Source organism: Patiria miniata, unplaced genomic scaffold (genome assembly GCF_015706575.1).
Source record: "Patiria miniata isolate m_02_andy unplaced genomic scaffold, ASM1570657v1 HiC_scaffold_30, whole genome shotgun sequence".
Taxonomy (NCBI): Eukaryota; Metazoa; Echinodermata; class Asteroidea; order Valvatida; family Asterinidae; genus Patiria; species Patiria miniata.
This window is the reverse complement of record NW_024037070.1, coordinates 5,360,551-5,423,465: the sequence shown is the minus strand read 5'-3', so window position 1 is coordinate 5,423,465 and position 62,915 is coordinate 5,360,551. Positions and strand designations below refer to the sequence as shown.

The following is a 62,915-nucleotide window of genomic DNA, read 5'->3' as shown; positions in this document are numbered from 1 at the left end:
GTGGGTATCTATAAAGCGCACGTATCAACCAGGACTGGTGCTCAAGGCGCTACATTATTACCCCTGCTCATTGGGCCCATGAAAAATTCCTAACACCATCACAGCTCCCTGGGGAGTATACAGCACGATGCTGCCTGTTAGGCACAGGAAGCTATAATCAATCACAAACCATCTCTGCCTTGACAAGCACCCATTTACTCCTGGGTGGAGAGAAGCAATGAGTGCCAAAGTGCCTTGCCCACGGGCACACGCACCTTGACCCCAGGCTGGACTTGAACCCACAACCTGCAGCTTTACCCACAGACCACGAATCCAAGGCGACAGCTTTCCACATAGAAGTAATAATTACATGCAATTTGATCTCAAAAGAGACCATTTTAAAAGCCAGCTTACCGACTTCAATTTACATGTTGCTATAATTACATGCGAACAAATACATTTAAAAGGGAAAAACACTCAGGAATACAGTTCTCTACATTTGGTCTCAACAGACAAATTTTGTCTGGAGTTCTGGAAGACCTCCGTGTACAATGTACTTACTCTGTTTCTCTAAGAAGGACTTGCAATGATATCTGCTTCAGACTGCAAAGGAAAACAGCATAAAACGTTCATCATTAATGGCAAGTTTAAAGAAAAATGTTCTTGTCCATAACATGGCTGTAATCACTTCAACTAAACATTTTTGTATCAAACTATAAATAATGTTTTATTTCTCAGTTTATCAGAAGTCTTTCAAAATCACTTCTAGTCTGATAACACTTTTTAAGATAATGGCCTTGTCGTCTGGTTGAATTTTACTGGCAATTTGAGCCTTTTTAACGCTTGCTACAGCGTGTTTTTATTATTAATTTTCCTTCATCTCTAAATTCCCCCTCCCCCTTTTTTTGAAAAGAACCTACTTGTGGCCGACATCCGGAGGTAATTTGGTCCATTGCTTAACAACTCGACGCCGAAGAAGCACAGCGGAAAGCTGCCGTATCTGTGGAGTTCAAACACAGATAATTTATCAACACCAGTAGGAACGATTCAAATAGCAGGACACCAGCAAGTGTTGCCTCAACTTCACAGTCGATTTCCTGCATATATTATCCTGCTTTCTTTCATCGTTTATAGTTCCAGTTCAACACAAACACGAACGGATTTAGAAGTCTCGTATGTAGTAACCATCATTATTCACACAAAAATGTTTAACTTAATTTGTGGGAAAATGAGTACATACTGCTAGTGCTGCCTCAGGCAAAATGGAAACTGTTGAGCAATGTTTTAACTTTTTTCCCATCATGCACTGCAATAATGGCCTCTCTTTAGTCCGGTTAATACCTCACACAAGATTCAGGGCAAAGCAAATTTGCTAGGGTAACGGCGAACGTCACAATGAATCTTCAATTCTTGATATCTGAAGGGGCCTTAATTAGCACGAAAACTTACTCATACTTTGACATGCTTATCGGATGATATGGACATTTTGGATCGCAAAGTGCAGTGTACGTACATTCAAATATGGTAAAAATTCAAACTGACATGTTAGTTTCTTTAAACCTGAGATGCCATAAATATTTCAATAAAAAGCCTGAAACACTACCAAAAGCCTGAAACTGCCCTTACCCCCTTTCAAAAATGTGTTTTCTGGATGTTTCAGACCAAATCCAGCACTTTTAATTTGTCACATTTTTTGAAGAAAAAACCCCGGAATTCAGATTAAAACCTGAAAAGTGGCATATCTGTAAAACGGTGAAATCTTCAAATTTGGTGCTTTTACCTGGGGGTTGTCGGAGCTGGTCAGCACTGCAAAGAGTCCAGGGACAATGTTAGGATCCTTCAGAGCTTGCTTCAATTCTCGAGTACCCTACGGGGGAAAATTAATAACATTACCCAACTATAGTTGAGATGATCCTAGTCCCATCAATGTGGTTCAAAATACTGGACTCTTATGCTCAAAACAAGACATTTTCCTTGATTTCATTGGTACCCTGCTATCCCACAATTGCACGTTTGCAGTTGATTTATTTTGCAAAATCATAGCAAGGGACCACTAAAATCAAAGAAAAGTTCTTGTTTTGAACATTATTGAAGAATATGCAAAATTTAGATTTTTTTTTTTTACGGCACCATGGTTTAAGATGTTTTGTATGCTCCAACTTTGGTGCCAACGATTTCCATCTCCTTTTCATAAGATGAATAATTACAGAATGCGGTTTGGTTACCACGTCGCCCATACTTTGTTTATCTCTTCGGCCATTGTCGGCAAGCAGATCTCACACAGTGCGATTAGAATTATCAGTGGGCTTATATCTTGACATGTTCAAGGAATTACTTTAGAAATGAAACTTCAACATTTTTCCTATTTTAATATGTTTAAATAGCTTCTACATTTCAAACAAGAATAGGACATAAGCTAGCTCCATAAATGGGCCAATTTACTGGACTACCTCCGTAAATTTATAAAGGCCAAACTTGGAACATGTACAAAAACATGTAGAACTTTGTCAAATTTTGATTTTCACATTTAGGCTTAGTTTGTAGTTTAGTTTTGCTTTAGAAGCATACTAACGTGCAAAACTAAATCAGGCCCACTTTACTCACAGTTTAGCCAGCAAATTTCTCCAAAAATTCCACTGGGGCAAAGAAAATGTCTTCAGTATTCCACCAACCAAGTTTGCAGACCGAATTCAATTTTTAAAGGACTTTTCTTCAATATTTTGCACATGAGAGGGAAGTCAAGTGATTCCAAAATGGGGCTAAAGACTAGACTGGTACATGTCCAACCATGGTCCAACTATTTGGAAAGACTGACCTCTTCATTCAGTGTCAATAGTCTGGTGGCTTTACTATGGAGAAATGTGTAGTAAGTTGAGACAGTTCCCGCTTCATGCCACATGTTTCTTAAATTCTTTTGGCATGGTTGATTGATGCAGTACTGAAGCTGTGTTGGACTGGTTGTTATAGGTGCCAGTCTATTTTCTTGTTTTGCATGTTTTCAATACCTTAAGTTTTGGGACTCTCATACACAGTATTGAGAGTCCCAAATTTTCGGACTAACTCACCCTCTATATAGGCTGATCAGAAAGTGCTGCCTTTTTCAGATGTCTATTTTTCGTGAAATTTTCAGATTCGTTTGCACACGTTTGCGTATCAAAATTTCAACATGAAATTGCACGAAAATTAGACATCTGAAAAAGGCAGCACTTTCTGATTAATTAACCTATAAAGAGGGTGAGTATGCTTCTAAAGCAAAAATAAACTACAAAAAGCCTAAATGTGAAAATCAAAATTTGACAAAGTTCGACATGTTTTTGTACATGGTGGTAGTGTGGCCTTTATTTACGGAGGTAGTCCAGTAAATTTGCCACATTTATGGGGCTAGACTTAAGTATGTTGTTATTGTTAAGTTACAAGAAAGAATGTACAACCGTAGTAGTATCCAGACGCCACTTCTTTTGTTGGGTACAAAGTCTATGGAGAGTTGAGTGCATTTTCAAAGTATTTTCTAACAAAATTGAAAATCCCAGTCCAAGATTCAAATTTTGGAAAGAATTCTGCAACCTGACACTTCTTTTTCTTCATCATGTTCATGGCGATCATGTAGTGTAGGGCCCGGTTCCAGTATAAGGGAACAAAATCCCATTTAAAATTATTGGACCTACCAAACTACATGTAGTTGGCGACATTCTCAATAGTTTGTCATAGATAAAGGGCAGGGTTTCATTTTTTGAGGGAAATTTGAGCCCAAATGATGATGAAAGCGCGGCGACAACACGCGACCAGAAAATAAAGATGGCAATCACCACGTGATGTACCGCAAGCAGGGCGTGCTGAATTGCAAGGCACAAACCATGCAGGAAAATTGTGAATCTTTTCAAAATTGCAAAACGGGTGTAATTAGAATTGAGAAAAGTCTGCTTTAGATTGTAAAGGTGATTTTTGAGCAATGAAAAACATTTTTGACTCTAATTCGATCAAAACAAAACAGGGGCCGTACACTTCACGATCGCCATGTTCATTTATCACCTCAATGAAGGTCAGTCATTGTTGCAAAAATAATAAGACATGAATTTGGGACTGAGAAACATTTTCTAAATACTTAGAAAATTGTCTTTGACTCTCCATAGACTTTGTGCACAACAAGTGACGTCAGGTTGCAACATTCTTTCCCAAATCTTTTCTGAGTTTTCAACAGGAGTTTTGCACTTTCAGTGCTGCTAGTCCGAGTAACTTGGACCCAACTTATCGGCTTTTTTAACATTCGGACATGGTCTGGCGATAGTAGGGTCCAAGCTAATGGTTATACATGTATGCCGAGCAACACAATTCTGTCACTGGCCCAAAAACCAACATTTTCCAACAAAAACATCAGATTTCACCTTCAAAATGGTCTCCAAATTACTAGATACGCCACCTGAGGTACAAGTAGACATCGATAATTAAAATAGTTGTACTGAAGTTTACTTACGATCCGGATGAAAAGTGAAATTTCCCGTTCAATTCCGAGAGCTCACCTCGCGATTGTGAACACGTTAAATTTCCGACTCGTGTTAATGTTTGAACAACGCGATGTGGTCTTCATGCCCAGTGCTCATTCGATAATCCCCGTATCCCGATTGCGATTCCGTTACCGAGCGTACGCGATGCATCGATTATGATAATGAGTAGGCTGGATCACATTTGTAAACACAAGTGCATTTCGAATGATAAAAGGCAGTCGGGAACTAGCTTGAACGGATTTCCGCAAATAAAAGCTGACGTAGTTCCCGACTTGGTATTATCGTTCGAAATGCACTTGTGTTTACAAACGTGATCCAGTCTACTCATTATCATAATCGATGCATTGTGCGTGCTCGGTAACGGAATCGCACTCGGGATACGGGGACTATCGAATGAACGCTGGGCATGAAGACAACATCGCATCGTAAAAACGTTAACACAAGTCGGAAATTTAACATGTTCACGATCGCGAGGGGAGCTCTTGGAATTGAACGGGAAATTTCACTTTCCATCCGGATTGTAAGTAAACTTCAGTACAAGCAACTCCCATCTTAATCATCGATGTCTTCCACGTTCTTGTACCTCAGGTGGCATATCTAGTAATTTGGAGGCCGTTTTGAGGGTGAACTCTGATGTTTTTGTTGGAAAATGTTGTTTTTTTGGCCAGTGACAGAATCGTGTTGCTCGGAATTTGGGTCCGGTTACTCGGACTAGAGTCTACAGAGCCGGACCAGGCAGTGCTGCTAGTGCTAGTGACTGACCAATTATTAATAACAAGTGGAGTCAGGATGTGGAGTAATTGCAGGGTAATCCTTACTTTTAGGACACCTCTATTCATGCTATTTTTTACGAGTTCTGTTCAAAACTGACTTTTGCAGATGACTGTCCAGTGCCAAAGTGACTCTTCAAAATGACAACTAACATGAGTTTATCTGAGGAAAAAAGACTGCTTTAGCCTGCAAAAGTCACCTCGGTACTGGACAGTCACATGCAAAAGTCAGTTTTGAACAGAACTCGTAAAAATAGAGGTGTCCTAAAGATAAGGATTACCAATTGCAGAATACCCCACCACTCGGAAATACACCCCTAAATTCTCTGGCTACGAGGTTGGAATCACTGGAAAAGAAACAATTCAAGTGCATGCCAGCTTCGCGGATACTGAGTGGGGGTCCATTATTTGAGAAAGAAGCAACACAAAAGGAATGGGAGTTGCTGAAAAAGTCCAAACCAACCACCCTGTTGGCGGCTACGCGGATACAGAGTGGGAGTCCCCTTGAATATGCTTGAGAACGAAGCATCACAAAAGGAATGGGAGTTGCTGTAATTTTTTTAAGTCCAAACCAACTACCCTGTTGGCGGCTACGCGGTTACGAAGTGGGAGTGCAATGGAGCATGACGCATAATTCATACAAGCTGAGAATATTTATTAAGGTCAACCAACCGTGACCTCGTAGCCGGCTACGACATGTTATTAATGTACGACAATGACGACTACGGTCGCGAGGTGGATACAGTAGATCGAGTGGCGACTGGCGGGGTATTCTGCAATTGTGCCCAGGATGCAACAGTCTTTCCCAAGAATATTCTAAAAGAAAAATGTTTCACAGCTCTTATGTTTTTTCCTGCCATTGATACTCACCTCTTGAATTACGGAGCTATTTGGCACAAGCAGTTTGTGCAAAATTCCTTCCAAGGGGGCCGCCATTTTAGATTCTGAAGTGATGCGTGTGTGTCGCCCCCATGAGAGCAAAATTAGTTATTTGGTTGGGGGAGGGGGAAGGGGGTATATTAAAACAGTGGCATAACTACGGGGCATCAGTGGCGGTTCTACCGGGGGACCTGGTGACTTTAGCCCCCCCCCCCCTCAAATTTTGTCTAGCCCCCCCCCCCCCCCCCTAAAAAAATTCATTAAAAAAAAATTCAATAGCAAAATGTAAGAATGTGACGTACATGCGAACGGTCTACCCCTAAATAAATAGTCGTGAGAAGATAGAGTGCATTTGTTCACTTTTAGTTAATATAGTGTGCCTGATTGTGGGATTCTACCAGCGCTCCCCACTGAAAATATGGCATGAGCCCCTTGCCCTCTTCTATTGATTTTTGGAGGCCTAAGTGTCTTGAGAAAATAACCGGTCTACATTTCAGCACGCCGCCCTGAAAAAAAATCTGGATCCATCCTGCTAGCCCCCCCCCCCCAAAAAAAATATTGGCTCTACAACCGCGCCTGCGGGGCATTCCGGAAGGGGACATGTGCCCCCCCCTACCCCCCCCCCCCCCCCCCCCACCGTGTCCGTCCCCCGTTCCCCCTCTCTGTTTAACAGAAATATATTTGACTTTAGAGCCACCCACCAAAAAAAAATTTGAAATTCAAGTACCCCAAGGTGCCCCCTCCCAAGTTTAACCCTACGGTTACGCCACTGGTTTATTAAAAAAAAAGTCATATCCAAGAATCATTTCCCACGTTATTTAAGATTTCATGCCGAAAAAAATTGATTCCTTTTCTAAATTGCTATTTTTCTAGCAATACACCAGTTTGGACGGACAAAAATGTCGGCGCTGTTTAATTATTATTTTACAACGCAACATCACCAGAGGGTTCTATTCATGATCCAACTTAGAACTACAGGTCTAGGCGTTGGTTGAGTTACAAACGCAGAGTGGTCGGGTCGACAACTATTTCTTTAGACAAAGCCCAGTTAAGTTATGAATAATTTTGTCAGAACAAAGGATCACAAAAATTTAACCTTTACCGCTCAATTCTTGATAAAAACCATCTATGTGTTTAGTTGAGATTTAATTTCAAAGAAAAAGTCCATCTTTTTAACGATTTTTCAGACATGATAATATTCTGCAGATCGGTACATTAGACACATCTTAGCTTAAAATTTACTATCTTCCTAACGTATGTAACATTTGTGTTAATTTTTTGGAATGAAAGACTATTTTTGATCATTAACTCGCAGATATTTATACAAGAAACTGAACATTATTAAACAAGATTCTGCATGGACACACAAAGTATAAACTTGAAACACTTTGGAAGGCAGACAAGCCAGTTGCCTTGTCCGTAGACAATCAACAGGGCAAGTTGTTTTCATTTTATAGTTTCTCACCACAAAAATTAAGGTGGGGGGGGGGGGGGGAGGTGGTGGTGGGATTGATCAAATGCCCCCTTTCCGGGGGGAGAGGGGGCAAGCGCCCCTGCCCCCCCCCCTCCCAGCGACGCCCATGCTTATGAACATTCAAAAGTGGTCATCTGCTTTTCTGCTAACGGAAAATCTGAAAAACAGCGTTAAATTTGTTTGTGTGCAATGCATTTTTCTACTTTTCTGCTACCTGAAAAGCAGATTGAACGTTTTGCCAAAATATATATTTTGTTTACATTTCTGCTTTTCTGCTCCAGGTTTTTTTTTACTCTGCACTGGCGGGTCACACTACATGTGCTTTTCCACTTTGCTACTGTGGGATTTTGTAATTTGGTGACGACAAAAATTATCAATGATCAGGGGCGGATCCAGACTGCCATTTGCCGGGGGGGGGGGGGGGGCTAGGATTGTAATGAAGGGTCCAGGACCTGCGATACATTTTAATACAGTTTTAATACATTTTAAATACAGAGGCCATTGTTTGATTTTGTTTAGTCACCAAGCCCGGAGCATGAACACGGTTTGACTTCATAAGCGCAGCAGTTGTCCACGTGCAGTCTCATGGTCGTATAAATGACACGCTAAAACGATACGCGAAATGAGACTCCACTACAGTTTGTTTTACATTGGTTTTATCCGCGTATCGTGCGGCCCGATCGTAACCCGCGCATCAAGTCTTAGAAGGTGCGTGAAAATTGCCACGCCTTTTGAACGATTGTTCTTCCTCAAACCGTCGGATCACTGTCCATTTTTCACCGATAGTATGCATTTTAAAATATTTGCCGGGGGGGGGGGGGGCGTGCGCCCCCTGCGCCCCCCGCTGGATCCGCCAATGAATGATTGATTTAAATCTCCTGCACAATGGCAAAACACAAAATTACATGAATAAATACAACCAAAACAAAAGTCAGAAAAGGAAAGCACAAAGAGCAAATAATTTTTTCGGATGTTTCTTCAAGTGGTTCTATTTCTGGTGACCAATGATCTTATACAAACGTTAATCTCAAAATAATAATAATAATAATAATCAGCATTTAAGAACGCTCTTATTAGTAAACTATCACAACGCTTACAGTATTATTATTATTACCCCTGATCATTGGGCCAATTAAACATTCCAAATACCATCTCAGCTCCCTGGAGAGTATACAGCTCGATGCTGCCTGTTAGGCGCAAGCAAGCTAATTCAATCAAATAACCATCTCTGCCCTCACAGGTACCCATTTACTCCTGGGTGGAGAGAAGCAATGAGTGACAAAGTGCCTTGCTCAAGGGCACATGCACCATGATCCCGGCTGGACTCGAACCCACAACACCCAGCTTTACCCGCAGACCACAAATCCAGTGCCCTTAACCACGAGGCCACAGCACTCTACACTCTTATACAAACGTTCATCTCAAAAGCACAATTAAAATTTCATAAATGTGCAGGGTGGATAAAAAAAAACCACGAAACCGAGATATTATTGCTAATTGGAACAGAAGTAGGGCACAAAAATGTGAATCAAAGGAAGCCATCCTCTGTTAGGGTTGAATCTCCTCTTTAAAATGATCATGTCCTTACATTCACGGTTGACTGAGCAGTGACCAATTTTATGAAAGGGTCTATTTAGAAAATTGCGCCACTTTTCATGGTGAATTCTCTTTTTCCCCCCACCTGCCTTGATTGGCAACCATAGCCTTTCTCTCTGACAAATGTGACACATGACGCCACAAAAACCACATTTGAAAAGTGGCGCAATTCTCTGAATAGCCTAGACCCTTTTATAAAATTGGTCACTGCTCAGTCAACCGTGAATGTAATGACATGATCAGGGTGTCATTGGAGGATATCTCTCCTAACAGAGGATATCTCCCGTTGATTCACATAAGCCCTACTTCTTTTCCAATTAGCAATAATATTTCGGTTTCGGGTTTTTATCCAGCCTGTACAGAGGCATAACCGCACAAATTGACCAGAAATTATAAGAAGCCTTTTTCGATAAAGGTTTTAAAAAAAAATATAAAAAAATTCATAAAACAAACTTTTATATTATGAATATGTCTTGCCTATGCCAATTTCTTGCCTTATTATGCCTGACAAACGCCCGGCATAGTAAAATACCACCACCAAAATCTCTCAATTGTTATCAATGCATGCAAATACATACAATTACTATGAAAACAATGATCTGACGAAAAATGTCTTCATCGTAATTATTGTCAGTTTGGTTTGAGAAGTTACCACACAGTGCCATTTTAAAACACATACAACTAATTTTAAGAGTTTTTTTCGACGACTGAGTAAAATGCGGCTAAATGCACATTATGTACTAGATCCAACAAAATCAAAGTCTACCAAAAGGGCACGACCAAAGAACTATGGCGTTATTAATAGAATGAGTAGATATAGACACACTTATAGACTTTATCTGTAACATTGTTGTGCAGTTAAATAAACAAAGTACGTAAATCTTATCTGTTCTCATGCCAATTGCAATTATTAGAGTAATGCTATATTCCAATTTACTTCACTATTGAGAAGGGAATTGCGTTTTTAGAAACATACACATAGTGTACTTCTGAGCAAAATGTCAATTTATACACTTGATTACCTTTCACTATTAAGACATAATGCATTTAACACTTGTAATCATTAAGCTAATTGCTACCGCTTCAAAATCCATTTTCCCGCACTTTTACGCTCGGGTGCTTAATTCGTTGGAGACCATTCTATTGAATATATTTAACTTAAGTTATTAACTTGGTATTTAAACGACTAAAAGACGATATGCACGGCTCTCATAATTTTGGGTCATTGCGAGGACACAGTATCTTGTAATTAATTTTAAAAATCTTAATGACCGGTCCGTCTTTAAAAGAAATGACATATTGATGTATATTTTCCTTTTATTTAATTGTTAAAAACATTATTCGTTCTGTTGAGCCACGTTAATTTCTTAGAAATACATAATTTTTCTGTGTTCAACATTTTCAATTTGACTGTCAGCGGACCTCGGCCCGCGCTGATGACATGGCTGCCAATAATTGGCCTACCAATCCGGGCACGCTGTCAATTCTATCATGGAGGCCCCCTTCAATGGCGAGAGCATTGTGCTCCCCATTGTTCAAAACTGTCACGGAACAATATCTCTGCACAATGCGTAGCCCAATGCTTTCGCCATCAACTGGGGTCTTCGTATTGGCCTACAGTGACCACGTGCTCAAATTCGTAAATTAATCTCGACTTTGATGTCTCTTGTACCAAAAGATTCCCAAAAAATTATGTATCATTGATAGAGAGCTAGATACTAGTCTGGCTACATCTTCCTTCAAGTTCTAAAGTCCGTAGACCTCTTGGAGAAAATTGTATACGCAACCATTTTCTAGCCGAGTTTCTCTGTTTGCAGGATTTGACTACCTTTCAGCTGACCTTTGCCCGCACTGCTCATACACGGCTGCCTATATCTCCAATTTAAGGTAGCCTAACCTTATTGAAAAAAAAATCATTAAGAAATTCTTGATACTTATACATAGATAAACAGCAAGTTAACCACAGTACTTACTATACAGTAATTCAATACTATATTAATTCCAATTGTAAGGTTTATTTATAAAATTACATGTATATCTCCCGTTATTCTAAGAACATACACCAAGAGCATAAGACATCATCATGCACCAAATTACAAATATTGGCATTGCAAAGCGCTATGTACAAGATTCAAAATCAAATAATTTGACGTTTAAACCTATTTTACCAGCTTCGACCAAGAAACCTTTCTTCATTCATCATTTTTACAAGAAAAGGTTATCGCTATCACTGAGGTTTTCAGTTTAAAGTGTCACTATCACCCAATCACTAGTGAGGCATGTAATTAAGTAAGTCCCATGGGCGTCGCCAGGATTTTTTTCTAGAGGGGGGCAAAGCACACCCCCCCCCCCAAAAAAATCCCTGCACTTTTCCAGCACATTCTCGATTGATCATTTTCGAGGGTGGGCAGGGACGTTTGGCCCCCCCCCCCTCACCCATTTAATTAACAGCAATATGACTTCGCGCCTCTTTTTCTTTCTTTTTCCTCCTTTTTTGGTTGCCTTTGGGGGGGGGGGGGTGTGGCAAGCACCCCCCTTGCGACGCCCATAGTTAGTCCAGTTGATATACAGTCAACAATCCTCGCACGAAACCCTATAGCCCCTTGTTTTATATCATTTTACCACACAATTTTGTCATACTACGACTAACACTTACAAAGAATAAACTAAAATTGTATTGTAATTGAAATTACTTTTTTGTTTACACTTGAGCCATGTCGACTCACTTGTTTGTTTTGTTTTCTAAAATTGCAGAGTGAATTAAATCAACCGTCTGTCAAAACAATCCAGTAAATGTACTTCATGAAATTTTATATCATAATTCCATTTATCTTAGTTCTTTGCATAGCTTTTCTAAGTTTATTTAATCCCACCAGTGGCCTTGGTCTCTTAATGTTCAGTTCCAACAAAGTTTACACTCACGAATCGGAATCGAATCGTATGTCAGTAACAACATTATCTGTCGTGATTGGAAAACAGCAATCGCCGATTTCAGAATTGAAGTCAGATTTGAACGACTAATTCAAGTTCATATATTTAGATTTCAATAACGAATTAACACCAAATTCCCAAGCTTTAAGCTTTGTTGATGAAATATGCACATTATTACCATAATAATTAATCATTATAATAATTGATGATGGTCTCTTCCTCTCTCTGTTGTCCAACTCCCCAATGGGCCATGTGCACCCTGTGGATGGCAAGCAGAGAAACAATAGAACATTTTTTTGGAATTTTTTTATGTCACCACCAGGCCATTATTACGGAATGCGAATAAAGTACATTACATATATTTTAAAAAATTCCAAGCAAACAAAGAAATGTCATAATTAAAGTCTTGCAAACTCACCCCATGCAGACGAAGAGTGTAACAGATGTATGGCTTAATAATCATTTATATTTCGATTTCAAAAGATATTTACTAATTTAAAGTTGATTGTCTTTCATGTATTTCTTTTTCATTTATCATAAAAAGTGTCAAGTAGGTTTACCTCCTCTAAAGCTTTTTAGAATTCTCTGAGGTCATAGTTTTCCATGAAGGCCTCTTCAGAATATGCTGAATATCTAGCCCCGTCCATCTCCGAGGCAAGGGCATTGCCACTAACAAGACGGTGACCTGTTCCTCCAATCGCCGCCTTGCACTCGGGGCAGGTACTTTCCACAGTCGCCCCGCCACAGTCTCCAATGGTATAACAATGACCATTAGGACACTTGTACCAGTGACCCTTTGAAAACCCCATGGCTTTCACAATCATGACTCGCTCGGTCTCTGATATTCCGAGCCCGGTGCACTCTCTTCTTAGTTTCTCCAGCAACGTCTTGACAGTCTTCACACTGTTCTCCTCAAGAGGTTTACCGCTGAGAAGCAGGTCTTCAACGATCTGTACGCTCGCTTTGTTACTGTTACTGGCCGCGGCCTGGACCTTTGCCTTGATGAAGAAGAAACTAAAGCACATTGAGAGGCGCTGTACCTCACGGCTGCAGTCGTCAAGTTCTTGCGTGCTGAGGTACATGCGAGGTTTCAGCAACCACTTCTCTAATTCCAAGAGGTTCTTCCTATGCACCTCTATCTTTCTGATGTACTGGGGAACATCTCGCGCAACGTCTGTGGCCTTCTTCTTCGCTTTGGCCATGTCCTTAAGGAGTAGCAACTGATTTTCGATGGTTGTTAATTCAGCTAGACCCATTGGACGGCTAATTCGATCGGCAAAAGTGTCTAAGTCGACATCCGTCGCTACCGAATAAAGCATGGTTCGGACTTGGACCTTTTTCGCGGCAATTTCCCGTTTGGTACCAAATATACGCTCCTTCACCAGCTCAATATCTGCCAAAGTCTCATTGATTATGTTACCGTAGCGAAGATTCCGTCTGATTGGTGTGTTGCATCTTGGGCACGCCTTCAACTGAATTGACTTCTGCTCCTCATTTTTCATTTCCATCCACTGATCAAATTTTCCTACTTCAAACACGTGACCACAGTCTTCAAGTTGGACAAACCGGGCATCTGGCTCATCTTCGTCTCCAAACAGTATCTCTGTCACTTCATCTCTGTGACATACACGACATTTGTCAGGACAAGGTTCTCCACACAAGCCAATACATGGATGACCACACCCAAGCCTACTCGGACAAGGTCTGTTACACGGCGGTCTGTCACAAGCTTCGCTGCATTTCTTACTGCATCGGTAGTGAGGGCATCGCCATGCACAAGGCTCTTGACAGAGGGCACATGGATCCCCACAGCGATTCGGACACTTGCTGTGGACACAACGGTTCTTACACTTCTCAGCGCAAGGAGGACACTCACGTGTACACAATGCAGTACACTGATGACTACAAACTAAGGTGCGGTTGCACTTCTGCTGGCACTGTACATGCAGCCGGCCTCTCTTACAAGCCCCACAGGAACCTTGACACTGATGAGAACATTCCAACTCAACTCCACACTTCTTTGGACATTTCTCTGGGCCGTCACTGCACTTGACCTGCACAGCGTGTCCACAAGGCCAGTCACTGCGAAAGGCTGTTTCCAGACAGATTTCAGTACAGGGCTCCTCCCCGCATTTTCGACGGCACCTGTGACCACAGGGGAGCTTTTTCATGCACTGCTCCAAACATGTGGCCGAGTCTGGATTCTGGTAGCATGGGATTTTCTTTTGATGCCGGCATGGCAGAGTCTTGTCAACTTTTTCTTTGCACCTGTCGCATTTTTGAAAGCAGAGCAGTTTACACCTGTGCCCGCAACGGAGGACCTTCTCACACTTCTTCAGACACTTGTACTCTTTATGCTCAGAGTCAGTTGGATGGCAAAGCATGCCACAGCTGTGGCCACAATCGAGTCTGAACGCACAGGCCAAGCTGCACCCGCCCTCGGGCACATTGAGGAAATCTTTTGACGTGCTGACCCTTGTGATAGTTTTGGGATGATTGTGGCAAACCAAACTCAAATATCGCCCCAACAAACCTCTCCCGCGCATCTCTTGTACAATGTTCTTCCACAGTGAATCTCCATGCGCCAACCCTTGGAAATTCCCAATGCAAAAGAAACCATGTCGCGCCCTGGACAGGGCCACACACATCCGATTTGACACCTTCAAGAACCCAATGTTACCTTCTTGATTACTACGGACCAGAGACAACAGGATGATGTCATTTTCCTCCCCTTGGAAATTGTCGACAGCACATACGCGAACACCGTTGAAGAAAGACCTGGGCATGCAACGCTTAAAATTGAAGAGTTGACCCACGTAGGTCGTGAGGATTGTGATCTGTGTGGGCTGGTACTGACCTTGCTGTATCAGATACTTGCACAGTGCCACCAGGACCTCTGCCTCGTGGGTATTGGATTTGCTACGAGAGTCATCAACCTCTTCCTCCTCAATATCGTGATCGAGGAAGAATACATCTGAACTAATTCCGGCTATCTTCGGATAAGATCGGACACTCTCGTGGTTCTTCAAGTCTGGATAGAAGTGGTTCCTCATGATTGTTGAAATCTCGGACGCATGCGATGTTGCTGGACCAGAGACTGACAAGGCACGCCATTTTTTATCATCCGCTCAAAGAGGGAGATGTTAAGATCGAAGTCTTTAGCTAAGCGGTAGACAGTGGGGTTTGGTCTCAGTTGCTGGTGATCCCCAATGAGTATAAGATGCTGGCACTCGGCACTCAATGTGGTGACGATGTGAGATTCAAGAACCTCTGCTGCCTCCTCTACAACCACAATTTTAGGACCAACACGTTGCAATACATTGCGATGCTTCGCAGCACCTGTTGTTGTCATACCGATCACGCTAGCCCGACGCAGTATGGAAAGATCCTCCTCAACACGAACCTCCTTCAGTTCCTGTGATAGGGCCTCGTACTTTTCTTGCACGATCTCCATTCGTCTCCGTTCATTCTTGCTATACTCGCTGACCCAGTAACGGTACAGCTTCCAACGACTGTTGATGTCTCCAATTGCCCAAACGTTCTTCACTCTCCCAGCGTCTCTTTCTGTCATTTTCTCAGATTTTCTAAGGTTGTGCAAGAGCATTTTTCTCATTCGCTTCTTTTGATGTGATTGCATCTGCCATCCCTCTTGTTCAGGCTGTGCTGCAACCAAACTGTCGATATCCAAGACAAGGTGGTTTTCTTGAGGATCTTCATCAAAGAGAAACATGTCATCCTCCTTGTCATCAAGAATACGCTGCTCTGCTATCGCATCTGCCTCCTCAGCAACAGCAAACTCTTCATCTTCCTCCTGATCATCTTCTTCTGGCTCGTCATCTTGTCCCATGAATGCAGCGATACCAACTTCCTGGCCCGTTGCTACACGAAAGGTTCCTGAAAGTCCCAACCATTCAAGTATGTAAGATGTCGGCCTGTTATAGCCTGTTTCACGAAAGATTACCGTGAGGGTTGCATAGTGTTCTTTTGTCATGAATGGCTGCAGAAAGTCCTCATTGATGATGCCCTTCATGCTTTTTTCGACTTTCCTCTGGGAGACCTCCATGCATTGACGCAGGGAGTACATTTCTCTCAAGATGTTGCTAGTTCGGATATGAACTGCGCGCTGAACATCCCGTTTACGCCGCTGTTCTCTCTTCAGAAAGTTAAGGTTTTTGTCCTTCATATCCTCGCTGTTGCTCCTGCCACCGACACGAACAATGTTCTGATTGAAATTCATGATCCCCTCGAGGAATTGATCTAGGGCGTGGTTGGTGTAACAAACCACCAAGATGGGGTTTGGTTCGTCATCTTCTTTCCACACTTCTCTATTGTGAAGGAGAGCTTGCACAATCTTCAGACCTATGTAGGTTTTGCCTGTACCTGGTGGTCCCTGTATGACGGCTAATTCTTGCGTCAGTGCAGCATGAACGGCTTTAAGCTGCGACTCGTCTAGATGCAAAGTTTCAGCTCGGGGCCAACTAGATGGAGTCAAGACTTGTACTGCGCTGGCCTTTGTGCTGAGCCTCCTAAGGTCACGTAGAACTTTACCCTCATCATCCTTGTCACCTTCTTCCTCTGTGTGCGTCAGCGAAGACAGGTCATAGGTAGAAAACCTATTACGGCGAAGATACTGAGGGGGCTTCACATCACTTGAGACCTCGATGATGTAACGCTGTAGGGGTAGACTATTGTCATTGACTTCCTGCAGGCCTTGCAAAACATGACGGTAGGCCTCGAAGTAAGCGGACGACTCTGCCATTATAAAACAATCCGAGGAGTCTATTTCTGAGACGCGTGCCATATCCTGAAACCGCAAATCCACTAATCCTTCCTCCAGCTCCTCTGGCTTTCGGTTCGCAACAGTTGCAAATATAACTGACTGGAAGTTGTCCTTGGACAAACAAACCAGGGATCCAAAAGTGAGTCGCTTTGTTGCTTGCCATCTAACCTTCCTGAGCTTGGAGATGTCGAAGCTCACGCGGTGTGTGATCCCTTCATTGGTGCAGATGGGAAAATGCACCCCAACATCATGGTAGATGCGAATATCTCTCAATTTGCGCTTCATATTGGTTTGTGCAAGGGACACGTGATACTCTGCGATGCCAAGTTTCAATGGTTCCAAGAAATCTTGTCTCAGAAGGCGGAACTGGACATCGAGGTAATGGTTGAGGTCTCGATACCTCCCATGCACCACATTGGGTCTAAGGTAATTGTCAGCATTCGTGGTGATTTCAGCAACATCCGGGAATATGGGAATTGCTCTGAAGTCGTTTGGTGGTGGTGCTTCCTGGTCCGTTCTCTGTCGCTGGCTTCTGTGCGCCTTTTCTTTTTCTCTCTGCTGACAGCAAAGAAGCAGCTGGCTCAATAGAACCTTGGTTTCACTCTCCAGTGGGTATCCCTTTGTCTCTAAAGTCCTAGCAACAGAGTCAATGAGCGTGAGGACAACGTGGACATCCTTCATGGTGTTCTGGACTTTCTGGATGAGCGTCTGCATCAGCTTCAAGATTGAGCCAATCAGATCAGGGACCTTCATCAAATACCTGTCGTCAAACTCGGTCGTCATGCTGTTGATGTGCTGACTAAGATTCCTGCTGAGGAAGTCTGTGTCGACGATCGCATTCAAGACCCGGACCACAGACTGAGGGGAGTCTTCGCAGTCACAGACCCTGTCCATGACTTGAATGAGAAGCACCATCATGTCGCGCCTGATCTCACGCTCACGCAGCAGACTCTCCAAACCTTTCCCGAAGGAGGTAAGTTCTTGGACTACCTCAGCAGGGCACTTCTCCTCATCCAGCAAAGACTGTAACATTCTGTACCCAGGCTGCCTGATGGGGCGTTCCCTTTGGGTGCGGGGCCTTGCTCCTTGACCATCTTGAAAACCTTCTTGGTCTCTGTGATCTTGGTGATTAGGACCAACATTTCTATAAAACAAAATAAAGTTCAGAAAAAAAGTTAGTCTGACTGTTTAACAGTATGAAAGTCAAAATCTAATTTTTCTCGATGACACACTGACCTGAAGTGACCACGTCCTTGACCACGCCCTTGTCCTCGTCCTTGACCACGCCCCCAGCCATACCCACCACCACGCTCCTGGCCACGCTGATTGCCAAATCTTCCTGGATTTCCTTGATCCCTTGGTTGGTCGTTTTCCTGCCGACGCCTCCCATCCGCTGCTCCTCCCTGGTTGGCACCATGCCCCCTGACTCGGAATGGATTTGCATCCATTGCAGAATCTGCAGTCAAATTAAAGAAGGCAATTTGTGCAATTAGGCAATTTTATGTGTGCGTGATATCAAAGGACGATGGTGAGAGTACAATATGGGTTTTTGATATGTAATCTGACCTCACAATGTGTGATACAAACAGACCGATTTATAAAGCCTTTTTATGTATTGACCAATCACAGCTGTGGTTAAGGACAAATAAAGGGAAATAAGAGAGATTATATGGTGCTGATGGAGAAGACAATAATGAATGACGATAGCAATTTGTTAATAGAAACTTTCGCCGAGTGCATGTATGCAGATCATAGTATTCACAAATTGTTTTTCCTTCATCGCAATTTACACTATACAAGGTGTCCCAAACATAACTGAACCCTCAGTGCTCTCTTTTTTTTTTACAGCTTTTAAAAAATTCTTTTCAAATATCTATACATATTTAGAGATGCTAGTCCATTAGCTTTGCAACAACGAACAACTCTTTCCAATTGGGTAAATATTTATTGATTATGGCCAATTACAATCGCTGCTTTTTCATTTCATCTACCACGAATGATATTTGCATCTAAGAAGGCTGCCAAGCCTGAGTAGAGGGCAGAGACAGAGCAGCACGTTAAACATCTAAGAAGTTACCAGGCAGACTTTGTCAGGACTACTATTAGTTCTAAAAGGATAAATGAACATTGTTGGAAAAAGATGAAAAATAAATAAAAAAGAATCAAATAGAGAAAGAAAGATTGACACATCAGAGAAAGTAAAACTATCCTCATCCCAAATTCATTACATTCCTAACAAATGATAATTGCATGAGACGCGTGGACAGATTAAAATATCCGCACTAATTTGGAATTTGCCATGACTCAAAAAATACTTAACCAATTGGAATTTTTGAAAATGTTTGAATTGTTGAAAAGCTAATGAACTAAATTATCTAAATATGTATCGATATTGGTATGTTTTTTTAAAGCTGTGAAAAGAGGGCGCTTTGAGGGTTTGGTTTTTGGTCACCAAGATTGAGTAGGAAAAAAAGTCGCTTTTTTCTAATACTGGCCCCAATTGACCATCGCACTTGTTTGCAATCGATTACACACCTTTGAACGGGTACAAGCCAGCTAGACTGGTTCCCTGACCTTACAATTCCCCAATGTATGTAAACTGCTCTGTTTCTTCTTATATGGAGTCATGGAACCAGACTACAGGAAAATGATTGTTTTTCTTGGTTTTTATAGCATTTTCGAACCCAAAACCTCAAAAAAGTCAGTGTAACTATATTTGCTATATATTTCCAACCCTCAATTCCATCCATTTCTGAAAATTACAGCAAAAGCAAATGATGTATTATATTCCCTTTAAGTCTCGTATTACAGGATTTGATATTTCTGAATTACAAAATGTACACAATTAAAAAAGAATTTCCCATGCCAGGCCTTTAAAAAAACATGAAGCCGAGTTCTAATAAGAGCGAAGGTTTGGAAAACACCTACACAAATACTTGAACTTTGGACAAGGGCGTGGGTTGAGCGGAGCTCGTTTGAAGGGTACAGTAATAATTGTGAACACTCATGGTGATCAACTCTGAAAATGGATAGGAATTAATGTTTAACATCAGGTTAACTCAGGTCATTTTGGGGGGGGGGGGTGGAGGCTCGATGTGCTTCCTTTACGTTACGGCAGAAATTCATATCAGCTGTGTTTAAAGGTAGATACATCATTTGTCATTTGTGCATTTTTTATTCGTTTGTAGCAACAAACGTGCTCAAAATCTAAAGAAGGGTAATTAACAACTAACCTGATGAAGTTTTGGCTCAGTTAATGCTGTATATTCCGAGAAAACAATGTTCTAGGATCTCGATTTCAATTCGAAAGTTGCCGAGTCATGTTTTAAATTTCGCCCGAAATCAGCGTATGGGACACGTCATTCTCATTCAGCCGATTGCAGCCATGTCACGCACCGAAGCGACGAATTATAGCAACCGCCGCACGCGCGTGTGCCTCGCGTCAACACGGCACCCGTTCATGGCTTCGCCAAATTGAAAACAAACTACTAAACAGAAATTTCCAAAAATGCATCTTTAGACGCATCTTAGGAAACGACCTTCTTTTATTGTTTTCTTCAAAATGAAAGTTTGTCAGAAACAATAATTTCACAGGGAGTTTAGTGCTATTACTACCTTTAAAACAAGTAAGCTTTTCAACAATAATGTTATCAGTAACTTTTTGGATAGCTGCAAATGGTGTACTCTACAATAGTAAAACAAAATAAAAACCATTAGAATTTAGATGTAATGTTATCAAATCCAGTATGAGTCGTAGGGATTCAATTTGGAGTCGGGAATTTCTACCAACCTGACACATTATAGAGAAGCCGATCAAACTGTATAATTGATGTTATTACGACAGGCTAACGAGTGCAGACGAAAAGTTTGTGATTATATACAAGCCCGAATTCTACCTCGCCATAAAGTGTTCTTTTAAGAAAAATGAAAAAAAAAAATATTAAAAAAAATTGACCATTAAAATTGGACCAGAAAATGGAGTCCACGAATAAAGACTGCACGATTAGTAGAAAGTCCTGGGTACAATTTGACCCGAAATTCGGATCACACTTCTCATACCTGACACTTCTTTGGATCATTTTTCGGTTCAACTTGACCCAAAAAACATTGGCCTCAGTGTAATTTTGACACAGAAAGGTGTTATTTAAAAAAATTATTTGATTTTCTGGATCAAAATAACTTATTTTGATCCAGAAAATTATTTGGTGATACTGGCCCGGGGCTATTTAGACTGCGGAATGTTTGTCAATAATGTATAGTGACTACGGAATTCTGAACCCAGAATACAACTTTCTGAACTATTTCCGCATACCATCAAGGTAGGCAAACAAAGGGCGGATCCAGAACACAACTTCTTTTTTGGGAGGGGGACAAAAAACAATGGGTCCCCCAAAAAATTGGGTACAAAAAAATTACGGCAAAGGGTTCGGGACCGGTGAAGGGCCCCGAAAAATTGTTGGATTCTAGATGCTCTATGGTGCAATCTGAGGCAATTTTTGACAAAATGTAACATTTTTTTTGGAAGAAAAGATGGTGGTGTTCGCAGCGCCTGCCTTTATTGCGACGTCGCTTAAAAAAAACAAAATAAAAACTAGAGGTTGAAGGAACAACCACACGGTGTTGGGCCATGGATTACCTCAAACTTTGCCACACACATCAACTCAAAATATGCATGTTTATATCCATGTTTGACTTTTCAACATTCCGCCACAGGGCGCTCTAACATTTGATGACGTCACCTGTAAAATTGATGTACAGTGCTGCCTAGACAGACACTCGAATAGTTGAAAGCAAGTTCGCATCTTCTGCCAATTTCAATTAATAAGGCACTTCCGGTTTTGACCGGAAGGAAGGGTCACGTGATTTTGCACTTAAAACCAAAAATGAAGACCCTGCAATATTTTATCGATTGCCATAAAAACAAAATCAAATCTGTAGCAGTTGATATTATATTGACTTTCAAAAATTAAATATGGAAATATTTATTTGCTTGTAATATGACACTTGATGACGTCATTGTGACGTCATCGCCAGAAATCTCCAGAGCTATATTTACTCTGCTATATATAGCCACATCTTGATTATATCTCTCACGGTTGATTTTTTAGCAATTGTTTAAGGTTTAAAGGTCTTTTCTTTATAACTACCGGTCTGATGACGTCATTCATTTTTTTCGCGCACAGGTCTTTTCTGCATTAAGTTCATCATGTATGTTAAGTTTGAAGCGATTACCGCAAATTTCGCCACATACATCAAGTGATAATGCGTTTTCGACGTTTTTTAAACTGCCCCTAGAGGGCGCTCTAACATTTAATGACGTCACCTGTAATATGTTTGTACAGTACTGCCTATAGGCAGACACTCACATCGTTGAAAGCAAGTTCGCATCTTCTGCCAATTTCAAATAATAAGGCACTTCCAGTTTCGACCGGAAAGAAGGGTCACGTGATTTTGCACTTATTACCAAAAATGAAGACCCTGCAATATTGTATCGATTTACATTAAGAACAAATCAAATCTGTGGCAGTTGATTTTTATATATTGCTTTTCAAAAATTAAATCTAGAAATCTTTGATTGCTTGTAATATGACACTTGATCACGTCATTGTAACGTCATTACCAGAAACCTCAAGAGCTATATTTCTGTGTTGTATACAGCTAAATCTTGATTATATCTATCACGGTATATTTTTTAGCAATTTTTTTAAAGATTTTTAAAGGTCTTTTTATTGTAACTTCCGGTCTGATGACGTAATCAATTTTTTTTCGCGCACAGGTGTTGTCTGCATTATGGTAATCATTTACATTAATTTTGAAGCGATTACCGCAAACTTCGCCACTGACATCAAGTGAAAATGCGTTTTTGACGTTTTTTAACCTGTCGCTAGAGGGCGCTCCAACACTTTATGGCTTCACCATTATTTTTTTTGAAAGGTCAATCCAGGCAGACACTTAAATCGTTAAAAGCAAGTTCATATCTTTTTCCACTTTTAAATTATTAGGCACTTCCGGTTTCGACCGGAAGGAAGGGCCACGTGATTTTACGTGCACAGAATAAAATGAAGATCATGTATTACCATGTCGATTCCCGCAAATTTCAGGTTCCGGTCTCTCACGGTTGATTTTATATGGAATTTCAAAGATTAAATTTATTAAACTTTCAAGTGACGTCACGTGACCCATGATGACGTCATGATGACGTAATTGCAAAAAACCACATCTGCGGTGGATTGGGCATTCATGTATTGACAAATGAAGTTCATATATGTTTCCATTTTTCCAAACAGTTCTGGAGATTTGCTGAGAAATATGCTGAGAACAAAAACAGTAAATTCTTACAAAACCAATAGGTGTTTGGCTCAAGGCCCAACACCTAAAAATGGGTTCGTTTTTTTGGGGGGAGGGGGGGGGTATGGCCCCCGTTGCCCCCCCCCCCCGATTCGCCCTTAAGGCCAACAAGGTCACGCTCAACGCCCAAGTGAGAAATTCCTTCCGTGAAATACTCCCATGCATTTTACTTACTGAGCACCTCAACATGAACGCTCATCCTTCATAACAGTTTTTCAATAATTTGACCTTAAAGTGCTCCATCATCCAATCCGTACTATCAAGACAAACTGCGTTAGGGCAGTTATATAGTGTCGGCCATACATTTTGGACAACTCAACAGGATGCATAATAAAAGTTATCATCATTAAGTGGATTTTAATTCTGATAAACCTTACAAAATATCTTAAAAAGAAATTATTCATCCAACTATTCTGGTTTATTTTTTACTGTATTAGAAATCGGATCGAAGCCACCATGGTGGCGGACGTACTCAAACTGAGTTTCGTGTACTTATTAATATTATTTTCCGTTAGCTGAATTGTTAAACATTGTTAGAAATAAACAATATTTTAATAAAATACAAATTAAAGGCTCCAAAATGATATGGTACATGTTTCATTTGTGGCATTAGGAATTTTGCTTTTGGTATTGAGGTTTGTAAATCCGTGGAATTGCCCGTTAGTCAAATAATTTTCACAAATTTACCATTAATTTAGCCTAAAAGGAATCCATAAAGAAAAGTACAAAAGATGGGAAGGTTATCAAAGTCTTGAGAATAAAATCGAGGACAAACAAAATAATTCTAAAGGCTTTTAGATGAACCTTTTTTTTCACGAAGAGATCAACAATTTAGGATCCAGGCTATATAGCCTTTAGTCAGGTCCCACGCGCTTATCCGGACACGTGACACACCCCGGATGCGGCGAAGCCACTATACTGGTCTTTTTTTCGTGCCAGAATCTTGTGCATTACGTGTCCGGGTAGAATCACACGCGCGCCTTCACTAGCGACTAAAGGCTTGATCCTCAGGGCTGCAGGTCCGGGCAGAGGAAACTTGTGCAATAAGAAGATCAGACTGATTGGGGAATGTCCACAAATGAGGCTCTGTTATAAACTCCTTGCTCTGTTATGTTATCAGTTCGATAGATAAGCAATCCCCTTTTCTTCGTTTGGAAAATACATTATCTAAACACAAGTCTTATTCTATAGGCCTACCATATAATTCCTCTCGTTCAAATGCCATGTTTGCTGCTCTTCTATTTGGTAAAACAAATAACGAGGATCGCATTATACTCTTTCACTTGAATATTAATTATATCATTGGTTGTTTTTTTCAAATGGCTATTTAACTAGTAAGACTCTCAAAATTGATAAAAACAAAACACAAATGGAGTGTTCGATACTGCTGTCGAAACTCGTCTCCCCAAAGCACTGGAAAGCAAGTATTATAGGACCACCAGGCGCGGTTCTACGGGGGGGGGGGGGGGGGGGGGCTAGGGGGGGGGCAAAAAGAAGGATTGTGATGTACATGCGAACGGTCTCCGCTAAAGAAAAAGTCGTGACAAGGGCGCATTAGTTAATATAGTGTGAATGGTTTTATGATTTTATTGGCGCTCCCCATTGAAAATATGGCATGAGCCCCCCCCCCCCCCCTCCACCTATTGATTTTCGGAGGCCTAAGTGTCTGAAAAAAATAACCGGTCTACATTTCAGCACGCCTCCCTGAAAAAATTCTGGATCCACCGTGCTAGCCCCCAAAACTATTGGTTCTAGAACCGCGCCTGAGGATCACAATTATTATACAAATAGAATAGACTTCAGATTGTCCTGTCTCAAAACAGCAGCTATGCCAGCATATGGAAATTGGAATCGTCCGACCAACGCCCTGGCTCATGTTGTAATAAATTCTGATCAGACACTGATTAGTCGTCAATCGATCCCCATCGGTCCCTTACTGCATCATTGCATGCCCCAATATAAAACCGGCACCTGCATCTGCACCGTCGCCCAACTATGTGGACCAAACCCAGCTCTTCTATCACGACACAGCGTATAATAGCATCTATTTAGAGAGAGACTTCCAAAAAAATGTTTCAGGCTAATGCAGTCTGGCTAGATTAGTGAGCAACGGTCTTCCGATTTTTCTTTTTCGCACCACCAATTTTACAACCTTAACCTACCTTGATGTGACGCACGGTCCTCGGCTGCCACTTTGCTGGGTAAACCGTTTGAAATATCCAATTGAACGAAACCTCCTCTCGGAAAACAGCACAAAATCTCACCGACGAGAAAATTTCTCAGGAATTTGACTCATTTCGTTGCTGACACAACCGCCCATGGTCGCTGTGTAAGTCTGACTGTACGTGTGTACTGACACTTAATACATGCACTGAACCTTGGCACCAAGGTTTTTTTTTTATTGCGCCATACAAGGGGGGAAATACCATTACGTATGTGCGTAACTTGCATTGCTACTCGTCTAGTACCAACATGAGACCAGGTACCAGACGGGTCAGGGGATTTCCCTGATGTGGCAATGGCTGTGTCTGCAAACCTCGTACTCAGTGCATCTACTTCGGTGTTATGCAGTGAACTGTTTAATTTAAAACGAGGTTGGACATGTTTGCGTTGCAGGTTTATGGCCGTGACCTCATTGGGAAGTTACGAAATAACATCAAAATTGTTTTTTTCTTTTTATATTTTCTCACCACCAAAATCCGAAGGGGGGGGGGGGGGGGGGGGGGGGGTGGTGGTTAGGGGGTTGGTGGTGGTGGGATTGATCCAATGCCCCTTTCCAAGGGGGGAGGCCGGGAGCAAGCGCCCCTTCCCCCCCCCCCCCCCCCCCTCCCCCTCCCCCCACCACCACCTTCGCGACGCCCCTGGAGATTCAAAAGTGGTCGTCTGCTTTTCTGCTAATAGAATATCAGAAAAGCAGAATTAATGTGGTTCTTTTTGTAAAATGAATATTTCTTCTTTCCTATGTTTTCTGCTACCTGGTCTGAAAAGCAGATTGAACGTTTTGACAAAATACATTTTATAAGCCAGGAAACATATCGTCTGTCCATACTCATTCTTTGAAGTTGGGTTTCATTTTTTTTGAAACACCCTGTAGATAACCAGTGTTGTAAGCGTGTTGCTTGTGAATAATCACTGTACTCCATCACATTTGATCCTGTCCCAAGTTAAATCACAACTTATTGGAATGAACTGTGGCTCATTTGAGTTTCATCCCAATTTGTTTTTCCAACTGCACGTGTCCTGACAATAACAAAGTTAGGCCTTTTCACTTTCGAATGAGAGACAAAAAAATAAAATCCACCGACATTTAGTTATTGAAGTGTTTACAAAATTGGAAGTATGCCCGATAATACTGCAACTCGCAGGGTCGTTTCATTAAATGTGGGCAAGTTAGGGCCCTTTTCAGAGATGTGCAGACACCCATTGGGGGAAAAAATAGGTTTTTTGTCGTTGAAATAAAAAAGAAATACAACTTGAAATTCTTTGGGAGAATTTTTTTTTAAGAGCACAGGGCAGGCATCTTTTAATAAATAATAAGACTATTAACTTCTTATTCGTTCTACATAGTGTACGCAATTTAACTGGAGCGCGCCATTTAATACTGCTTTTTAAAACGGTATAAAGACCTGCAAAAACGAACAAGCAAATTCATTTGCTACAGGATACTTTATTCCTTTAAATTTCGTTCGGAAAAGAAAATCGCAATTTTGAAAAAGCACGCGTTTACCAACTTTATAACATCATAGGCCTATTGTGTTTAACTTAACAAAAAAATTACTTTGTATCAACAACTCCAACTCCCCTAGCTTCCCTGGTCTGCTTATTTTTTTTGGGGGGGGTGTCTACCTTTTAGAGAACGGTCTATTGGGCAGCCTTGGATTACAAAAGCAGTAATTTTATACCACGAGGATGCTTCATGAGCTGATTTAAATTCCCTGCACAAGCGGCAATACACAAAATTACATTAATATAACCAAAACAAAACAAAAGTCAGAAAAGGAAAACACAAAGAGCAAATCATTTTTTTTCGGATGTTTCTTCAAGTGGTTCTATTTCTGGTGACCAATAATCTTACAAACGTTTATCTTTAAACTTTCATATCTGTTTTTAACTCAATGCATTAATACCCTCACACAATTATTATACAGAAGCATAACCACACCAATTGATCAGAAATTATAATAAGACTTTTTCGAAACAAGTTATTAAAACAGCAACCCCAAACCCCATAAAACAAGCTTCCTTATGATGCATGTTTTGGCCTATTATGCCTGACAAAGGCCCGGCATAGTTAAAAAGAATAACACCACCAAAATCTCTGAATTATCATTTCATACAAATTGATACAATTATTGTGGGGAAAAAATGATCTGACGAAACGTGTCTCCATCGCAATTATTGTCAGTTTGATTGAAGCAGTGACCATATAGTGCCACGTTAAAACACACACAACTAATTTTAAGATAATTTTTTTGACGACTGAGTAAAATGCGGCTAAACGCACATATCTAAAAGCTCCAACAAAAGCAAAGTCTACAAAACAAAGGCATGGCCAAAGAACTATGGCGTTAAAAATATAATATACTGTGTAGATATAGATATACTTGACTTTATCACTCATATAATGCAGTTATAATATAAACAAAGTATACGTAAATCTGATCTGTTTCATGCAAATCGCAATTATTAGAGTGATGCTATATTCCTATTGCATTCACTATTAAAGAGAATGTACAACATTTGCTTTTGCTGCAATGTTCAGAAATAACTCGATTTGGAGGATTAGTATGTTATAGCAAATATTGTTTAAATGACCTTTTTCACGTTTTGGGCTTGTAGATGCTGGAAAAACCAAGAAAACCAATCATGTTCTTGTAGTCTGGTTCCCTGACTCCACTTAAGATGAAACGAAGCAATTTATAGACTTTGGGGAATTGTATTAGGTCAAAGAATCAGTCTAGCAGACTTGTACCCCTTCACAGGTGTGTAATCAATTGCAAAAAATGCGGAATAACTAATTATGAAAAGTTTGGAGCAGTTTTTGAAAACAGTCAGTTTTCTCCAACTCTGGTCGACCGACCAGGCCGACCAGCGAATAATGTCATTTTTTCTTGAAAATGTCAGCACACCAGGAGCCATGAGTTTAGTGGTAATGGTATTTCGTGATAATTTGATCATTTCGTTTTGTGATGTTTGCAAATGTTGTATCTTCCCTTTAAGAAGGGAATGGCATTTTTAGAAACATACAAAGTCTGAACAAATTTCAATTTACACAATAAGTCTTGATTAACTTTCACTCAGACAGAATGCATTTAACACTCCTAATCTTAAAGCTAATTGCTATTGTTTCAAAATCCACCCCCACCCCCCACTTTTACATTTGGGTACTTAAATCGTTAGAGACTAGCTAGGCTATGAACATATTCTGGTATGTAAACGAATAAAAGAATATAATTTCCCAAGAGTGTAGGCAGTTGATAATTCGACCAGCACTGGTCGAATTATCAACCCATTTTGCCCAACTTTTTTACAGCGTATAGATGGCTCATAATTATTAGGGGCAACTGCAAGGGTGAAGTTCTAATTTTACAAATCTAATTGAACGGTCCTCATCATTAAAGGGAAATACATATTGATATATAGTTTTCGTTTTATTTAATTGTTAAAACACATTTTTCATTTGGTTAATTTCATAAAATACATAATAGTCTTTAAATCCTACAAAGGGAAATGTTGGTTCTTATGTGTTGGGGAACAAAAGATTCACATTGAGGAAGCCCCGCACTCACGGACTGCAAATCAAACCCCATGGTTTTCAAGACAGGAGTTGACCCTGGATCACCCCCAAAAGAGGCGAAAACACTAGTTAAATTACGATTAAGTTGGATGTTTGTACACCAAATACTCTTGGAGAAAATTTGATACAAGCGCTACCATGGGCGTCGCCAGGATTTTTTCTAGAGGGGGGCAAAACATTTTTTTGCCAAAAAAATGCTTGTATTTCTCAACACATTCTCGATTTATCAGTTTTAGAGGGGGGCAGAGACATTTTGCCCCCCCCAACTCATTAAATTTACACCACTTTGTCTTCGCGCCTCTTTTTCTTTTTTTTTTTTCCTTTTTTTCTTCCTTTTTTTTTTTTTTTTTGCTTTTCCAGGGGGGGGGGGCAAGTGCCCCCCCCCTTGCCCCCCCCCCCCTCGCGACGCCCATGAGCGCTACGTATACGCAAATATGGCCGCGTTTCTCGGTGTGCAGTATTTAACATTTAACTCTTGCCTTTCAGCGAACCTTGGTCCGCACATTAACATTGCTAGATATATATCTCGGTTTTAGGAACCTTGAGTTGTAATGAAACATTCCCAGTAAATTATAAATAAAGGGAAGTATATAACCACACCCTTGATAGTTTTGACCAATCTATATCCTTAACAGTATTGTCATGTCTTAAAATGTCGAGCTGCTCAGATGTAAACCGTTACAATTCCAATATATCTAAGAACCTCATTCACTAAGCACTCACTCAGTTTCAAATATTATCATTGTCGGCACTATTTACAAAAATCGCAGAATAAACTTTTAAATTCAAGATCAAACCAAATGTTGTAAGACTTTTTTTCCCATTTATCACTGTCTTTTGCATGATCGTATTGTATTTTTTTTTAGTGGTGATTAAATTTAGGCTTGTGTGCAATCGTTAAAAACTCTACTTCTGAACGAGTTTATAAAAGTTTACAATAGTACAATTTTTATGTCATATATCCTTCAAGGAGTAAAAGTTAATAGGAAAATATAAAACTAAATTGCCCAAAGCACCTAAAATTACCGGCTCTCAGTTCAAATGCAGTTCCTTTGTAAATAGTTAAAGTTAATGCTACACGAATTTTACCAGACATTTTTATTCCTTTTGTTGTTATGCGAGACATAATTATCTCATACAATCATGAAAGCAGATAAGGGAGCAGACCAGTAAATATATTTCCATGGACCTCAGAGATAATTACGCGAACTTCCCCAAATTATTCAAAATAGTTACAACTCTTTGAGACACACATCAAATTAAAGCTTTTTTTCATCATCTTTCATTTTCCGTTCAATTTTTATGGGTTATCTAATGATTTTTAGGAGAAAATTCCATCCAATGATCATCACCCCTAAAAGCATGCTTGAAGCCCATCGCCATTTTGAAAACAGATGCCTAGGTTTCATTGCAAAATAGCGCCATTTTAGGGCCTAATTTCATCCACATTTCATATATACGAGCTCGCAGTTCTCTGCACGGCTTCCACGGCCTTCTTTTTTGACAAATCCGCAAGTTCACGGCCCTCATAGATCAAAGTGCTCTAATACCTGAGAATTTGATGGCATACAAATCGCAATTGGGCCGGTGTAGGAAATTTCAGGCCTATTTACTGGTCTGCACCCAATAACTTGCTTCATATTCAAAGAATTAATTGACATATTAAAGTTAACTTGTCAACCATAAACATACACACTTCAAAAGGGCTACCTAACAGATACTCAAAAGCTTTCGGAATAATCTAAACATGCAGTAAATAGGTGAACGGTAGACCTTAAATTAAATTTTAATAATAACCTGTCAAAACTCTAATCCATCAAATTTAATTTACCGTTAATATTCTACGAATCTTGAACACATTATGACAGTTACACAAGGAATTGCTTCAAAGGTAAATAGTAATATTGAAGAGCTGAGAAACCTGTCTGACCGTCGTCTGCTCCTCTGATTCCACACTATACTCATCCTGCTATGCAACCTGGCAAGAACCAAAAAACCGGCTATGTAAAGAGCTTGAACTGTTTATTTATGCCAGCTGATCAAATTGTTATTTGGGCAAACAAAATAGAAACATAACTTGAGGATAGAAATTTAGAACAATGTCCCAGGGTGTCCTTAATTCTTTATTTAAATCAAGAATAAAAAAGGATACGCCTTCTTGTTTTCAATGGAACATTTACAAGTTAACGTCATTTTCTCAATTAAGTTAATTTGCTTTGAAAATATGAATGACAAAAATAACTTACCTGGACTATAGGCTCATCACAATCGGTAGTTTGCCAAGTTGGTCTGATCGGACCATGCTGGGAACTGAGCTCCATCCATTTCCCCTGCAAATGCATTCGTACCTAAGAGACAGTGATTTGCCCCTCCGATCTCTGCCTTGCACTCAGGACACTTACTCTCCACAGTTGCCCCACCGCAGTCTCCAATGGCGTAAATATGTCCATTAGGACACTTAAAATAATGACCCTTAGCCAGACCCATGGCATCAACGATCATGACTCGCTCGTCATCCGATATACCAAGCCCGGTGCACTGATCTCTGAGTTTCTGCAGTGTCTCCTCGACACTTTTCATGCTGCTCTCCTCAAGAGGTTTACCGCTGAGAAGCAAGTCTTCAACGATCTCTACGCTCGCTTTGTTACTGGCTGAGGCCTGCATTCTTGCCTTGATGAGGAAGAAACTAAAGCACATGGAGAGGCGCTGTATCTCACGGCTGCAGTCGTCAAGTTCTTGCGTGCTGAGGTACATGCGAAGTTTCAGCAACCACGTCTCTAATTCCAAGAGGTTCTTCGTATGCACCTCTATCTCTGTGATGAATTGGCGAATATCACGCGCAGCCTCTTTGGCCTTCTTCTTGACTTTGTCCATGCCTTTAAGGAGTTTCAACCGATTTTCGATGGTTGTTAATTCAGCTAGACCCATTGGACGGCTAATTCGATCTGCGAAAGCGTCCAAGTCGACATCCGTCGCGACCGAAATCATGCCTCGGACTTGGATCTTTTTTGCATCAATTTCCTCCTTGGTACCAAATATACGCATCTTCACCCGCTCAATGTCTGCCAAAGTCTCATTGATTATATTACCGTAGCGAAGATTCCGTCTGATTGGTGTCTTGCATCTTGGACACGCCTTCAACTGAATTGACCTCTGCTCCTTATTTTCAATTTTCATCCACTGATCAAGACCTCCTACTTCAAACACGTGACCACAGTCTTCAAGTTGGACAAACCGGGCATCTGGCTCATCTTCAGTCCCAAACAGTATCTCTGTCACTTCATCTTTATGACATACACGACATTTGTCGGGGCAAGGCTCTCCACACAAGCCAATACATGGATGACCACACCCAAGCCTACTCGGACAAGGTCTGTTACACGGTGGTCTGTCACAAGGTTCGCTGCATTTTCTGCTGCACTGGTAATGAGGGCATCGCCATGCACAAGGCTCCTGACAGAGGGCACATGGATCCCCACAGCGATTTGGACACTTGCTGTGGACACAACGGTTCTTACACTTCTCAGCGCAAGGAGGACACTCACGCGTACACAACGCAGTACACTGATGACTACAAACTAAGGTGCGGTTGCACTTCTGCTGGCACTGTATATGCAGCCGGCCTCTCTTACAGGCCCCACAGGAACCTTGACACTGATGAGAACATTCCAACTCAACTCCACACTTCTTTGGACATTTCTCTGGGCCGTCACTGCACTTGACCTGCACAGCGTGTCCACAAGGCCAGTCACTGCGAAAGGCTGTTTCCAGACAGATTTCAGTACAGGGCTCCTCCCCACATTTTCGACGACACCTGTGACCACAGGGGAGCTTTTTCATGCACTGCTCCAAACATGTGGCTGAGTCTGGATTCTGGTAGCATGGGATTTTCTTTTGATGCCCGCATGGCAGAGTCTTGTCAACTTTTTCTTTGCACCTGTCGCATTTTTGAAAGCAGAGCAGTTTACACCTGTGCCCGCAACGGAGGACCTTCTCACACTTCTTCAGACACTTGTACTCTTTATGCTCAGAGTCAGTTGGATGACAAAGCATGCCGCAGCTGTGGCCACAATCGAGTCTGAACTCGCAGGCTAAGCTGCACCCGCCTTCGGGTACCCGGAGGAAATCTTGCCCAGTGCTGACCCTTGTGATAGTTTTGGGATGATTATGGCAAACCAAACTCAAATATCGCCCCAACAAACCTCTCCCGCTCATCTCTTGTACAATGTTCCTCCACAGTGTATTTCCTTGCGCCAAACCTTGGAAATTCCCAATGCAAAAGAAGCCATGTCGTGCCCTGGACAGCGCCACACACATTCGATTTGACACCTTCAAGAACCCAATGTTGCCTTCTTGATTACTACGGACCAGTGACAACATGATGATGTCATTTTCCTCCCCTTGGAAATTGTCCACAGCGCAAATGCGAACACCGTTGAAAACAGACTTGGGCATGCGTCGTTTAAAAATGAAGAGCTGACCGACGTAAGTTGTGAGGATTGTGATCTGTTTCGGCTGATACTGACCTTGCTGTATCAGATACTTGCACAGTGCCACCAGGACCTCTGCCTCGTGCATATTGGACTTGCTACGTGAATCATCAACCTCTTCCTCCATAATATCATGATCGAGGAAGAATATATCTGAACTGATTCCGGCTATCTTCGGATAAGACTGGACACTCTCGTGGTCCTTCAAGTCTTGATAGAAGTGGTTCCTCATGATTGTTGAAATCTCTGGACGCATGCGATGTTGCTGGACCAGGGACTGACACGGTACACCATTGTTTATCATCCGTTCAAAGAGAGAAATTTCAAGATTGTACTCTTTAGCTAGGCGATAGACAGTGGGATTTGGTCTCAGTTGTTGGTGATCGCCAATGAGGATAAGATGCTGACACTCGGCACTCAATGTGGTAATGATGTGAGATTCCATAACCTCTGCTGCCTCCTCAACAACCACAATTTTAGGACCCACACGTTGCAGTACATTGCGATGCTTCGCAGCACCTGTTGTTGTCATACCGATCACGCTAGCACGACGCAGTATGGAAAGATCCTCCTCAACACGAACCTCCTTCAGTTCCTGTGATAGGGCCTCGTACTTTTCTTGCACGATCTCCATTCGTCTCCGTTCATTCTTGCTATACTCGCTGACCCAGTAACGGTACAGCTTCCAACGACTGTTGATGTCTCCAATTGCCCAAACGTTCTTCACTCTCCCAGCGTCTCTTTCTGTCATTTTCTCAGATTTTCTAAGGTTGTGCAAGAGCATTTTTCTCATTCGCTTCTTTTGATGTGATTGCATCTGCCATCCCTCTTGTTCAGGCTGTGCTGCACCCAAACTGTCGATATCCAAGACAAGGTGGTTTTCTTGAGGATCTTCATCAAAGAGAAACATGTCATCCTCCTTGTCATCAAGAATACGCTGCTCGGCTATCGCATCTGCCTCCTCAGCAACAGCAATCTCTTCATCTTCCTCCTGATCATCTTCTTCTGGCTCGTCATCTTGTCCCATGAATGCAGCGATACCAACTTCCTGGCCCGTTGCTACACGAAAGGTTCCTGAAAGTCCCAACCATTCAAGTATGTAAGATGTCGGCCTGTTATAGCCTGTATCACGAAAGATTACCGTGAGGGTTGCATAGTGTTCTTTTGTCATGAATGGCTGCAGAAAGTCCTCATTGATGATGCCCTTCATGCTTTTTTCGACTTTCCTCTGGGAGACCTCCATGCATTGACGCAGGGAGTACATTTCTCTCAAGATGTTGCTAGTTCGGATATGAACTGCGCGCTGAACATCCCGTTTACGCCGCTGTTCTCTCTTCAGAAAGTTAAGGTTTTTGTCCTTCATATCCTCGCTGTTGCTCCTGCCACCGACACGAACAATGTTCTGATTGAAATTCATGATCCCCTCGAGGAATTGATCTAGGGCGTGGTTGGTGTAACAAACCACCAAGATGGGGTTTGGTTCGTCATCTTCATTCCACACTTCTCTATTGTGAAGGAGAGCTTGCACAATCTTCAGACCTATGTAGGTTTTGCCTGTACCTGGTGGTCCCTGTATGACGGCTAATTCTTGCGTCAGTGCAGCATGAACGGCTTTAAGCTGCGACTCGTCTAGATGCAAAGTTTCAGCTCGGGGCCAACTAGATGGAGTCAAGACTTGTACTGCGCTGGCCTTTGTGCTGAGCCTCCTAAGGCCACGTAGAACTTTACCCTCATCATCCTTGTCACTTTCTTCCTCTGTGCACGTCAGCGAAGACAGGTCATAGGTAGAAAACCTATTACGGCGAAGATACTGAGGGGGCTTCACATCACTTGAGACCTCGATGATGTAACGCTGTAGGGGTAGACTATTGTCTCTGACTTCCTGCAGGCCTTGCAAAACATGACGGTAGGCCTCGAAGTAAGCGGACGACTCTGCCATTATAAAACAATCCGAGGAGTCTATTTCTGAGACGCGTGCCATATCCTGAAACCGCAAATCCACTAATCCTTCCTCCAGCTCCTCTGGCTTTCGGTTCGCAACAGTTGCAAATATAACTGACTGGAAGTTGTCCTTGGACAAACAAACCAGGGATCCAAAAGTGAGTCGCTTTGTTGCTTGCCATCTAACCTTCCTGAGCTTGGAGATGTCGAAGCTCACGCGGTGTGTGATCCCTTCATTGGTGCAGATGGGAAAATGCACCCCAACACCATGGTAGATGCGAATATCGTTCAATTTGCGCTTCATGTTGGTTTGTGCAAGGGACACGTGATACTCTGCGATGCCAAGTTTCAATGGTTCCAAGAAATCTTGTCTCAGAAGGCGGAAGTGGACATCGAGGTAATGGTTGAGGTCTCGATACCTCCCATGCACCACATTGGGTCTAAGGTAATTGTCAGCATTCGTGGTGATTTCAGCAACATCCGGGAATATGGGAATTTCTCTGAAGTCGTTTGGTGGTGGTGCTTCCTGGTCCGTTCTCTGTCGCTGGCTTCTGTGCGCCTTTTCTTTTTCTCTCTGCTGACAGCAAAGAAGCAGCTGGCTCAATAGAACCTTGGTTTCACTCTCCAGTGGGTAACCCTTTGTCTCTAAAGTCCTAGCAACAACGTCAATGAGCGTGAGGACAACGTGGACATCCTTCATGGTGTGCTGGACTTTCTGGATGAGCGTCTGCATCAGCTTCAAGATTGAGCCAATCAGATCAGGGACCTTCCTCAAATACCTGTCGTCAAACTCGGTCATCATGCTGTTGATGTGCTGACTAAGATTCCTGCTGAGGAAGTCTGTGTCGACGATCGCATTCAAGACCCGGACCACAGACTGAGGGGAGTCTTCGCAGTCACAGACCCTGTCCATGACTTGAATGAGAAGCACCATCATGTCGCGCCTGATCTCACGCTCACGCAGCAGACTCTCCAAACCTTTCCCAAAGGAGGTAAGTTCTTGGACTACCTCAGCAGGGCACTTCTCCTCATCCAGCAAAGACTGTAACATTTTGTACCCAGGCTGCCTGATGGGGCGTTCCCTCTGGGTGCTGGGCCTTGCTCCTTGACCATCTTGAAAACCTTCTTGGTCTCTGCGATCTTGGTGATTTGGACCAACATTTCTATGAAACAAAATAAAGTTCAGAAAAAAGTTAGTCTGACTGTTGAACAGTATGAAAGTCAAAATCTAATGTTTCTCGATAACACACTGACCTGAAGTGACCACGTCCTTGACCACGCCCTTGTCCTCGTCCTTGACCACGCCCCCGGCCATATCCACCACCACGCCCCTGGCCACGCTGATTGCCAAATCTTCCTGGATTTCCTTGATCCCTTGGGTGGTCGTTTTCCTGCCGACGTCTCCCATCCGCTGCTCCTGCCCTGTTGGCACCATGCCCTCTCACTCGAAATGGATTTGCATCCATTGCAGAATCTGCAGTCAAAAGAATGCAATTTTTGCAATTAAGCAAAGTGTTGTTGTGCATGGTATTCTAAAGACGAGTTCAATATGGGTTTTTGGTTTGTAATCTGACCTCACACGTACAAATGTGATACAAACAGACCGATTCATAAAGCCTTTTATGCATGGACTAATCACAGCTGTGATTAAACAAGTAAAGTAAATAAAGGGAAATAAGAGAGATTGTATGGTGATGATGGAGAAGACGATAAGGAATCAGAAAATGCATAATTAGGAATGACGATAGTAATTTGTTAATAGAAGTTTTCGCCGACTGCATTTATACAAATCATAGTATCCACGAATAGTTTTTTCCTTCCTCGCAATTTCCAATATATAGGGTGTCCCCAAAATAACCAAACTATCAGTGCTCTCTTTTTTTTTCAGCTTAAAAAAAAAAAAGGTTTTCAAATATCTATATATTTAGAGTACAGTCCATTAGCTTTTCAACAACGAACAACTCTTTCCAATTGGGTAAATATTTATTGATTATGGCCAATTACAATCGCTGCTTTTTCATTTCGTCTACCACGAATGATATTTGCATTTAAGAAGGCTGCCAAGTAGAGGCCAGAGACAGAGCAGCACGTTAAACATCTAAGAAGTTACCAGGCAGACTTTGTCAGGACTGCTATTAGTTCTAAAAGGATAAATGAACATTGTTGGAAAAAGATGAAAAATAAATTAAAAAGAACCAAATAAAGAAAGAAAGATTGACACATTAAAGAAAGTAAAACTATCCTCATCCCAAATCCATTACATTCCTAACAAATGATAATTGCATGAGACCGTGGACAGATTGAAATATCTGCACTAATTTGGAATTTGCCATGACTCAAAAAATATTTAACCAATTGGACTTTTTGAAAATGTTTGAATTGTTGAAAAGCTTATGAACTTAATTATCTAAATATGTATTGATATTGGTATGTTTTTTTTAAAGCTGTGAAAAGAGGGCGCTTTGAGGGTTCGGTTTTTGGTCACCCAGATTGAGTAGGAAAAAAGTCATAGGGGATGCATGTGAATTGATTCGTTTTGCTGAAAGAACACTTACCTTTTTTTGTGATCCGTGGACAGTACTTTAAAACGGTGTTTGTGTTCAAAATTTCGTAACTTGAAAAGTGCATGAGTGATCTGAATGATTCTTGTACTAAAAGAAAGCTTAACAACTGGGCTTTCATATCCCAGATTTTGAAAGTGCTACAGGTAAAACTTCATTCAAAAAGGTACTAGTGTTCCTGCCATTTGGGTTGCCCTTTTTTTTTTACTCACTCTGTACAAGTTAAAAATGTATGCACACAAATTCAATTGTTTGAATTACAGACCTCCTGTAATCACGAAGGAATGTCAGCAATCCTGCATAATGGACCGATCCAGTAAGCACCGCCCCATGGTGTTGTGACCGATCACAGCCGCGATTTATGTCCGACGTGCGTGCACAAAAGTCCGACATGCGTGCACAAAAGTACGACATGCGTGTACGCGCGTATGATGCGCGCGGCAAGAAAATGCAGTGTGGCATTGGGGAGGAACACGTGTTAATTTGCCCACGTGCGCAGTGGGAGGGTCTTACTGGATCGGTCCATTGACCTAGCGTCGTTTGCGAGTTGGCCACGCCCCTTAAACAACCCTATGAAGTTTTTGTACACTAATTTTTGTTTGTCTCAGATTTTACGCGTTTCGCGTCCATTTGTGTAGCATGCATAGATATAGAATATTCTATATCTATGGTATCATGTAATTGGACAATATTTCACAAGCTGCGTTGACGCGATTTTTAACGCGCTTCTACCGCGATAGGTCAATTATTGAAAGACATTGACCCAGTCATCATAAAGTGCGTAGTTTCATGCGTTGAAAAAATAACGCAGAGCTAACTACGACCTTTAAAACATACGACCTTTAAAACATGAAGAAGGGAATAGAAAGCTAGACTTAAATCACTGTGCATTACATGAACAGTGTAGTACACGACAAAGACATTTGGGAATTTATAAAACTCCGGCTTCGTCTGCAGGACTAGCGTCAACTCTTGCTGCGCCTGCAATATCATTCGAAAGCCTCCAATTATAAACTAGTGGAAGTTCTCTAACCTTAAAGGGAAAATACAACATTTGCAAACATCAAAAAATAAAACTACCAAATCATTTTGAAATACCTTGCTGGACTGTTAGTGAATGACAGTGTAAAGCATCCTGTAAAATCATGGCACCTGGTATACTGTCATTTTTAAGAAAAGTGGTATTTTTGTATCAATTTCCAACGCTGGCCGGCCGACCAGCGTTGGAAAAAACTGGCTTTTTTTCTAATACTGGCCCCAATTGACCATCGCACTTGTTTGCAATCGATTACACACCTATGAACGGGTACAAGCCAGCTAGACTGGTTCCCTGACCTTACAATTCCCCAATGTATGTAAACTGGTCTGTTTCTTCTTATATGGAGTCAGGGAACCAGACTACAGGAAAATGATTGTTTTTCTTGGTTTTTATAGCATTTTCGAACCCAAAACCTCAAAAAAGTCAGTGTAACTATATTTGCTATATATTTCCGACCCCCCAATTCCATCCATTTCTGAAAATTACAGCAAAAGCAAATGATGTATTATATTCCCTTTAAGTCTCGTATTACAGGATTTGATATTTCTGAATTACAAAATGTACACAATTAAAAAAGAATTCCCCATGCCAGGCCTTTAAAACAACCTGAAGCCGAGTTCTAATAAGAGCGAAGGTTTGGAAAACACCTGCACAAATACTTGAACTTTGGACAAGGGCGTGGGTTGAGCGGAGCTCGTTTGAAGGGTACAGTAATAATTGTGAACACTCACGGTGATCAACTCTGAAAATGGATAGGAATTAATTTTTAACATCAGGTTAACTCAGGTCATTTTTTTTGGGGGGGGGGGAGGCTCGATGTGCTTCCTTTACGTTACGGCAGAAATTCATATCAGCTGTGTTTAAAGGTAGACACATCATTTGTCATTTGTGCATTTTTTTTCGTTTGTAGCAACAAACGTGCTCAAAATCTAAAGAAGGGTAATTAACAACTAACCTGATGAAGTTTTAGCTCAGTTAATGCTGTATATTCCGAGAAAACAATGTTCTAGAATCTCGATTTCAATTCAAAAGTTGCCGAGTCATGTTTTAAATTTCGCCCGAAATCAGCGTATGGGATGTCATTCTCATTCAGCCGATTGCAGTCATGTCACGCACTGAACCCGAGTACCCGACGAATTATAGCAACCGCCGCTCGCGCGTGTGCCTCGTGTCAACACTTCATGGCACCCGTTCATGGCTTCGCCAAATTGAAAACAAACTCCTAAACAGAAATTTCCAAAAATGCATCTTTAGACGCATCTTTGGAAACGACCTTCTTTTATTGTTTTCTTCAAATTGATAGTTAAGTGCTATTACTACCTTTAAAACATGTAAAAAGCTTTTCAACAATAATGTTGTCAGTAATTTTTTGGGTAGCTGCAAATGGTGTACTCTACAATAGTTAAACAAAACAAGTCAGGTGTGTTTACAAACACAAATGCCCCGCAACCGTGACTGTTCCCATGACATATAACACCACTCTTTTAACATCAACTTACATGTACCTTGGTCACATGGAACGTTCATTGACAGCATTAGTGTTTTCTGTAGGTTTATATGAATTAATCCCTATGATGATGATCTCAGAATAAATGCAAGATTTCTATTGTTTTAGCCACTGTGACCTTGACCCTTGAACTTGCGACCCCCAATGGGATAGGCTTCTTCGGATTACCAAGAACAATCCACAAACCAAATTTGAAGTTCACATGTAAAGTATTTCTCAAGTTATCGCACTGACAAAATTTCTTTTGTTTTAGCCACTGTGACCTTGACCTTGCGGCTCCATATGCAATAGGCTTCTTAGGATTGCCAAGGACGATCCACAAACCAAATTTGAAGTTCACATGTAAAGTATTTCTCAAGTTATCGCGCTGACAAAATTTCTTTTGTTTTAGCCACTGTGACCTTGACCCTTGACCTTTCGGCCCCAAATGCAATAGGCTTCTTAGAATTGCCAAGGACAATCCACAAACCAAATTTGAAGTTCATATGTAAAGTATTTCTCAAGTTATCGCGCTGACAAAATTTCTTTTGTTTTAGCCACTGTGACCTTGACCCTTGACCTTTCGGCCCCAAATGCAATAGGCTTCTTAGAATTGCCAAGGACAATACCCAAACCAAATTTGAAGTTCATATGTTAAGTATTTCTTAAGTTATTGCGCTGACAAAATGTCTTTTGTTTTAGCCACTGTGACCTTGACCCTTGACCTTTCGGCCCCAAATGCAAAAGGCTTCTTAGGATTGCAAAGGACAATACCCAAACCAAATTTGAAGTTTATTTGTTAAGTATTTCTTAAGTTATTGCGCTAACAAAGTTTCTGTTGTTTTAGCCACTGTGACCTTGACCCTTGACCTTTCGGCCCCAAATGCAATAGGCTTCTTAGGATTACCAAGAACAATACACAAACCAAATTTGAAGTTCATATGTTAAGTATTTCTCAAGTTATCACGCTGACAAGATTTATCCGGACTGCCACACACACACACACATCCACCGACCCACCCACGGAAGGACAAGGCGGAAACAGTATGCCCCTTCGGCTTCGGGTCGCGGGGCATAATAAAAACCATTAATTTAGATGTAATGTTATCAAATCCAGTACGAGTCGTAGGGATTCAATTTGGAGTCGGGAATTTCTACCAACATGAAACATTATAGAGAAGCCGATCAAACTGTATAATTATGTTATTAAGACAGGCTAACGAGTGCAGATGAAAAGTTTGTGATTATATACAAGCCCGAATTCTACCTCGCCATAAAGTGTTCTTTAAAAAAAAAGAACTATTAAAAAAAATTGACCATTAACATTGGACCAGAAAATGGAGTTCACGAATAAAGACTGCACGATCAGTAGAAAGTCCTGGGTACAATTTGACCCGAAATTCGGATCACATTTCTCATACCTAGCACTTCTTTGGATCATCTTTCGGTTCAACTTGACCCAAAAAACATTGGCCTGAGTGTGATTTTGACCCACAAAGGTGTCATTTTGATCCTGAAAAATATTTGGTGAAATATGATCTGGATCCTGGTTCAATACTGACCCGGGGCTATTTAGACTGCAGAATGTTTGTCAATAATTTGTGACTACGGAATTCTGAACCCAGAATTCAATTTTCTGAACTATTTCCGCATATCAAACAAAGGGCAGATCCAGAACACAACTTCTTTTTTGGGGGAGGGGGGCCAAAAAACAATTGGCCCCCCCAAAAAAAAATGGTTAAAAAATAAATTACGGCAAGGCGTTCGGGACCGGTGAAGGGCCCCGAGAAATTGTTGAATTCTAGATGCTCTATGGTGCGATCTGAGGCAATTTCTGACAAATGTAACATTTTTTTGGAAGAAAAGATGGTGGTGTTCGCAGCGCCTGCCTTTATTGCGACGTCACTTAAAAAAAAAAAAAAAAAATGGGTTCGGTTTTTTCTTGGGGGGGGGGGGGGGCATGGCCCCCGTTGCCCCCCCCCCCGATTCCCCTTGATGTCAACAAGGTCACGTTCAACGCCGGAGTGAGAAATTCCTTGAAATACTCCCATGCATTTAACTTACTGAGCATCTTAACATGAACGCTCATTCATTCATAACAGTTTTTCAATAATTTGACCTTAAAGTGACTCATCATCCAATCCGTACTATCAAGACAAACTGCGTTAGGGCAGTTAAATAGTGTCGGCCATACATTTTGGACAACTCAACAGGATGCATAATAAAAGTTTATCATCATTAAGTGGATTTTAATTCTGATAAACCTTACAATATATTTTAAAAAGAAATTATTCATCCAACCATTCTGGTTTATTTTTTTACTGTATTAGAAATCGGCTCGAAACACCATGGTGTCGGACGTACTCAAACTGAGTTTCGTGTACTTCTTAATAATTTTTTTTTCCGTTAGCTGAATTGTTAAACATTGTTAGAAATAAACAATATTTTAATAAAAATTAAAGGCTCCAAAATGATATGGTACATGTTTCATTTGTGGCATTAGGAATTTTTCTGTTGGAATTGAGGTTTGTAAATCCGTGGAATTGCCCGTTAGTAAAATAATTTTCACAAATTTACCATTAATTTAGCCTAAATAGGAATCCATGAAAAAAAGTACAAAAGATGGGAAGGTTATCAAAGTCTTGAGGATAAAATAGCGAAAAACAAAATAATTCTAAAGGCTTTTAGATGAACTTTTTTTTTACGAAGAGATCAACAATATTAGAATCCTATATATATCCTATATATAGTCCCACGCGCTTATCCGGACACGTGACACACCCCGGATGCGGCCAAGCCACTATACTGGTCATCTAAACACAAGTCTTATTCTATAGGCCTACCATATAATTCCTCTCGTTCAAATGCCATTTTTGCTGCTCTTCTATTTGGTAAAACAAATACGCAGGACCGCATTATACTTTTTCACTTGAATATTAACTACATCAGTGGCTATTTAACATAAGACTCTCAAAATTGATAAAAACAAAACACAAATGGAGTGTTCGATACTGCTGTCGAAATTCGTCTCCCCAAAGCACTTGAAAAACTAGTATTATAGGATCACAATTATTATACAAATAGAATAGACTTTAGATTGTCCTGTCTCAAAACAGCAGCTATGCCAGCATATGGAAATTGGAATCGTCCGACCAACGCCCTTGCTCATGTTGTAATAAACTACTGAATCAGACACTGATTAGTCGTCAATCGATCGCCATCGGTCCCTTACTGCATCATTGCATGCCCCAATATGAAACCGGCACCTGCACCTGCACCGTCGCAGCCCCAACTATGTGGACCAAACCCAGCTCTTCTATCACGACACAGCGTATAATAGCATCTATTTATAGAGAGGCTTTCAAAAAAAATGTTTCAGGCTAATGCAGTCTGGCTAGATTAGTGAGCAGCGTTCTTCCAATTTTTCTTTTTCGCACCACCAATTTTACAACCTTAACCTACCTTTATGTGACGCACGGTCCTCGGCTGCCCACTTTGCTAGGTAAACCGTTTGAAATATCCAATTGAACGAAACCTCCTCTCGGAAAACAGCACAAAATCTCACCGACGAGAATATTTCTCAGGAATTTGACTCATTTCGTTGCTGACACAACCGCCCATGGTCGCTGTGTAAGTCTGACTGTGCGTGCGTACTGACACTTAATACATGCACTGAACCTTTGCACCGGGGTTATTTTTTATTGCGCCATACAAGGGGGACAATCCCATTACGTATGTGCGTAACTTGCATTGCTACTCGTCTAGTACCAACATGAGACCAGGTACCAGACGGGTCAGGGGATTTCCCTGATGGTGCAATGGTTGCGTCTGTAAACCTCGTACTCAGTGGCATCAACTTCGGTGTCATGCAGTGAACTGTTTAATTTAAAACGAGGTTGGACATGTTTGCGTTGCAGGTTCATGGCCGTGACCTAATGCTCCACTCGACATGAGCTGTTATTGCGTACTTTCATGTTATTGCGTGCTGCGGGAAATTCCACGTATGTGAAATTCACACAGTTTTGTTTGCAATAGCTGAACAATGTTCAGGGGACAGCTCGTCATTGCAAAACCTTCCTTTTTAAGGCCGTGTAGCATAGGACTACGCATACAGCAGCAGATAGCTGGTAGATTTGCAATTAAGATGAATCGGGATACTTTCGGCCTATAATTGTACTAGTCATCTGCAATTCTGCATTATAGCTTACATTTAATATGTGACTCAACTATGATATGGCAGGGCAAATACAGAAAATGCTGTGAATTATCAGAGAGGCAACCCTCTCGAATTAAGAATTAACGTAATAGTCTGAGGTGCATTTGTAACCGTTACAAATGCACCTCAAACAAGTTGTGACAAGAGAGAAAACAAAACTGAGTTTAATTCGTGTGACTCATCAATACTTGGTATTCGATAGCAGAATTAAGTATAGGGTCAGCTAATTGCAGTTCTATATATATGAGGAAACTATACATGGCTTAAGCCCCCATACCCTACCAACCCTACCTATATATAACTCAGCATTTAAAAAAAAAAGAAATTCTAAAGAATTCATTAAGAATTTGACCACCATTTTATAGATTGATCGAGGTCCTCGACAAAACCTATAAAGACACCTAAACCCCGCTAAAACAGGCTAGGCATGTTCCTTAATGTAAAAACCAAAAAATGGAAGAAAAATACACATCATGAAAATTTGACAGTTCCCCTGTACGCCAGAGCGTGGGTTGAAAGCCTCGGATCATGTGACCACGGTGACACGGAAGTCTCGACTGCTTTCTGGGTGGTGGGGTGATGTATGTAATCCGGTGCAGTGTGAAATTTGGACCATTGGGTGTATTGCGCATGCCTGATTGAAAATGATAGGACAGTGACAGGTCACATGTGAGATTATCCGTCCGTATATGAAAGAGGCCAGATTTCACAGGGGTCCACATTTCATGTGACACCAGCAGAGTTGTTGAAGGCCCATCACTCGCATTTGGACCGCCCTGAAATCCGCAAGGAACTTAGTCTGCTTGTTCTTCAATATGGTATGGTACATATTTTCTTTTGGCAAATTTCGGTTACAACGACGTACAACTACAGACGGCCATTAATACTGATGTTCTATATTATAACGTATATTTGTTATACCTAGTACAATTCAGGACCTATAAGGCCTACATGTTTCCTGTTTTAAAATGCATACGATATTGTGTGATCATGGGCAGCTTTATAATTCTATCGCCAACGCAGCCTGCGTTCCTATATTCCATTTGTAATCATTCATCGACCTGGCTGAAAAGGTTTTTTTTTGGCGGCTAGATTGCTAAATGTTTAGTCTAAAACTGTGCAAACAGCAACGTTTTGTGTCTTTATAACACAAGAGCTGGCAGCAGTGGCGTACGCAGGATTTTTTCAAGGGGGGTGTTTCAAAATTGGATGTCATCATTTATGACGCTAGAAAAGAAGATGGTAAATTGTGTTGGCGCCATAAAAGATAGTAAAATAAAAGATAGTATTCGTGGGCTAAACTTAACGCTAAAATAAAAGTCGGGAGTTTTTGTTGGCGCCAGAAATAAAAGGAGGGTATATTTGGACGGGTTCCACTCGAAGGGCCGGGAACCCACGACCATCAGTTATCTTTTTGAGCTAAAGCATATAGTAAATCGAAAAAAAAACACCAACATTTTCTGTGTCTTTAGAGTATATGATGAACATATGAATAAAGGGGTCAATGTGGGCAGTCCCCTCCCTCAACAGCATTTAAAAAAAAAAAAAAATTCAAGAAAAAAAGTGACACGGGCTGCGGAAGTGCTAGGATCTGTTCTTGTAATTGGCTAAACTTACTCCAGATACAGGATACATAATGCGCTCTGGTCACAGGGGCGGATCCAGACTGCCATTTGCCGGGGTGCCTAGAATTGTGGTCCAGGACCTGCGAGCGCGCAGCGCGAATCCCTTACGGCGTGGGGTCCGGGGCCCGCTGAAGGGCCCCCCAAAAAATGTGATTTTAGATGCTCTGTGGTGCAATCTGAGGCGATTCCTGGCCACTTCCACCGTTTAGAAAACGTTTTAAACATCGAAAATTCCATTTAAATTTGTTATTTTTTTTGTTCTTTAAAAAGTTTGTTATGTATTCAAAGTTGAGAACCATGTTCCATCTCCGTATTTTTTGACAATTTTCTATTTTGGAAAGGGATTTAGGCACTTGTAGTCCAAGCCTCAGCTATTCGCTGCCGAAGGTACAAAATAAGGTGGGGGAACTGCTAGGGTGAAATGGACCGATCCAGTAAGCACCGCCCCATGATATTCTGACCAATCACAGCCGTGATTTATGTCCGACATGCGTGCACAAAAGTCCGACATGCGTGCACGCGCGTATGATGCGCGCGGCAGAAAAATGCAGTGTGGCATTGGAAAGGAGCACGTGTTAATTTGCCACGTGCGCAGTGGGAGGGGCTTAATACTGGATCGGTCCATTATAGCATAGAGGAAATTTGGCCGGAGGACTAATGGGAGCGCGGACGCGGAGCGCGAAGCACTTACGGCGTGGGGTCTGGGGCCCGCTTAAGGGCCCCGGGAAATTTTGGATCGTAGATGCTCTGTGGTGCAATCTGAGGCGTTTCCTGGCCACTTTCCCCTGATTTGTTTAGCTTAAGTTTTTAAAATATACGAGGGGATATTTTGTTTCATTTGTTTCAAATACATAAAGGCCTATATACTCTTGCTCTTATAAAGTGTCTTCTGTATTCAAAGCTTAAAGAGGTTGTGGAATGCTCGAAGACATTTCCGTCATTTTTGGGGTATACGTAGCCTAAGGTGTGATGAAATAAAAACGACTATTGTTTCTGTCATGAAATGAGTACAAAAGGTACTTTTGAGAGCTGTTTTTCAGGCCCTGTTTCGACCCGAACGTGCAATTTGTGTAAAAGTCGTCGTCACGGGCAGCAAACAAAACACAGTAAATCGTGACGTAATAAACAGGACTCGTATTACTACTCTGCATCGGGAGTCCTGTTTATTACGTCACAATTTACTGTGTTTTGTTTGCTGCCCGCAACGACGACTTTTACACAAATGGCACGTTCGGGTCGAAACAGGCATGACAGGACTTGAAAAACAGCTCTCAAAATTACCTTTTGTACTCATTTTATGACAGAAACAATAGTCGTTTTTATTTCATCACACCTTAGGCTACATATACCCGAAAAATGACGGAAATGTCTTCGAGCATTCCACAACCTCTTTAAAGTTGAGAACATGCACATAATTTGCAATTGTTCCGCTCTCGGTCACATAACTGACATGAATTTGAATATTTCATTACAGGGGATCCATATTTGAGGAGCGTGACAAACTGGCATGAAACGTATTAGAAAAATATTTTAATAGAATCTGAAGTGGCCATTGTTTGATTTTGTTTAGTCACCAAGCCCAGAGCGTGAAAACGGTTTGACCTTCATACGCATTGTACGCGGCAGTTGTCCGCGTGCAGTCTCATGGACGTATGAAGCACTAAACATTACGCGAAATGAGACTCCACTACAGTTTGTCTTACCTGGGTTTTATCCGCGTATCGTGCAACCATCATAACCTGCGCATATAAAGTCTTAGGAGGTGCGTGAAAATTGCCACACCTTTTGAATGATTATTCTTACTCAAACTCAAAACGCGTGGCCCGTCGGATCACCGTCCGTTTTTCACCGATAGTATACATTTTAAAATATTTGCCGGGGAGGGGGGGGGGGGGGGGGGCGTGCACCCCCTGCGCCCCCCGCTGGATCCGCCAATGGGTCAAACTGGGAAACAGTTTAGTTTTATTCGATACTTTAATCCAAGTAGGTTTTGAACAAAGATAGTGGGCAATTCCCGAAAGGTCGTCCCCTTTCCTCCATCAACACAATGAAGGAAAGTGTTCTGCATATAGTTATATATAAAAAATAGTGCTCGGTCTGTATAACAGGCAGAGTTTTGCACGTACCAATAATAAGGGAATAAATGTGTGCTCGAGAGGTTTTAATCACTCTGTTTAAAGCTATAGTCCATCATTTGCAGCCATCCGAAAAGTAACTGGCGTAATTATTGTCGAAAAACAAACTTGGTTCAAAGATAGTAAGGGAACTAAACTCCCAGTGAAATTATTCTTTCTGGCAAGCTGTCATTTTGAAGTAATCAACGAAAGAAGGCATTTCCAACGGTGATTCTTAAGAAGCATTAGTAGTTCGTTTTGTTATTCAGCGCAGCGCGCACAAATATTGGAACGACGCACACGCGCGCGCGGTTGTTATAATTCGTCGGAACAGTGCGCGACAACGCGTATAGTTGCAATTCAAAACATGATTCAGTAACTTTTGATTTGAACTTGAGATCTTAGAATGCTGTTTTTCTCGGAAAGTACAGCTGAAGCTTAGCTGAAACTTCATCAGGTTAGTTGCTCAGTATCCTTCATTAGATTTTGAACTCTTTTGTTGCTTCAAACGAACAAAATGCACAAATTACAAATGATGGACTGTAGCTTTAAGACTGCTTAGAGTCTGGGTGCTGATAATTACCCGAGCCGGAGGCGAGGGTAATTATCAGCACCCAGACTCTTAGCAGTCTTAAACAGAGTGATTAATACCGACCGAGCACATATCTATTCCCATTCATAAATACCTTTTCGGTAAAAACAAATCAAGTAATTCGTTCAAAAAATCCCGATTTTGATCAACAAGTTCACTCCAGCTTTTTGAAACATCCCTCTAGCAAAATAATGGAGTGTTCAGCTGGCGAGTAAGATGTAAACAACCCTTTTATGGAAATTGACGCGCGCGTAGCACGTTCTGCGCGATGTCGCGCAGAACGCACCTGGGGCGTTGCGTTTTGAATTTAGAACTTTAAAATTCTGACTCACTGGCAGTTGCACATGCCTACGTGAGGATTGTGAACGTTCAACCAATGAAACGGTAAGAGGCGCTGGATATTTAGGAGTCCATATTTTATGTAACACTGGAAAAGTGTTTAAGACCAGCTAGCCATGTCTTTATCATCCGTTTAAGACCGGCCACGTGACGGGATCTCGACCAATAGAAATGGCTAAACTGTCTGAGGTATTTATGAATAGTCGATTAAACTTAAAAAAACCCTTCAGTATACAAATATTGAGTGGCTCAGCGTGGAATGGGAGGAATATTATCGCAAGGTAAAATCTGGACTTTTCCATTTCACGAGGTTCGCCTCGTGAAATGGAAAAGTCCAGATATTACCGAGCGATAATATTCCTCCCATTTCACAATTTAAAGCCACTCAATATTTGTTTTATATAACTGACATATAGATCCTTGTCATTTGATATATTTGAACTTTTATTTCAATACAAACCTGGAGGAAAATGTATTTGTCTCTTCCAAACCACCCCATCACGAAAATTTTTGAACCCAACGCTGTAGCGCTGGCTCTTTGGAACAATACGCGCTACGCGCAACGCTGAACGCGCACACCAGCATGCATTTTCACACAAATACCGCGTCATGATCCTAACTGTTGAATAGTATACAAATATTGAATGCTTCGAGTGGTGTAGTAAAACTAGCCTCCCGAGGTGATCCATGGACATTCTATTTTCCAGAGGCGAAGCCGAGGGGAAATAGAATGGTCCATGGATCACCGAGGGAGGCTAGTTTTACTTCACTACGAGATAAAGCATTAAATATTTGTTTTATAACACTTCACCCACAGATTCTGCTTGATTTTAATATTTAACATTATTTAAATCTGAACACAGTTGAAATAACTTCAATTTCAATACAAAATTGGTGGAAAATGTATTTCTGTCTTCCAAACTACCCCTTCACGAAATGTTCGAACCCAAGTCTGTGGCGCGCTCTCTTAGGAACAATACGCGCTACGCGCAACGCGCAACGCGCACACCAGCATCCATTTGCACACAAATACCGCGCCGTGGAAATAGTACTTTGGTTGCTAATGGTATAGTACTTTGGTTGCTATGCGCATAGTACTTTTGGCCGTGCACAGAAAGATAGCAAAATTAGAAAGTAACATGTGACTCGCTCTCGGCCAATCAAGACACAGAATCTGTGGGTGAGGTGTTATAATATTTCCCATTCCCCATGGGCGGATAGTACTTTTTGAGCCGTGGCATGAATGGGAGCAATAACGAATGCCACGTGATGTGAGTTCCACCAATCAAATGACTAGGATCTGTATGTCAGTTATATAAAGGGGTTTACATACCGGCGTTGACGTTGTCGTTGTACGTACGCAGCTGAGCTCATGGTTGGACTCTAGCTATGCATGCACGTACAGTACTAGCCATACGTACGTACGCGCGCGTACGTTAATTACAGTGTAATACAATTATTCTCAACCAAAGTCGATCTGCGCCTTGTTCTAGCCTAGGCCCAGGTGCTGGCCCCTGGGCGGGCCCTGACCTATGTTCGCGCGGGCTTGCGCTTCCATGCGATGGGTGCGCGTTGCTAGTTAGCCCACGTCACGTACATCCATGTACGTGCAAACGCGGAATCACTGATCTCTATATAAAGACAGTGCGCGGAATGCATACGTACCATATCAATTGACGATTGTTTTTTAATACACTTTGGAACTTATTCAATAAATTCCCCGAATTCGCCCGTTTCATACTTGGTATTCATTAATTTTTTTTATTTTTAATTTGTTCCATGGAAATAATAAAAGAAAATCTCTCTCCCTTTCTTTATTTTCTTATTTTGGCACTCTCTTTCCCTCCATATTTTTACATGGCAAAGCGGGGTGTTTAACAGCCAACCAACCCCCCCCCCCCCCCCCCCCCTGCGTACGCGCCTGACTGGCAGAGACACCTGCGGCAGTTGCTTGCGCTTAAAAAAATAAATAGTTTTACCAAAATCGATCTATTTGAATAATTTTGAATTATATGAATGCAGTTCAGCCCAAACTTTGATTCACTGCTCGCACGCGATTAACGTTTCTTATAATAAACTTATTACGACCAGAGGTAACCGTGTAATTAAAGTACATGTAGAAGCATACCATGAAACCAGCCAGCATCAAGTAAATAAAAGTTATCTCTAGTATGTATGGTCGACATTCTTTCATTGATTGAAACTTTAAAAATCAGATAATTACTAATGATAAATGTTGACATTAAAATGATTAGAATTTATATTTCCGCTCTATTTCAGTCATGGCTTTCGGCGGTTGGTCTCGCGGTAAGATATCCTATCAACCTCCTGTCCGTTCTGAAGATGACAAAGTGACTTATGAGAGGAGAAGTATCGAAGTGGAGAGAAGGCGCCAGAGTTCAAGACCTAATCATGGCCACGCACGTGTTGATGATTTTACCAACTATGCAACGCGCACAGATGACTTTGATCCAAACATAACCGGTGCTAGACCTAAAACCTCTCCCCGCTTACAGAGGGATCGTCATGAGCAAACTATCAATAGGGGAGGTTATAAGCAACAACGAGCAATAAAAGGTCGCGGTGATTCAACTCAACAGAAAGAAGAGGTGTCGTTTCAGAAATCTGCCGAGCCAACTCGAAAGAGGCATTCGTACGGACAAACGTTTCAGTACCGTGGGGGATTCAGAAGATTTGATGCGGGCAACAACAGAGGACGGTCAACACACTATAAGCTTGAGGCACGAGATGGAGCAGATAGAGAGAGTTACCAACCGTACCGTAGAGGTCCTCTCGTGCACCACAGAAGCGAAACAGCACGTCTTGATGGAGTCTACCCGGGGACGAAGACCAGAAATGCACCTGATGATCAGTCTGAGACCACACATCAAATGCAAAGCATACCATTTGTCATGGATACAGAGAGACAAGAAGATAGGAACAAAAATGCACCGACCTGGTAAGTTTGATATCGTGTTGTTTCATTTCTCAACCTATCTCTAATCAAGTAGTTTCTAAAAAAGAGTCCAAAATAAGATTTTAAAAACATCTACGTTACATTATATTTATCAATTTACCACGCAATTAAGCTCTAATTCTCAGAACGTTTCAAGGAGTACATTTTCAGGAAGACAGGGCATTAACTAGGTAAATAAAAACAACTTTCACCAGCTCGATGGCTAGTCGGCCAATACTTTTATTTACCTAGTCATATTCCGAAGCATTAAAATCTTAATACTAATTTCAGCTTGTTATAATTGCTGCATTGTATGTCCTACAGTGACACTTCAGCCACAAGCTCAGCTAATGGTCACATAGCTGAATTGCAGCCAAAACTGGACACCACTGTACAAGGGAGTATCCCTGCAGAGCCATACCAAGTCAAGCCTAAGACTAAGACGCTCCCATTCACTGAGAAGCAACTGCAGAAGTTCTTGGAAGGAAAACCCTCCGTTGTCCTCTCTGAACTTGTGGAAAAGAAAGATGAATGCATGGCGTTATTAAATCAAGACCAAATCAGTGACAATACATTGCAATTAATACTACAGGTTCTATCAATCTTGTGCTCCTTAGATCCTGTGTCAGCGCACATTGAAGAATTAAACGTGGTACTGACCATGGTTGAGTCCTCGTTGTTTTTTAGTAAACACCTGACGAGGGTTTTGGTTTGTTTACCGATCGAGGAACCTAGTGAAATCGACGGCGAGAATGACAACGATGTTCATATGCTTGGTATGGTTGTGAAATTACTTCGGTTATTCCTGCAGAACAAGCCGAGTAGCTACTCTGAAGTAGGCGGGGCTTTGATTCTTTTGGAGAAGGTTGTAACGTCAGAATGCCTTATGGTAGACCTTCAGCAATTGAAGATTAGCTACCACGCAGTGGAACAGGCTCAGCGAACAGCAAAGGAGCGCGCCTCGGAGAAACCGCCACCAAACAACTTCAGAGATATCCCAATCTTCCCGGAGAGCAGGGAGATACGGCAAGTCACAAAACCATTCCTGAGAAAGAACATCATCAAAGGCACATACGAGAACGTTGAACACTACCTTGATGTTCAGTTCCGGTTGTCGAGGGAGGATTTTGTGGCACCTCTACGGGAAGGTGTAACTGAGTTCCTTTTAGATACCAGTAGCCGTCTTCAAGACATCCGCATCTACAACAATGTCCGTATTCTGAATCGTAAGATGGGTTACAGCAGTTTGATTCACACATTGGCCTTTGACACGAAGCCTTTCCAACGTTACCACTGGGAATCAAGTAAGCGTTTACTGTATGGTTCTTTTGTCTGTCTCACAAAAGATAAATTCCAGCACATTATTTGTGCAACGGTGGAGAACAGAGACGTTAAGGCTTTAGTCTGTGGTAGAGTTGATGTTCGCTTCCTGAATGAGACTCGTAATCTGTTGGAAGGTCCATACATTATGGCAGAGTCAGCAGCTTATTTTGAGGCATGTCGCCCCGTGCTTGAGGGGCTCCAGCAGATTAACGAACACAATTTTCCTTTCAAGAAATATATGGTAGATGTGGCTTCCACTGTTGACCCACCAGCATACCTCAATGCTAGTCGTCCGTCTGAAAAGGACCTAAGTGATGAGGATTCTGTCACGTATGACCTTACGATACTTGATAAGAAGTCAAGTAAGGCGACTGAAATCCCGGTTCTGAAGATGGAATCCTGGCCAAGTGCAGAAGACTTGCATCTTGATGAGTCACAGAAAGCTGCTCTGCAAACAGCATTGGCGAAGGAGTTCGCAATTATTCAAGGCCCGCCCGGGACAGGAAAGACCTACATTGGCCTTAAGATTGTACAGCTTCTCCTTCACAACATGTCTCATCCTCGACTGGATGAAGGGATGCAAGTTCGAGGTGGTGCTCCGCCCCAGGCGCCCATTCTAGTAGTATGTTATACGAACCATGCTCTGGACCAATTTCTAGAAGGAATCCATCACTTTGGTGAACGCCGGATAATTCGCGTTGGAGGTCGAAGTAATAGTGAGTTGCTACGAGACAGGAACCTTTCTTACATAAGACAGAATAGAAGAAAGGAAAAGCGCACATGTCCACGTGAAGTTGGAACTGTTTTGAGACAACTACGGGAGGGTGATGAGATAATTCGACGTCTACTTCTCAAGATGGAACTGCCAACGAAGGTCCTACTAAACGTCAAGGCCTTGCGAGAATACATGACCTGTTCAGAATACGAAGCTCTCTTACTACAACATCGACGAGACAATGCATCTGAAGAAGATCCACAGAAGTTGTTAAACTGGCTTAGTATCATTGAAGAGAGAAACGATCAAACCATTAAAGACGAGATCTTTCACGAAAATGCAGCGTACGATCTGCGATGCACTAAACGCTGTGGTAAAAATCGTGATGTGGATCCGGTCAAGGAGCTTCAAAAGCCTGAAGTGATGACTGATGAGAAGGCTAACACCGTTGAACGTGTCTGGTCTCTAAAGATCCTAGATCGATGGCGTCTATACAGATTATGGGTCAAGAGGTATTTGGAAGATCACAAAGTGGAACTTCAAAGGCAACGCCAGATTCATGATGACCTATCAAAGCAGTTACAAGCTTTAAATTTGCAGAAAGGTGTTTTTCGAGGGAGAGGCAGAGGACGGAGGGGTTGGAAAGATCCAAGAGAAGTAGAAATGCACCTGCAAGCTACAACTGAGGCAATTACATTTTTGCTTCTAAAAATTGAACTGCCTACCAAGGTCCTCTTGAACGTTTGGGCACTACAAAGGTACATGAGTCGTTCGGAATACGGAGCTCTTTTGATACAACGCCAGCGAGGTCAGGAACCTCAAGAAGATCAGCAGAAGCTCTTGAACTGGCTGGACGTCATTGAAGCAAATGAGAATATCCAGGTAGATGATGAGGGACGACGGATTCAGTTGGAGCGTCAGGTCGACGATATGGACGACTTAGACATTACTAATGAAAAACGTCAAATAACCATTGAGCAGCAGACTTATCGTGAAAACGCTGCGTATGGTTTGAAATGCAACAAACGTTGTGGCAAAAATCGTGATGTGGAGCCAATTGTGGAGCTTCAAAAGCCTGATGTGATGACGGAAGGGGAAGCCGCAGGTGTGGAACGTGTCTGGTCTCTCAAAATATGGAATCGCTGGCGTTTGTACAGATTTTGGGTCAAGAGATATTTGAGGGATCACGAGGCAAAACTCCAAGAGCAACGCCAGGTGCATGATAACCTGTTAAAAACGTTACAATCTATGAATGGAGAGGAAGATCTTGAAATTCTTCAAAAGGCGAAGGTTATCGGAATGACGACCACTGGGGCAGCAAAATGTCGGGCCGTGTTGCAGCGTCTTTGTCCCAGTATTGTAGTAGTGGAGGAGGCTGCTGAGGTTCTTGAGGCTCACATTATCACCAGCCTGACTGAAAAATGTCAGCATCTCATTCTGATCGGAGACCATCAGCAGTTGAAGCCAAACCCAACTGTCTACCGCCTGGCGAAGCAGTTCAACTTGGATACCTCTCTGTTTGAGAGAATGATCAACAATGGTATGCCTTGTCGATCGCTCACTCACCAACACCGAATGAGGCCTGAAATATCCAAGTTGATGAAGAAATACTTCTACAAGAATCTCTACGACGACCAATCCGTTTTGAAAATGGACAACGTCAAGGGAGTGGCGCATAACATGTTCTTCATCGATCATCAACACCTTGAAAGTCAAAGTGGCGACAGCAAAACTAAATCCAATCAATACGAAGCTGAGGTTCTTGTTGGATTATGCAAATACTTATTACAACAGGGCTACGATAACTCTCAGATCACCATACTCACTGCTTACACAGGACAAATGTTCTGCTTCAGGCGTCTTATGGATAAAGCAACCTTTGAAGGGGTTAGAGTTTGTGTTGTAGACAATTTCCAAGGAGAAGAGAATGACATCATACTTTTGTCTCTGGTACGAAGCAACGAGGAAGAATCCATCGGGTTTCTGCGCACTAAGAATCGCGTCTGTGTTGCGCTGTCCAGGGCTCGGATGGGTTTTTACTGCATGGGCAACGGGAGCATCTTGAAGAAGGCACATATTTGGCAGGACATCTTTACTACCCTGGAGGCTGACAATCGGATCGGGGCCTCATTGCCATTGGTCTGCCGAAATCATCCCAACAAAATCACACAGGTCACCTCGAAGGAGGATTTCATGGAAAAGGTTCCTCTTGGGGGTTGTGATGTACCTTGTGATGTCAGGCTTCCATGTGGTCATGTTTGTGCTTTACTGTGTCATGCCTTTGACACTGACCATGAGGAATACACGTGTGAAAAGCCATGCGTTAGAAAATGCGAGCGACAACATCCATGTCCGCTTGAATGCCACGAAGAGTGTAAATGTCCCGTGGAACTTACCAAAACGATGTCTGATTGCGGTCACGTGATCCAAGTTTCCTGTCATGAATATGATAGTATCACATGTCCTAAGCCGTGTCCAAGGTTCTGCCATGATAGTCAGCATCAGTGTCGAAAACTGTGCTGTGAAATCTGCCTGGAGAACTGTCCTGAAAAGTGCAAGAGAACGCTGCCATGTGGCCACTCATGTAGAAATGCTTGCGGTGATCTATGTACTCGGTATTGTAAAGTTCGAGTAGACAGGACACTGACCAAGTGTGGCCATACTGTTCGCATGGATTGTGGCGCAAAACCAGATAAGAAGAAGTTGGCTGAAATGTTGTACATGTACTTACCTTCAATAGACGATCCGTACACGTGCAAGGAAAGATGTGAGAAGATGCTTGAGTGTGGGCATAGGTGTCCAAATGTCTGTGGTATACCTTGTAAGTTACCGTCACACTACCGTTATCGATTTAGAATGAATGTCAAAACATGCGACGAACCTGTGGAAAGGACCTACACATCTTGTGGCCACCGCGTGACGGTTCCCTGCCACAAGGACATTTCGGATGTGCCGTGCTCTGATCAATGCGAAAAGTTGTTGTCTTGCGGTCATCGCTGTCCAAGGAAATGCTGTGAAAAATGTCCGCCAGAAAATACAAAAAGCCTGACCATTTTCAAGAAACTTCTTGAATCCCCTTTGACAGCGAGGCGTTTCTATTTTAGGGAAAATTCCGAGGAAAGTTCCGAGGAAAGTTCCGACTGCGATGAAGACGAAGAAATTTTTTTAAACAGTTTTCTTGGAGACCAGAGGGATGTAAGCGGGTACTTTAGGTCATTGTGTCAGGAGAAGTGCCAGAAGGAACTTGATTGTGGGCATAAATGTCCTAATAAATGTGGTGAACCCTGTCCACCTGTAAAATCAGACGCTATAAGGAAGTACTCGTGGGGCATTAAGACTGAGTGTCGAGTAGGGGTGAAAAAGAAGCTTCCGGGCTGTGATCACTACGTAAGCGTTCGCTGTTCCATGGATGTCAGTTCGTTCATGTGCACAGAGATATGTGAGAAGGTGCTTCCATGCGGCCATCGCTGTCCAAGGAAATGCAGTGAAGTTTGCCCGAAGAGACAACGGGATGACGAAACCTTTCTCAAGGGTGTTCTTGGGCACCCGAGGGATGTCAGGGCGTACCTTTTGTCAGTGTGTCAGGAGAAGTGTCAAAGGGAACTGGCTTGCGGACACAACTGTCCAAATAAATGTGGTGAACCCTGTCCACCGGTAAAATCACAAAAAATACGGAAGTCGCCGTGGGGCATTAAGACCAAGTGTCAAGAAGAGGTGAAAAAGAAGCTTCCGGGCTGTGATCACGACGTGAGCGTTCGCTGTTCCGCGGATGTCAGTTCGTTCGTCTGCACAGAGAAATGTGAGAAGGTGCTTCCGTGCGGTCACCCATGTCCAAATAAATGCATCGAGCCATGCCCTGGGGATAGGACCTTTAAGTTGAGAGCCACGAAAGGTTCCAAAAATTACAGAAAACGTACAGGCCCACGAGAAAGATGCGAAGTTGTGGTCCAGAAAGCTCCACCATGCGGTCACAAGACTAAATCCATGCCTTGCTGGAAGGCAGAGTCTTCTGCTCATATACCGTGTAATTTTCCATGCGGTGCTGTACTTAAGTGTGGTCATAGGTGCACTGGTAATTGTGACAGCTGTAAGCAGGGAACACAACACCAACCGTGTCCTAAAGTATGCAACAGGCAGCTCCTCTGTGGCCACAATTGCACTGGCTCATGTGGTGGCTGTTGCTCCCCAGATTGTAGGAGATGCCGTGATGACTTGAGACAGGGTTCCAGTCAAGATTTGACGTCATCTTCACCTTGTAAACACAATGTCACACATCGATACCTGAAGACGAATGCATGTTTCCGACCTTGCAACCAAAAACTGAAATGCAAACATCCCTGCATTGGTGTGTGCGGTGAACCGTGCCCTCCTTTTTGCAATGTCTGCGACAAAAAGAGTGTTCGAACCAATTTACCCAAAGGACAGTTTCATCCCAGGGATATGTACGTCTATCTCCCAGACTGTAAGCACCCGTGTCAGGTGCAGTCCCTGGATAGGACGGTTGCAGCTGTCAAGAACACCATTGATAAAGGCTGCTTTCAGATTCGGTACGTCCTGTGTCCGAAATGCAAGGAGCCAATTCGCCATTGTTCCCGTTATGATGGTGTTCTCCAGATCATGAGAGAGTCGATAAATACAGCCAGACATATTTGCCGTCAAAATAGCATAGCTTTGCAGAAGAATGATGGCGCTACGACACCCTTGTCATTTACCGCGGGCAAATGGATGAGATGTCGTCGAGGTCACGTTTTCCATCTAGAGGAAGGCAGCAGCAAAGTAGGGGGAGGCCAGGAACCAATTGCCTGCCCAGAGTGCTTAAAACAAAAGAGCAGTTAGACTTGTTGATTTGACTAGAATCTGAAACTGCGTCCTCAACGCAGTTATCAAACGCCAATCAAAGGTAGAATTGGCTTGCGATTAACTCCTTCACGTGAGGTAATGTGCAGGAACCGTGGCATTTGTGCGGGTTCAGTATGCTCTCCGTCATACCGGGAGAATACTCTTGCACCGAGAGTAATGCGCACGCAACATTTTCCTGCACTCGGGAGTAGCAAGAGTAACACACTCGAACGCACCCCGAAAGAGTGGCGTGTGGCAGTCACGTGGTATACATACGCACGTGTGCGTGTAACAGGCGCAGAGTGCACCTGACCAATTTTCATTTTATTACAACACTGTATTACATTGTGTTTATTCACTGAATAATCAATCAATAAAACCAAATTGTGCTCGGGTGTTTTTTGGCGCTAATAAGTGAAAATGGTGTATACAATATAATCAATATTATAGTGAAAGCGTAGCGTATTAGGCGTATGAGCCTAGTTCTTTTTACCAGTACTTGTTTCTGAAAAGATATTCACACTAAGTTTCGTTTAATTGAATATGCAGTAGCTCATTTGTTTTTAAACTAGATGAGATTTGTATGAGTATTAGATATTTAGAATCTAATTCCGGAGTGTAAACGTTACTTAATATTTACTTGCAAATTAAAACACAACAAATGTACTAAGTAACAATTGGGATTTTAACTTAAGCGTTAATATTGGAATATCAACAAACTGTACCTAAGACTATGTAAGTACGTTTGAACTTGTGTTGGCCGTATATTTGGTTTTACAGGAGAGTGTGCGTAGTCAGATGTGTAATAATTACTGTGCTAACAGTCCTTTATATCGGTACGCCAGTGAAAGGCAACAGTAATATTAAAGGTCTTTTTCGTCCGAAGATAGCCAAAATGTACGTATATCCAGCAATGGACAAAGCCCTGAAATGATGGGCCTAATGTAAATATCAGACTGCACCCCAAATGATTCAAACAAGTAAATTATGACATGTACTGTCGGGAATCGGGTCCATGGACAATGAAAGGAGGTCATTTCTCGAGCAGCGTTTTTCGTATATAGATATATCTGAGACTGTTAATTCAAGTCGATGATGTTGATTTGGAGAAATGGAATGTATTGTTATTGTTACTTCGTTTGAAGCTGGAACAATTATTAATACGTGTTTTAATTTGATAAGAAACTTTGGAATTGATTGCTACACGGCGTTTGTATATATTTTCAATTTTACTGTACACGGTGGTGCAAAAAGAAGGAAACCCACTTTTCACAGCAATTTTCACCTAGGCCTACTTGTTGAGCATATTTCCAAAATTCAATTTGATGGTATTAAAATATTGATCTTTTACTTACATTCATTATATTACAGATTATAACAATTTATATTCTTGAGAAAACTGCTGTAGACAGGCATTATAACTGTGTATCCCTTTCTTGACATAGTGAAATGTATGGATTTCATGACATATAAATAAAAGATACAAATGATTTATAATATACTTCATATACTTGGAACACAACATAAATTACACAATAGGTTTGAGTTATTGTATCCAGTAGATTATTTGCGTATTTTAATATCGTTTCAAGTTTATGTTTAATGTTCATTGTCAAGTGGGGCCTCATTGTGATCCCTGTTTACCTTCACATCACGCAACAGAATAATATCTGACACATGGGCGTCGCCAGGATTTTTTTCCAAGGGGGGGGGGGACAAAGCAAATTTTCCCCAAAATTCCTTAACTGTTTCATTATATTCTCAATTTATCATTTTTCCGGTCCGGAGGGGGGGGGGGGGGCCTTCGCGACGCCCATGATCTGACATGTAAGTATTCAGTAACGAACTCCACATACCAAAGGTATTTAGTCTCAATGACTTTGAAATACTTTGCAGCTTATTGTTTGGGACCCCGACGTATATTATATGTACTATTTTGTACACTATACCATAATTTCTTACACAGTGGTGGTATCAGTAGATTTTTGGTGTTTTACATATCATTTAAAAGTACGTAGTTCGATTTGTATTTTCATTGTAAGCAAAATATGCCCTTTTCGTAATAGTTAAATAATGCATAGTATATGTTAATAATATTAAATAATATTTTACATTGCGAACTATTCAACATATTTTGATCCTAAAGAATTGCTTAGAATGAGTTTTTTTCAGGCGTTTCAAGTTTGTGGCTAATATTCATTGTCAAAATGTAACCGTATTAGAATGACCCATTTTAATGTTCAAATTACGCAACGATTAATATCGGATGTGTAATTCTTCAGCGGACGAACTCCACATAGTTGTTTACAATCAACACTGTCTCTCAACGACAGTAAACAACTTACTGTACTTTTTGTTTGGGATTCAGACGTTTTTGGTAGAATGATAGATCATTATTTTATAGATACATCTAAAAATTAGTGGACATTCAATGTTGATATTGCAAATGGTTCTACGAGCTAATTAAGAAAAGTCTCTGAGTTTCGCAGGGAAGGCACACAAAATTAATGTAATGCAAGGATTTACTTCAAATGTACGATGGGAACTTAAGTTGTTTTTAAAAGATATCCATTGAACTTGACGTATATATAAGTTTGTGTAGGTTTATAGTGATGTTTAAAAACAATAGAAAATCGAGGAAAGAGATTGAAGTGGAGGCTCTTGTTTATATCTATGCAAATTTGTTTAGATCCATACATGGTAAAGTCTTCCCTAATTTGTTTTTGGTTTGTATTGTTTTTATTTTTTTATTTTTTTTATTTTGTATACATGTTTTAACAATTCTATGCATTTCATTTTTTTTGTTGAAACTAATTTTTCATTGGTAAATTTCACGGCTTGTGTGTATAAAGGCACAGTTGGAAAAATGAAACCCCGTATGCTACTGTTCCTTAAAACCTCATTACGCATAGTTTAGGCACAAACAATAGTTGCATTGTGGATTTTCACTTCAAGGACTGTTTAATGTTACTCTCCCGAACTGTTTTCGAGTTTCACCCCGAAAATAAAATTTGCTTTCAAATCAGTCGGTATAAATGTATATTTTCTTAGCAATACAAATGTTATTCCTTTTGAACGAGAAATCGACAAAAAAATACACCCACGTTTATTTGAATCATTTACTCAACGAATTTCGAGGTATTTAAGACCTGACAATAATTTAGGTGTATCTTTTTATGCGCTTAATATGGACGCGAAAGTAACATAAAACAAAAACATATTTCCGACGATTGAAAACGTCCCAAATAAATGATAATAAGAAAATAACAAAAAATAACTTTTTTTTCAGTTCAAATAACACATACATTGAGAATTCGTTGGGAAACAAAGAGTACAGCGGCTACGGGTAGAGCAACTCAATACTATATGTTTACTTGTCTTTTCATATTGTCATTTTACTGTCAGAAATATCGATGCATTGAATAAATCTTAATTTTAACATTTGTAAACAAATCCAACCATAGTTGCGAGTCTTACTTTTTGCTTCTGATATTTTTATTGGTTGCTATGCGTCTTGGCTATTTCAGCATCAAAAGTTGCCAGTGTTTGGATGTTTTGCTGTCGTAATTATTCTTTACTTTGGCAATTCGTTGTTGTGTCACATGGCAGTAAGCCAATGAGCA

The 62,915-nt window shown here is 41.5% G+C and overlaps 3 protein-coding genes and 1 pseudogene across 3 annotated transcripts; 1 reads left to right on the top strand and 3 right to left on the bottom strand.

The window, feature by feature from the left end:
* Positions 1 to 536: 536 nt before the first annotated feature.
* Positions 537 to 6,216, bottom strand: LOC119739086 (importin-4-like). The gene is made up of 4 exons (XM_038213920.1): positions 6,122 to 6,216; positions 1,760 to 1,846; positions 900 to 979; positions 537 to 582 (listed from the first exon to the last, which is right to left on the bottom strand). Exons 1-4 carry the CDS (start codon positions 6,185 to 6,187, stop codon positions 537 to 539), a joined length of 279 nt encoding a protein of 92 aa, XP_038069848.1. The 5' UTR covers positions 6,188 to 6,216.
* Positions 6,217 to 11,695: 5,479 nt separating this feature from the next.
* LOC119739401 lies at positions 11,696 to 25,444 on the bottom strand (annotated as a pseudogene).
* Positions 25,445 to 29,921: 4,477 nt separating this feature from the next.
* Positions 29,922 to 44,298, bottom strand: LOC119739367 (NFX1-type zinc finger-containing protein 1-like). Its single transcript, XM_038214282.1, has 4 exons — positions 44,036 to 44,298; positions 36,742 to 36,961; positions 31,303 to 36,650; positions 29,922 to 31,034 (listed from the first exon to the last, which is right to left on the bottom strand). Exons 2-3 carry the CDS (start codon positions 36,951 to 36,953, stop codon positions 31,319 to 31,321), a joined length of 5,544 nt encoding a protein of 1,847 aa, XP_038070210.1. The 5' UTR covers positions 36,954 to 36,961; positions 44,036 to 44,298; the 3' UTR covers positions 29,922 to 31,034; positions 31,303 to 31,318.
* A 7,447-nt stretch (positions 44,299 to 51,745) lies between these two features.
* Positions 51,746 to 60,998, top strand: LOC119739478 (NFX1-type zinc finger-containing protein 1-like). The gene is made up of 2 exons (XM_038214451.1): positions 51,746 to 52,418; positions 52,740 to 60,998. Exons 1-2 carry the CDS (start codon positions 52,351 to 52,353, stop codon positions 59,287 to 59,289), a joined length of 6,618 nt encoding a protein of 2,205 aa, XP_038070379.1. The 5' UTR covers positions 51,746 to 52,350; the 3' UTR covers positions 59,290 to 60,998.
* Positions 60,999 to 62,915: the final 1,917 nt, after the last annotated feature.

Coding starts and splice junctions, on each gene's coding strand:
- LOC119739086 (XM_038213920.1), bottom strand. CDS start 6,187: ATGGCGGCCCCCTTGGAAGGAATTTTGCACAAACTGCTTGTGCCAAAT. Junction 980..1,759: donor CCAGCTCCGACAACCCCCAG/GTAAAAGCACCA, acceptor TGAACTCCACAG/ATACGGCAGCTTTCCGCTGT. Junction 583..899: donor CCTCCGGATGTCGGCCACAA/GTAGGTTCTTTT, acceptor TTTCCTTTGCAG/TCTGAAGCAGATATCATTGC.
- LOC119739367 (XM_038214282.1), bottom strand. CDS start 36,953: ATGGATGCAAATCCATTTCGAGTGAGAGGGCATGGTGCCAACAGGGCA. Junction 36,651..36,741: donor CAAGGACGTGGTCACTTCAG/GTCAGTGTGTTA, acceptor TTTGTTTCATAG/AAATGTTGGTCCAAATCACC.
- LOC119739478 (XM_038214451.1), top strand. CDS start 52,351: ATGCAAAGCATACCATTTGTCATGGATACAGAGAGACAAGAAGATAGG. Junction 52,419..52,739: donor AACAAAAATGCACCGACCTG/GTAAGTTTGATA, acceptor TATGTCCTACAG/TGACACTTCAGCCACAAGCT.